The 54,377-nt window shown below is 41.6% G+C and overlaps 5 protein-coding genes across 7 annotated transcripts; 4 read left to right on the forward strand and 1 right to left on the reverse strand.

Moving 5' to 3' along the window:
• The first annotated feature begins 13,861 nt into the window (after positions 1-13,861).
• ppp1r27a (protein phosphatase 1, regulatory subunit 27a) lies at positions 13,862-14,939 on the forward strand. The gene is made up of 3 exons (XM_079565117.1): positions 13,862-14,373; positions 14,460-14,610; positions 14,690-14,939. Exons 1-3 carry the CDS (start codon positions 13,923-13,925, stop codon positions 14,808-14,810), a joined length of 723 nt encoding a protein of 240 aa, XP_079421243.1. The 5' UTR covers positions 13,862-13,922; the 3' UTR covers positions 14,811-14,939.
• A 1,214-nt stretch (positions 14,940-16,153) lies between these two features.
• mcrip1 (MAPK regulated corepressor interacting protein 1) lies at positions 16,154-20,041 on the forward strand. Of its 3 annotated transcripts, none has more exons than XM_079564979.1 (5): positions 16,154-16,252; positions 16,805-16,894; positions 17,284-17,402; positions 19,253-19,357; positions 19,448-20,041. In XM_079564979.1, the coding sequence occupies exons 2-5, from the start codon at positions 16,887-16,889 to the stop codon at positions 19,510-19,512; spliced, it is 297 nt and encodes a 98-aa protein (XP_079421105.1). In that variant the 5' UTR covers positions 16,154-16,252; positions 16,805-16,886; the 3' UTR covers positions 19,513-20,041. The 3 variants fall into 3 exon arrangements, with proteins under 3 accessions (XP_079421105.1, XP_079421104.1, XP_079421106.1); XM_079564978.1 differs by having other exon boundaries at positions 16,808-16,894; XM_079564980.1 differs by having other exon boundaries at positions 16,856-16,894.
• A 213-nt stretch (positions 20,042-20,254) lies between these two features.
• Positions 20,255-23,321, forward strand: alyref (Aly/REF export factor). The gene is made up of 6 exons (XM_079564036.1): positions 20,255-20,611; positions 22,179-22,334; positions 22,417-22,564; positions 22,641-22,704; positions 22,775-22,964; positions 23,050-23,321. Exons 1-6 carry the CDS (start codon positions 20,372-20,374, stop codon positions 23,062-23,064), a joined length of 813 nt encoding a protein of 270 aa, XP_079420162.1. The 5' UTR covers positions 20,255-20,371; the 3' UTR covers positions 23,065-23,321.
• An 864-nt stretch (positions 23,322-24,185) lies between these two features.
• On the forward strand, positions 24,186-37,576 carry arhgdia (Rho GDP dissociation inhibitor (GDI) alpha). The gene is made up of 6 exons (XM_079565040.1): positions 24,186-24,270; positions 33,685-33,887; positions 34,722-34,805; positions 36,147-36,223; positions 36,300-36,363; positions 36,891-37,576. The coding sequence occupies exons 2-6, from the start codon at positions 33,698-33,700 to the stop codon at positions 37,088-37,090; spliced, it is 615 nt and encodes a 204-aa protein (XP_079421166.1). The 5' UTR covers positions 24,186-24,270; positions 33,685-33,697; the 3' UTR covers positions 37,091-37,576.
• Positions 37,577-42,399: 4,823 nt separating this feature from the next.
• cdr2l (cerebellar degeneration-related protein 2-like) lies at positions 42,400-53,670 on the reverse strand. Its single transcript, XM_079564047.1, has 5 exons — positions 53,217-53,670; positions 47,041-47,153; positions 46,699-46,847; positions 44,724-44,888; positions 42,400-44,144 (listed from the first exon to the last, which is right to left on the reverse strand). Exons 1-5 carry the CDS (start codon positions 53,293-53,295, stop codon positions 43,163-43,165), a joined length of 1,488 nt encoding a protein of 495 aa, XP_079420173.1. The 5' UTR covers positions 53,296-53,670; the 3' UTR covers positions 42,400-43,162.
• Positions 53,671-54,377: the final 707 nt, after the last annotated feature.

Here is a 54,377-nt window from a genome sequence, read left to right on the forward strand (position 1 = left end):
AATAGAATGAAATGGAAAGTTAGACAGGTTCTTGTTAGTGAAGAATAATATTCGTCTTCACTATGTGCACTTTCGAAAGAACTTGACTCGGACTTGACTCGGGACTTTGCCTCGGGACGTTGATGCTTTTTTTTTAAATCAGGCTACAAGATGCGGAACATGTTGTGGCAACCATAGAAATAAAAAGCGGTGTCCGATCCTAACGTATGTGGACAGTTAGCAAGTCGGCTAGTCCGGGAGACTTTTCAGAGTCCGTTTGCCTGCTCAATGTGTTTTTCCTTTAGCCGTTAGCATTAGCCATCAATCAGCACAAATTATGAATGATCCCGATGATGCCAACCCATCGACCACATATAGGTGAGGTCAAAGCCTTAGAAATTGTGAATGAATGTACAGATTTTACAAATTAGCGTATAAAAGTGTCCTCTGAGCTAAATGCAAACTTAGGTTTTTGCTGGTGTTAATGATAGCAAAACAACAGAAATTATATAAATGCCATGAAAAGGACAAAATATGTTAGTATTGGGCCTGGCTTTTATTCATTTGTGTGGGATAAAACAATACATTTAAATCAGGTCCGGGATTCAACGGCTAACAAAATGTGCGCATTTGTAGGAACAGGCTAAAGGCAACATCATGCTAATGCTGATGCTACTTGTTCATGATCTTTATTGCAGATGGGATGATTTTTTTGTGAGTGTTTTTATTTGCTAGTGGGACCTTGTATCTTCTTCAAAAACTTTACTCAGGATGTAAATACTTCATCGGAGGAGACTTCTCTGTTCATAACTGCAGCTGTTTAGCCTTGAAGCTAAAGGTTAACGTTAATTTATTGCTAACAATAGATAGGATAACCAAAGACGTAGCTAGCATTTGGCCTCTCCCATCATATTCCTATTGCTCCAAACTGGGGTGAAGTTAGAAGCGACCAAGATTTTCCATGTCTTCCCTATTTCAATACAGTTACGTGAAAAGTTACACGATCCAAGTATAGTTACACAAAATTAAACAAAGGGGAAATATATTTTAAGGCGCAATAACACCTTAGGAGCACTTCGACATCTGCGCAGCAAAGTGAAAGTGCTCCTAAGGTGTAACTGTATTTAAATAGGGAAAACGTGGTACAGCCTGGTAGCTTCAACTGTAGCTTCATCCCAGTTTGGAGCTATATGAATATGCCGGGAGAAGCTAGATGCTAACAACGTGTTTGGTCTATTTGCGTGACTGAGCGCACTCACAAAGACCAGACAGTTACGCATCAACTCATCTAAGCTAAGATAAGAACATACCTCAGAATGTACAAACGATGGCCTATTCCTTTAAATCTTATTTGATTTTTAATTTACATTAAAATGTGGATAGGAAGTGGTCTGTAGCCTACACTGACCAACCGGAAATTAGCCAAAAACATTTCATGCACATCATTAAATCCCCTTTTTGATGACCCACTGCCAGATAAAGCATGTCGGTGTTGCTGATGTTTGTTTTATATTTAACCTGGAACGTTCCGCAGTGTGGATTAAAGAAGATGCTAATTTATTTGTCAAGCTTCTCGAGAATCGAGAATGTTACACTGTTTTTGGCGTTGCAAGCGTTAGCACACGGAGCAAATCTCACATAGCAATGTTGTGTCTGGCTGTAAGGACAAGCGCATCCAGTTACTTTCTTTTTGAATACTTTTTTTTTTTCTTTTATCAAGTATATCAACTTTTTTCAGCGAGGTGATTTTTACTGATATAGATCGTGAGATTACATGTCGCACCTTCTGATTTATCGGCTATAATTACCCTCTCTCTTTCTCTGACTCTGTGAGCGGATATGCCCCCTGTGCCAACATGAAAAGTCACCCCCTGGTCTCGTCCCGCTCTGCGCATGCTTTATTCATCATGTTACAGAACCGCGAGGCTGGCGTTGACAAGGAGGAACAGAATATTCCCACACGCTGCAGATGAACATTTGCGTAACAGCTCGAATACAGATGGGATGTTTTATTAGAAAGCAATCAATGTATTATAGGTGTATGGTTACAAACCCCAGCTGTGCATTGTGCTACCTATTGTGCTACTTTTTTCACTGTGATACAATGTCAAGGTTTGAATGTTTATCAATAATTTCTAACTAGGCTTTGACCTCACTTAAATGTGGTCGAAGGGTTGACCACCGCTGAAAACATCTGGATCGTTCATAGTTTGGGATGTTTGATGGCTAAATGCTAACAGCTATAGGAGAACTACATTGTACAGGCTAATGAACACTGAAAAGTTTCCCGGACTAGCCTACTTGCTAGCTACTTGCTAACTTGCGAGCGCCACTTCGATCCTAACGTGGATCGTTAGGATTGAACGCCACTTCGATCCTAACGATCCACGTTAGGATTTCTATGTTTCCAAGTACCACGACCTCAAAATATTTGACCGTCTTAGCACCTATCGGCCCTAGGTGCTAAGACGGTCAAATAAGGTCCTAGGTCAAGATCAAGTCACGACTGAAGTAAAGTTATAAACTAACATCTGGTTTACCCAGCTGTTAGGGTGACCAGATGTCCCAGTTTACCCTGGGACAGTCCCAGTTTTGAGTCCTTTGTCCCATGTTCTTATAGATTTCGCCAAAACCATTGATTTGTCCCAGGTTTACTCAGTCTCTGTGCCACTAGTCCTGTTTTTTGGCCTGAAATAGTGCCCAAAATGACACACTTTACTTGAAAAAGAATTTTAGCCCATGTGATTGTCAAGTACAAAACTATTAAAAATCTCAATTCGAGCACCTTCTCAATGCGGATTTGTGCATTTTTTTTACATTGTATGAAAAGACCTGCGGCATGTTTCCGGATTGTTTCCCCAAGGTTTTAAGTGGAAAATCTGGTCACCCTGAGTAAAGCACAACTTATATCGCTAACCCAAGGGCCAAAACACTCACAGACTATGACATACATCTTGGTCTATGGTCTAATGTTATTTGACTTTATCTAGGCCGGGGTGCACTTTGCCCAACATGGTGCTGCTTCTCCTCACGTCAGGGCCTGGCAGGGACACCGTGAATTTACTACTGTCCTTACCATGCCGTGAGGTCATGGCCCCTCCGACGTATGGGGCTCCTATTACAGAGAGTGCCCCCGCCCAGAATATATCCCATCAGCGGCGTGGGCCTCTATGTGCACTGGGTGACTAGAGAAAGAATGAATGAATCTGAATTAAGAAAAGCTAAATGACCTGAAAGTAACATGCATGATTGCAGTTCATGAACATTCTTTTGGGCATCTCAGCATTGATAATTGTATAACCTGAAATAATGTCTATGAACAGTCCCCTCTGCAAGCTAACAAATCAACGACGCTGTGATGAACTTTGAGCAAAGTAGAACAACGGGTCTGCGCATGGATAGGGTTTGTTTTAGAGCTTTTTCTTACGTTACGATGTTGTTCCTTTATCATAATGGGTTGTTCATGCATGTTTGGTTAATCGTTGAATCTTCCACAGTGTCTATTTGTCTGCGTTTTTATACAATGTCCAATAAAAAGGAGAAGCGGTGTTCGACCTAGCGTTTGCTGACAGCTTGCTAGTTAGCTAATCCAGGAAACTTTCCCGCATTAACGTGTGTCTTCTGATCTAAATCATATTCAGTTATGTTCCTGCCATTTGTGTGGTCGGATACACGTCCAATGGCAACTAAATCTCGTCTCATAAAATGTAAACAATCAAAAGTGATTAAAACAAAAGTGCACATTTGAAGGAACAGGCGCAGGTTGCTAACAGCGTTTCTGTGATCGCTATGGTCCAGCTTGCCTCAAGCTCCTCCCATCGCACTACGTGACCAGGAAGTGCCGTCCTTACCTGCCACGGAAACGGATGGGTTTGTTCCTATGGTTTGTTCTGAAGGGGAGCAAAGAGAGGAGGGGCTTAGGGAGAGAAGTGCACGTCGAACTCTGAGAATGGAAACTTTGAATAAGTCGTTTTATATAACAATATAGCATTTTCTTGCCAAAAAACAAAAGTATGATAGACTCACTTCAAAAGGTGCTGACCAGTTCCAGTTCTATTATTGTACAACAACAAAAATTGCAAGAAGACCAAATCAGAATAATTTCTCCTGCTGAAGAGAGACCAGAGAGGATTTGTGAATGAGGTGAAATACCATTCTATGTTTTTTGACGAAGGGACAATCTGATTTTGCAAGATATCTCAATTTATAAATGTGTAAAAAACGTGCGCTCTCCTCTCTGGGCTGGATTTAAATTTAAAGCCGAGGAATGAGGCCCGGAGGAGGGCTGTTTTGAGGAGCGGGATTCGCCCATGGGTCTGTAGCTGCACGTAGCGCACTGGTGTGGACAGCCTGTAACTCAACGCTCCCGCTGGATCTGGAGCACCTCGCTGCTCTCCCATTGGCTGCAGCGCTAAAATTAGCATAGCGGCCCCTGTGAAATGCATGCTGGGAAAATAGTGCGTTTGACTTGGCCTTATGGGGCCTGAGCTGTGGTCTTCAGACGCATGAGGTCAGTGTGAAGACCTCATCCCCCTCAGGAGACACTTACTGCTATGTTGCATCATATTTTATCTCTCTTATCCATACACCTTTTTACTGTGTCCTTTTCTCTCTCTTTTTTATTTATTTATCTGGAGCGCAAGGAATAACAATCACAAGAATAATAATTGTTCTTTATTTAAATGTGCACTGTATTCAGATATTTCATTGTGAAAAACAGAAGGCATTTGTTGTGTTTGCATGTGCTTCTCCTGTAGCTTACCAACACCGTGTGTAGAGTGAATGAATCAAAACCCTCTGCCCTTTGTAAAGCACTTTGGCTGACTTGTGTCTATACAAATAAGATTCCATTCGATATTTATGCATCACAATAAGAGCTATCCGGAGCGCTTAAGGTTTGTTCATCACTCACGGCGCACAGATGTCACTGCAACGGTGTGAATGATCCGTGTGAAATAGTGATCCTCCATTGTCCTTCATTTGCCGAGCGCAAGTCACATTTAGCCTCCACAGCTGTTCAGCACCATTCAGCTCTAATAGTTTAATCTGTCTGCACTGCTCTTTCACCGCAAGCCCGTGTATGCAACCTAAACAAAATAGTGCTGTGAATCAGGAGAGGACTCGTTCATTTCACAAGTCTGTTTTTTGTTAGAAGAAACTGGTTCCCACCAAACTATAGCAATTATGAGATAAAGTTCATTTAAGGGTTCTAGGTGAATAGTTGACTTTGTTTACAACATGCTCTTTACCAATCGCTTTAGTGGATGGAGCATGTTGTTGTATTTCATAGTAAAAACATCATCTTGCTTCAGTCACAGTTGGATCCATTGTAAACACCTGTCGCAAGTGTTGTGCGACTGGTTTGTTGTGTCCAAAAAACCCAGCAGCTTATGAAAAAATGATCACGATGACTAAAATGGCCGAAATTTTTTCACTTCGTATCTTTTAACACACGTTTCTCAAGAAAACCCTTGTAATTCCTGAACATTAGTGATCTAGGAAGTCATTGTGCAATCTAAGCTCACCACATGACGACTCTCACAGCTGTGCTGCATTTCCACGGGCGCTTGTTGCTTTTCTGCTAAGGTAACCTGATCGACCCCGCAGCCCGGGTGCCCTGTGCATGCGGGTCAGATGCTAGGCCTTCTCCAGAGCAGCTGCGGTGGGCCTTGTTTACCGCCGCACTGGCCCGCGAGACCCGTAACTTCATTCGCCTCGATCAGTGTCAATGAACTCCTCCCTCCCACCCTCATGCACTCTGGATTACAAATCGGCTAACTTCTTAGTCTAAAAACAATTTGGGGAGTCTCCACGGGCCAGGTTATTCGCAGCTAAAGTGAAAGTCAAGACCGCACAGATATGAGGTCAGGCTAATGAAATATATCAGAGAGGCAAATGGGAAAAACAATACGTGTTAATATTTGTCATTTAAATGTATTATTTTGTCAAATTAAAGAACAAGTAAAAACTAGATGGATGCAGAACCATATAGCAATAAGTAAACTACACTGCCTTTGCAAAAACAAAAGTGACCACTTGGATTTAACTAACTGTGGAGTTGAATCAGTTGGTCAGGTCTTGGTTAAGCAACACCAGTGTCCAAAGAATGAGATCAGCGGACGACCTGAACATCCTGGTCATTCCATCAATGGCTTTCTTCTTCCATGATGGCACAGGCATATTCCAAGATGACAATGCCAGGATTCATCGTGCTCACGTTGTGAAAGAGTGGTTCAGGGACCAGTAGACATTATTTTCACACATAGATTAGCCCCTACAGTCTAGATCAGCAGATGATTCAATCCGGCCCAAAGAGCACAGATACCTGAGTATGTAAAAAAAATTCCCGTGCGGAGTTATACATTTTTAAAGAACTAACCAGAATGCTCACTCCAGCCACTAGGGGGCAGCTTAAGTTTTAAAAAAAGGAAATAATTCCACGCATGTCCAGCAGTGGGCACTAATATAATAAGAGATCAGCATATAAACAACACATTATAGCCACGTGGTAAATGGACAGTCTGCCCATGTGTGGTACCAAGTGTAGTAATGACTACAGTGTAGCAGAAACTTGTGACACAGGCTTGTAAAGTGCAACACAAGTGGGAGCCATTTTTATGAGGCTACAGCCTTGTCAGGCCCCAAGTTTGTAATTACCGTGACCTTTACCCTGGCTTTACCCAGTACCACAATTTGAGGACCATTCAAATGATGGCAAACTTACTATTCTACATTCTGAGACTAATTCCCCTTTCCTGATGAACCTCAAATGTACAGTATTTTAAATACCGCCATTAGAACCACCAGGTACAAAGTGAATGGCATGCCGTAAAAGCCATAAAAATTATTCCCTGGCCGGCCGGTAATGAATATGGACCGATTTCCACGGAAACTATGTGCTCATGACCGTCTGGCTTCAGCAGTTTTGGGATGCGTGGCTCGACAAACGCGGGGACCATGCAGTGAATGTGCTCCAGATGGCACGAAGGAGCTCACTTTACTCCGCCTTTCCTCTTGGCCAATATTTGCCCCCTTGTGTGTTCACAGAGAAATCCGCGACTGGCCTTACATACTAACACAATTGAAATAAATAAATTACTAAATGCATGTGTAGCTAAATAAATGCTTTTGAGAAATTTAATACATAATTAATTTCAGTATTGTGAATTGACCATAAATAGCAATAGTATGCTAGTTCAGGCTAACTTCCTGTGCAAGTGACAGTTTCCTGTCCATGTTTTATTCCTATGGGGAGTTAGCCGTGTCTCTCCAAAATAAAGTGTGATAATCACTTACAACATGTTCAGAATGTTTTGTACAATGAGCATAGGCTACTTCATCATCAGAGGATACAAAAAAATGTTTTTTGTCTTGAAGCTAACTTGCTTAATGAATGTTAAAGTAGGCTAATATCACAACCTGAACTAATTTCCTTGAAAAACAATCAGCTTGACTTTTATTTAAGTTTGATTGTGTTATTTTTTGATGGGCCAGGAGAAAATTTCAGGAAGTTGGTTTGAACATAGGCTATAGAAATGTTAGCTATTTGAGCCTGTTGCTACGAAGGCATTCATTTTGTTAGCTAACGGCTTCCTGGACCAGTTTGAATTTAGAGTTTCATTACATTTATGTAATTGATGTGGTTTCTTTATCACTAACATATAATAAGATCATGTTTAGCCATTGGATGTGTTTCCAACCTCAACAAAAGCAGAAACTTAATGGAATATGATTGAGCATTTAGCTCAGAGGCCACTTTAATATGCTAACTTGTCAAAAGTCAAATCTAAAAAGATATGTACATTCATAAATGATTTCTGACTAAATGTGGTCGATGGTTGACAAGGGCTGGATCTGGATAATTTGCGATGTTTGATGGCTAACGGCTATGGGAAAAATACATTGAGCAGGCTAACGGACTCTGAAATGTTGCCCAGACTTGCTAACTGTCCACATATGTTAAGACCAAACAGCGCTTTTTTTTTTTAAATTCTTTAAGGTATGGACTTAATGATAACCAAAGTAAATATATTTGCTATTCTCATGGCCATGTCATTGTTGCAAACCTTTTTTTTTTTTTTCTTATCTCAGCGAGTTTTTATTTTTGTGGATAAGGAAGGACATACAAAAAAGGTTAGCCAGGCAGTTAGACAGGCTAGTTAGGCATTACTACAGAGCTGTGTAAACAACATATGGCAAACCATCTGCATCTATATGTGTGCATCCAACCCCTATAGCTTACAGTGCAGCATGATGAAAAACACATAAATCAAGTCTATTCGGAATGTTGTTTTGCTCTATACTCCATCTAGTGGCTCAGGACGATACAACAGGCTTAATCCAAGAATTGTGTATTATTTTCGTCAGCTATGGACAATTAACCAACTTCTTTCTGACCAAGATCTGTGCTGAAAGTGCTGAAATGCTTGTGATAGTTTAAGTCCTACTGGCACTCTTGTGTGACATACTGTACATCTTCAGTATTGTGGTGTTTTTTGGATGTGTCACAGGCTGCAGTGGAGTGGTCGGTGGCCTCTGTCAATGAATGGCAGAGGAGATTACCGGCCCCTGATTTAGACTGTACCTCTTTTTTTGGGCCCGCTGCGCATGCCATCACCGGACTCCGCTCGAGTCGGGAGTGCAGCCAGGTCTCCCTGTCATCAGTCAGGGTTTAGTGTCCAGTGGTCAAGCTATGGAGGTCAGTGCTGGTTCACAGACGGAGAGGTGCTTCTTGACCAACCTGGGTGCATTAGATACAGCAGAGCGCAATAGCATTGTCAGTGTAGAGCAATGTAGGTCACTGGAGCTCACAAGAGGAATAAGTGCGCCCTCTACTGGCGTGTTGCATAGTTACATTTTATAAAATCTTAAAACCGAAGTGTATTTTCTGGACAGAAACATTAATTTTAGTTATGCTATGAAAATGCAAAGACTAAGTTACCTTAAGTCTGAATAAAGCATAGAAAACATGGACCACACTTAGCCTGGCTAACACCAGACTAAAATCACAAGTGATATTTAGTCTGGGGACCACCAATTCATTTTCTCGTAGGAGAGGTGTGGTTTACGATCGTCCATACTCGTTTATTGGGCGATACGAAAAAATAAAAAAAAAAGTCTCATGCGTCTGCACGTAGCCACAGCCAATCGTATCATCGTATGAGATGACGTATGACGTACCCGCTGTAAACTTTTGAGCTAAATTATTTAGAACAAGGTCTAAAGCTTGATCAAAAAATACCATCGTGTCTGCTGCTGTCACGTTGGATCCGTAAATAAACTTTTTTTTTATTATCCGTAAATAAACTACAAGCTTCCGTATATCGAATAGCGCGTCATCGTCTTGCCGTCCCTCCTCGCTCTGTGATTGGTTCCCAAATCCACCGGAGATTTCGGCCATGGTCCCCAGGCTGTTGTGCAGTTCGAAATAATTCGAGCGCACACAGCAGCATGGTGTTAGCCAGGTTAGACCACACTGGCTCTTTACACACAACAGGATAGATCTCAGTTTAAATTTAGTGACTCATCCAGTCACCTGCCTCTTACCTACATAACGTGTGGACTGGGATTTAGGCAGACATTTCAAACTGCTATCCCTGTCACAGGTCACCGACAAACCGCCATTCTTTTGGCTCTCGTTCACACATACAGTCGCATGTGAACAGACAGTCACGTAGTAAAAATACACACTGACACTTATAAGCGGGTGTTCTGGCTAAACATTTTTTCACCCGAAAAACAATTTCTAAGTAATTGTGTTTAATACAGAGTCTTCTATTTTTTTAGAGAAAGGCTGCTTATTATTGACGCAGAGACATTCCCAAAGTTTAAAGCGTTGCCGCCCCGTTATTTAAAGGCTACCTGAATTGTTTTCAAGGCGTGGAGCAAAAATTGTTTTTTGTCCTCCTTTAGTGTAAAACAAATACTGTGCATCTCGGTATAAAACATTTGTACCTATTTCCTGAACTTGCAGTCGAGTTTTCAAGCATTTCTGAAATGTTCCTATAAATTCGCCTACATATACTGTATATTAGGAGAGCTAGGAATGAGTTTGGACACAACTAACATATAAATTTAGAGGCTTCCTCTTTCATTCCAGATTGATTTATTTTTTGCTAACTCCTAAGACAAAAAAACTTATAATTGTGCAAAAGTTTACTTTTAGCTATAGTTTTCCTTGTTTATCTAAATGTTATCTTTGTTTTGGTGCTAATTTGAAATGTTATTTTGACACAATATGCATGTTTATGAAAGTCTATGTTTGTTCCCCTTCGTACCTGACGTGTTCACCTGTGACGCCTCACTAATGCATCAGATGATGTGTTGATAGCGGAGGGAAATGCAAGAGCCATGTGTGGTATGTGTCCATGCTATGCCCGGGAGCTAGGCGCTAACTAACAGACATTTGCCACATGAGGGCCTTGTGGTGTGATTGGTGCAGACGTTGTCATGGAGACCTGTATGGAACGTCCCATCACATAGCTCAGGGACACCCCGCCGGCTCCCCAGTTCACTGCCACACTGCCACGCCATATAAGAGACTGAAATCTGACCAGTGCCGCCTTCAGGTGCATTCTCCAAGACCTCGACCTCTACGAAGTCCGACTTTAATTTGTTTAGCCGTGGCCTGCCATGCCTCTGCGCCCTCCACGAACTAATAATAACACAAACATGATCATTTACACATGCATGATGTATGTTCATTTAAATCTCACAGGCAAACACATGTCTGGCATGAGACTGGTGGTGTCAGGAAAGGGCAGACTCTTGAGTTTAATAAGTGTCTGAAAATAAAAGTGAGAATGTCAGTGCTATTTCATCTGTGACACTGAAAGCATATACAAGATGCTGATATCTTTATGAGCTGTTCCAACCGTCCAGCACATTGGCTGACACCCCCGTAGAATGTACCACACCACTGTAAATCCTGCCCTGTGAATAATCCAAACATAAACGTTCACTTGGCAACCAGAGCCGTTTCTAGCTCTTCAGAGTCCTGTGCAGGATACTGTTTAGGGGCCCTCATTTTATAAAACTACTTTTGAGGTAAATTTCCAAATACAAAATCCCTTATCTATTTGATCCCCAAACAATCTACTTACACTCAGGTCAGATAGGCAAAACGTCAAGCCAAGAATGTTGGATGGGGGGGGGGAGAAGAAGAAAGAAGAAATTGGGCGTGAGACAGAGGAAATATGTACATCCACTAATGGCTCTGGAAAGTTCACAAATGGGAATATTTTTTTTGGTCTGCTTCCATCATGCCAGAGCGTTTGGTGAAAATATAAAATATATGTAGTTGCACGGTTCCCCCTCTGTGCCAGCCCCAGCTTTTACTGGTGTCTCTTGTTTAGCGTCGGGCATGAAGAAGAAGTCACATGAGTAGCCCCAGGTCAATGAGACACACAAGGAGCACCATGGATAAACATGCAAACCAAAACAAACATGTCCTTCTGTGGGTGGGCACTCACTGTACTGCTGTTTGGCTGCCTTGTTTTTATCGTAGTATTACTCTCAAAAACTACATTTCATCCAAGCACAAAACGTCAGATAAAAATACAAACAGATACTAGAGATGTGTTGCCCTACACGGCTATGGTGTACTAAGCAGGACGTTATTATGTAAGATACTAGAGATTATATTAATTCCCAAGATTTCTTTTTTCTAAAGTTTTTGTTAAAATATTTGCCCTCCTCAAAAATACAACATAATTCTGTTTTGTTTCATTCCAACCAGACTAGTTGTGTAAAAGAATAAGACAAATCAGATCATATTTATCATAATGTGTCATGCTGTACGGTCATACCAAATCTGTAATAGCCATAACCTTGGCCATATGTGTTGGCTTGCTTATTGGTATGACGCACATTGGAGTTTACTTATCCCTCTTATGGAAGCGTTGCTAGATTTGAATGGTCAGACGAGCCCAATGTCTTCAGTTCATGTCTCTCACACTGATGGTAATAAAAAACGTTTTGCCTGAGCACCAAGGTTGTTCGACAGAGATAGTATGACTATGGAACACAACATGCAAACAGCAACATGATGCTAACTTCCTGTTTCCTGTCACAATTTTATTACTATAGAGAGTTAGCCGTATTGTAGAAATGAATACCGGTCAATATTTATACTGTACGTTGCAGAACCAATGGCCACTGGCCACTGCTGTATGACCACGACGCTAGGGTCTGACATTTCTGCAGTATCTCATTATGTGGGTGGCAAAACAAGCTAGTTTTCCATTAGCTAGCATTGCACTTTACACACGATTTAAGAAAGTGTAAAGCCTAGTTTCTAATTTTCTGGAACTTTCTACAGCTAGATATTGCTCCTGTGCTAATACTGGGTTAGTTACAATTAAAGAAACCAGACTGTTTTTTCCCCCCTTAAGAAACATTTTAGAAATCTTGTATACTAATGAGGGCCGGACTTTGACTGACTGGGCGTTAGCATTGGAGCTAATGGCACGGGCATGGCTACGACGGAACTATTACTACTAGTTATTACTAGTTATTATTGCAAACGAGGAGGAGTGAGGAGACAGAGTCTATTATTATGGCTATGGGCAGAACACTAGCTTTTAAACTTTATTCATGATGTAATGCTCGACACGCCTCAAAATTTTTATGTGTTATGTGCCTATATTTTAATAATGCACTGTGTTTTTACCTAAGGTTTAAGAGTAACACAATGTAATACTTCACTGGAGGAGATTCCTGTGTTTATAACTGTGTTATTGTCTTGAAGCTAAAGGCTAACGTTAATTTAGTGCTAACAAATGGCAAAATAGCATCTCCATCCAAACTGATTTTCATGATACACACTCAGATTAATGTTTTCCTCTTTTTTTTATTTTTTATTGTTTCGTTAAAATGTGGACCAGAAGTAGCCTAGTCTTTACGCTACACTGGCCAACAGGAAGTTAGCCAAAAACAGTCCAGCCTATTGTGCTGGCCAATGTATAATCTTTGAATATCAAACTCAGCTATAATAGAATCGCTTCATTGAATTGCTGTCGTTTTGTTTAGTTTTTTTCTGGCTTAACAACAAGGACTTGGACCGTGCCTGTTCAACCAATTTTCCTGGAACAGACAAGAGTTGATCCAACCAACCCATTGGACAGCGTCTTCAGTCCTGCCATCCGTGCCATGTCCAATTGACTGCGGGACAGTTAGATCCAACCAGGTTTTCAGGAACCTGAACTCCATACTTCCCTCCCTCTACTGGCCTCTACATTTTTATGTGTTGTATATATTTTGATAATCCACTGTGTTTTTACCTAGGGTTTAAGAGTAACACAATTCCAATATCTGTATGTGATTGCAGTGTGTTGAAGCTGACAATAAAGCTAACAGAACTGAACTAAAGTGTAATACAACTGCAGATGACCCTAACCTGAAGAAACCACCACTGGTACTTGCACCACAGTTTGACAACACCTGATGTAACCATGATATTTACTTGTTTGTCAGAGCCTGTGGGACCCGCACATTCACAGAGAACATTTTGACTGTCAACATTTTTATGGCCAAAGGGTGCTGTCATGTCACTGAACATGTGACCTCCCGGTGGGAGGGAGGTGTCCACGCAGGGGCCACTCATTTCGAAGCTGCAGTCATTGGATCTTCTCCCTCAAAATAGCCCCACCAGAAGGTATATAGGGACCCTTGTTCTGCTTGGGCCATCAGTTCTGTGCAGCTGCAAAGCAAAGACTGTGTGCATTTCAAGTCAATCGCTGCAAAGAAGTTGGAATTCGAGAAGTATCATTGTGGATTAAAAATATATTTGCCATATCCTGGGCGCGTAATCTCACCGGACAGCTGCGAAAGGACACTAAGGATTCTACTATTGTTCTAATTGCTTTTTTTGGCCTCTCTTGGATACATTTTCCCCTCCTCCTGGACATTTACGGAAAGGAGGAGGCCTCACCATAGCTGCAAGAATGAAATACAACTACCACATACCAGGGTCTACGTACACACGAACTTCCCAATACACGCCGACCTACCACTCTGCAAGTCACTATACCCCTTCGCATTACACGCCAAGTCTTGCCACATCCTCGTATACCTCTCTGACAAAGTATTCTCCGACGCAGTACAGCTCGTCGCACTATACGCCGACCCATTATTCCTCGAGCTACAAGACTGCATCTACCTATGTACCATCCTACACAACAAGAACTTCCAAGACTTCGCAGTATACGCCGACGCGGCGTGCACAAGCGCAGGAGAGCCCACCGCCTGTCATAGTACCCGAGGCGCCCGCAAAGAGGACAGTGCACTTCCCGAATGATATCATCTTCCAGGATATCGTGAGGCGAGGGGATCTGGAGCAAATTGGGAGATTTATGAGGGCAAGGAAGGTGCGGGTGGATACGCTGTTTCACTCAGGTGAGGAGCAAGAACTTTTAAATCTGTTGAAAACGTTCTGAAGCATGTTTGTTGCAGGCCATTGAAACAGTTACTTTTCTGTGCAGGCATGGCAGCGCTGCATGAGGCTGTGCTCACCGGAAACCTCGACGCGGTGAAGTTGCTGATAAAGTACGGCGCGGACGTCCACCAAAGAGACGAAGATGGTTGGACACCGCTCCACATGGCCTGCAGCGATGGCTATCCTGCAATTGCACGGTAAAAAAAAATGAAATCACGTGATACATTGCCTTTCATGATTTTTTTGTGCTTGACTTTCTCTCGACTTTTTTGCCAGGTATCTTTTGGCGATGGGAGCGAGCACAGAGGCGGAGAATGAGAGTGGAGAGAAGCCAGCCGATCTCATCGACCCAGAATGCCAAGAGCTGGCCAAATTGTTTGAAACTGGCTGTGCGTGAGAGAGAAACTTGAAGATAAGATAAGATAAAATAAGATAAGATAGCCTTTATTGATCTCACAATGGAGACTTACATGTTGAAGAGACTTACATGTTGCCAGGTCACGGACACTCTAAAGCTTGGTATGCTGTTTTTTGCTGATAAGGAAAGTATATTATATGGTATGTTGCTAAGACTACTATTTTGGAACAGGTGTTTTATGTTAGTTGAACTGTAGTTGCAATGATTCTTTTGCAGACCAAGCAATACATTTTTTGTGTTATTATTATTATCATTATTATTATTATTATTTTTTAATTTACGCAGAATTTGAGCCATGCGGTCTTATAGCAAAAATGTTTCTCTTTCTGCTGGGCAGGAGGAGTAATTCATTTGTTGTACTGACACTTTTTAGTTTGATCTAATGAGAAATTGATGCTGCCCATGCCCATGCACTTCACCTGCTGTGTATAATTCAACTGTACAGTCAAGAAAATATTGTCCTGTCAAAGTCTTATGATTTCCAGTTCAATAATATTTTTGTACACTTTCATAAATAAAATAATTTTGTTTAAAAGAGTGTTTCTATTCTTTTTTTTTTTTTAATCTGCCAAATCTCAAATACAGTAGGCTATGCCATTAATTCTATTTTAATATACTTTTGAAAGATAATGATTAACCGTGCTCCTCGGGTGAATTGTATGTTTTTATGTTTGCTACCAGTTATGACTCAACTCACTTAACCCACACATAGCTATAACTAACTATGGTAAATAGTTGGATCTAATCTCATGGTCAGCTCAATTCTTGTTTAAATTCAGATTCATAGCATATTTTTTCCCATAAATGTTGTTCACAGAACTGTTTACCTTTGAAAAGCAAGGGCCAGGAAATTGCTTCTATTAATGGAAATATTCAATTAATCACACTAACATAACCGCGTGGCAGTTACCATTCATTCTGGAATATGGGGTGACCGCCTTTGTCTCAATGTCCAAAACAAATGTAACTGATTTAGAATATGTTTTCTATTTCTATCTGATTTCAAACTGAGGTTTGTCACCGCCAGATTATCAAAAGTAAGTCTTTGCCAGAGGTTTCGTTGACCTAGAATTCTCTGTCAATTGATTTGTATTTATCTATTTTACCTTTCACAGAAAATCTGCAGATCTTGAAAATGTATGGCTCCCCCTTTTAATGTGGCGTTGGTTTAATCTGTTGCAAAATTCATGCGATTTTATTCACAAATTACATTTATTATTAGGCATTATAAGCCTTATTTCCCCCTCTAATTATTAATAATAGATTTATGGGGGGGAAACGGCAGATCTGATAAATTATTGCGAAACGGTTCACTTCCGTGTCTCGTACCGGAAGTGATTGGTTGGCATTGGCAACGTTTAGCCTGGTCTCACGGCGTTTACACCTGTGCCCCTGAATAAAGCCAAATCAAGAAATAAGAGGTGCGTTTATTATTCCACTGTTTAGCCTTTTGCTTGCTCCCTTAATAAATCCCAACATGCCCAGTGTTTGTGCGGTGTATTTTGCGCTGCGGCAGATAAACCTTAGCTGTGCAATGCTAAGCTAGACAATGTAGCTACCACCCGCTAGCTGTGGAGCTAAATAGGCTTAAATGTTTGTGTCAGCAAAATGCATTGTTAGCAAGTGACCCTCTAACACGAATCCAAATATGTGCATTAAGCGTTATTCTAAATCTGGTGTTGTTGGTGTTTCTTTTTGGATCTCTGAAGGATGCCGATTGTTGTATTGCGACGTTAGCTATGTTAGCCAAAAACGTAAACAAATACATCCTGGCAGCCAGTCTTAAAACATTTTTGCGTGCAATTGAGCATTGGCTCTTTATAAATTACATCAATGCGATGGTCTGTTGTCAAACCTCATAAAACTGGTATGCTGAAATAGCTCATGGTGTAATTGACAATTAGAGTTTGAATTGAAGTACTGTGCAATTACTACTTTTGCTACGATTTTATGATATAATCTTTGTCACATAGCAGATTTCAACTGTACACTATATAATTCTTCCCATCCTCCCAACCTCGAAGGAGCGAAGAGCGAATTCATTGGCCAAACAGAATGACCAGGTAAGCCAGTTAGTGTGATGTACAATGTTTATGAAGCTTTACTCGTTTTTTAAAATTATTATTATTCAAATTGTGTCAAAACAAGTCTTTAAAATACTAAATCAGGGCCGAAACAATCCTGATGAAAACTCAACTTTTGTACTTTTTATGTAAACATGTGTTTTTGTGTTAGACTGCCAAAATCTCAATCAGATGCAAGACGTCTGTGAATTTGCGATTTATTGTGGTTTTATTGCTGCACCTAATATTGCAAAAGCAATAATTTGGTGTTATTTTGTGCAGTTTTATAATGAAAGTTATAGGAGCATTGTTTGTTTCAACACCTTAAGTTGAAAAATATAGTATTGTAAATAAAAATGTAACAAGGATTTTCCTTTTTCTTTGTGAAGCTCATCTGCTCCCAGGATGGTGAACAGTTACAAGCGGACCTCAAGCCCTCGTTCTCCTACTAATACTGGAGAACTCTTCACCCCAGCACATGAGGAAAATGTTCGCTTCATCCATGATAGTAAGTGAACAAAATACATTTTCCACTTTCAGGGCTGTGCAATATAATGCAAAAATATTGATAACACAACATTAGCATGTGCAATATCCATATTGTAAAGAGATGTGATATTATCCTCATTTTATTCCATTTGTTTTCTGCTTTAAAGCACACTGGCAACTATCTAACCAAAAATGTAACCAATCAGGCACAACCTTCAATGCTCACGGAAAATCGAAAGTACTCTTCTGCTAATGGCTAGAGCAGTTCCATAAGCTCTTCCTTTATGCACAGCCGCAGAAAAAACCGAGCATGGCAACAGCAAAAACATGAACAAGGACTACAATAGAGAATAATTTGCACTTAAAAAAATAGTACGCAACTATTTTTGCTTGCGGAGAAAGGACGTGTCAGAAACGCAGATGATCTGCAAGTTGTGTTGAAAATTAGCCGCTACGAGCCAACGCATCAAACCTCCATTGTCTTTAGAGCAACACTCACTTTATAACAACTTTAAGAGGTCTGCTAACACAAGAACAGACTCATAAAAGGTTGAGAGGCCTGTAGAATCAGAGCTGTGAGTACATTGGTTAGAAAGTACCTCGGATATCATATGCTGATATGCTCACATCACTGCTGCTTAGCACATTGTGGTTGAATATTTTTTCAAAGCACTGCATTATTTATTTACCAAACGGAAAAGAAAGCAAGAGATTGTTGAAGGCAGTAAAGCGCTTTCTTTGAGAAATTCTTGGCACTTTTATTTCACAAGCTGCTTCTCATATACACATTAAATGTGAATTAAATAAATGTTTTGACGCAAAAACATCAGTATTTTGACTTAAGTCATAAATAATTGGGCTAACAGACAGTGCTGTTATCTACCTAATCTACAAATGACAGTTTTTTTTTAACATTCTTATTAGGTTAAAGCTACTCTAAGCGATCTCATGTTGCACTCCCATCAAGCGCTGCTAAATGCCCCATCTTGTGCGCCACCTTGTGCGTCAAACTTGCAAACAGCAGAAGGAGACCGGCACTGCACCTCCCTCACCCGACAGCACAACTCCCAACACACCCGCCACCCCCACATGCCCCCCCCCCCCTACCATGTAAACACAAACATGTCAACAAGAGATCGCACATGTTTGAAGCAGAAGACGTAGCAACAGTTAGCGCCTAACAGTTTAGCATTATGACAGAAGTTTACAAACTGAATTGATAAACATCTGACTGACCTGCTCTGATACAGCTGAAATCCTCGTAAAATGTCAGTTTGTTTAATAATCCAGGGTCTACCGGGGTGTCAGGTCTTTTTCCTCCTTATGATCACAAAGCAAAGCAGCAACGGAGAATGAGGCGTTCTAGGGTTACGGGCAAAAAAAAAGCTCTGCACTGTAAACTTAGTTATAAATGGAAGTATTGCTGGGTTGCAAGTGACATCACAGCCTATACTATTATATAGAGGAAAAATTATTTTGTTTTTGAGGACATTTTTGGTCTTGTACAGAGAGATCATGGACCCCAGTGACTGATATTAATGATACTTTTTTTAATTCATAGATTTTCTTTGGTGGGGGAGCAGAGCAGGGTTTACTACTGCACCTACTGATGAAAAAAAAAAAGACATTACTTAAGGCAGCTTTAAGGAACATATTTAATTTTACTCTGTGGACATAGCATATATGTATTTAGCTGAATGAGCAATATGACAATAAAACCAGTACAAGTCTTCCATTTGACTGAAATCAAAAAGGCTTGGAACCAATAAATGTGCAAATGTTAAGTTTTAGATCAATTTTAGCCTTGTTTTTGTGCTGAATAAGTGTTTTTTGAAGTCATGCTTTGACACATTTTGTTTTCCATGACAGCTTGGCAGTGTGTGCTTAGAGATATGCGATCAACACAGAATAGTGAACGCAATGACCGTGGACCACAAGAATATGTCGAGAAGAACCCAAACCCAAATCTCAATTGTAAGTTGATGTGGTATCCTGCTGTTTTAGTCAAGTACACATTTAATGGATGTAACTTACAACTATACTCATTTTCACTCCTTGGCTTAGCTTTTACGCCAGTGGACCTGAGCGAACTTAAGAAGCGCTGCACACAGGACTCCAAGAAATCCTAGTCTTGTGATGTTAAAGAAGCTTTTCCCACCCGTTTTTCTTGAACTTTATCATCAACCTTTGTCATCCAGAAAGTCAGCCCTCTTGGCCACTCAGAAAGTCAGTATTTTAACGCTGGACCACATCTACTCTGTTTTTTTTAGTTTTCTTCATTTTATTTTTGAAGAGCATGTACTTCTTGAGACTGCCTGATGCTGACCAGCGAGCTGTCAACTGGATACAAAAGACTGCAGTCTTAAATATTTTCCTTTGCAAACTTCATGACCTTGGAAGAAAAACAAAAGGGCTGACTTTTTTTTGTTTTTGTTTTTGAATGATAGTTTGACAGATTGTTGGATATTTAAAAGACCACATTGGATATCAACAGGTTTTTGAAGCCAAATGAACCGTATAAGGCCAATGTTTTTATTAAATACATTTACTTGCCGCTAAAATTGATTTTTATTTACTAGAATAACTGTCTGAGTACACCACCCTTGGATAATGACCCCAAGCCTTGAAACAGAATTGAATAAATTTTTTTATGGTAAACCTGTCATTATCACCTTTATTTTACATACGGTACATGGAAACAAACAAAAACCCTGTTATAAAAAAAGTATAATATAGAAGACAAGGAGCAGTTTTAGAAAAATACTGTATTATGTTCCTGGTTCTTGTGAGCTGCAGACGCTGCTTGTGATACGTGATGACGCATTGCGTGACCGTATGACGTAACGTACCAGTATATAAAGCCGGTACGCCTTTTTGTTTGTGTCGTAGGATTGCAGAGCGTCGAGTCTCAGGTCGTGGAAAGGGACAAATTGTGATTAGATTAATTCTTCAAGTTAGTTCGCAGTTTAGCGTGCTTGGGCAGCAATAATGGCTGATAAGATGGATATGTCTTTAGACGACATTATCAAGCAGAACAGGCAGCAAAGAGGTGGAGGCCGTGGCGGAAGAGGCCGTGGCCGCGGAGGCTCCGGTGGCGGTCGCGGCACTGGGCGCCTTGGAGGCGGCGGAGGAGGAGGAGGATTTGGAGGCCGAGGCGGTGGATCCGGCCCCATGAGGAACCGACCGAATTTCAACCGCGCCAGGGGCAGACCAACACCTTATAGCAGGGTATGGAAATTAAAGGAATGGGCAGATTATGGAAACCTTAGGCAAACCTCAATGCCTGGGTGACATCCTTCTGTTCTCCAGTAAGCGTGCTAGCTAACCTGTAACCAGCTTGCTGGTTACGCAAATGTGTAACTAACTGCCCAAAATCCACTTGGGGCTACTATAAATTGCGTTTAAGCAATAACAAATTTGTTTGAAATTCACCACAAGCAACGTCGAGTGAGCGGGGCCTTGGAAGAAGGCGAATGTGCTAGCCATGTGGCTAACTACGATAGCTAACGTTGGATCGAGAAGGCCTTCACAGCGCCATTTTGAACCCAGCACTTGAATTAAAGATAGCCTGCAATGAATGATAGTGATTTTTTTTTTTACCCCAGTCTACTTGGTTGCGAGGCTGCTTCAACAACCACGTGCTTTTTGTTGGTCTTGAAAGAGTTTTTACCCATGTAAATCAGGCGGCCTTTTGTTCGGGAGTGCCTGGTGTATTACAACACTTCTTTGGCTTTTCACGTCGAGTTTCACGGAAGGATGGATAAGTGGACTTCAACTCCTAAATAGCTTCCACATAAGGCCATTGTTTCACCTACATATGTGCTGAGCACCTCAGCTAAGTAACAAAGGGCCAACCAAAATGGCGTGTTTTTCAAAATGGACGCTGAGATAATCCACGTATCGGCCATAGCTCGCAGTGCACTAGTTTCCCCCACATCTTCCTCTGCATTATGGACAATTCACCATCGAGGCCTGTTTTTTTTTGGCTTTGGAACGAACTGTGGTCGTGGAGAAAGATCCAGTGCACCGCTGGAGGCGACGCAGATCAGATGGGACCACCGTGTACCTGAGGATCTGTTCTGGAGGGCCTTTGGAGGCGCAGATGGCAAGAGTACAGTGGGGAATGCTATTTAGCTGGGTGGGACAGTTTGTGGGTGTTAGTGAAGTGTGGATATGGGTATTAATTAGCCTTAGGTTTTTATCAAAATGAACTATCATTGATACTTGTAATGTATGTACCAAAGACATTGTAGGGCTGCACGATATAAGGAGGGGAAATGCTATAATCTATTACTGTATAATATTGAGATATTTTGCTGCCATTTATTTGCTAGTACACCGTACGTTCTGTCACATTTGGGCCCAAAATTGTAGACTTTGTTTTTCAGCCATTTGCATCATTATAAAACTATACAAAGATGACATTAGTATCCGAGAAAGACTATAATGTCAGTAATATTTGACCAGAACTGAACCATTGTTGTGTGTGCATAATGTATAACTTTAAGTTGGCTCGACCATGACCTCAGTGATCTTGCAATATATTGTGCAGCCCTAAAGCCTTCCCTTGTAGTGTTGTATGTCTCATATGTTCCCCCTGTCTGTACTGGTTAGACTTGCTTGTTAAGGGGTGGGTGGGAAGCATTGTGGGGGCCTCTTTGGGATCTGAGTGAGCACCCTGGTCCTGTTGGATGTGGAGCCCCTGCTTGCCCCTACACCCAGCCGTATGGACTCTGTGAATGACAGGGACCAGGGGATCCTGAAGTCAGCAGGTGCGTTCTTTCGTCTGTTGCAGCCCAAACAGATCCCAGACAAGTGGCAGCACGATATGTTCGACAACAGCTTTGGCGGATTCAATGGGGCAGCTGGAGGAGGCGGCGCTGGTGTTGAAACGGGAGGGAAGTTGCTCGTCTCCAACCTCGACTTTGGGGTCTCGGACGCTGACATTCAGGTATTATACATTATGATGAGAAAAGTTACCTTGCCTCCTGATGGAATAGATGCCCTGATCCACTCCATTTTATGTCCTGTAGGAACTTTTTGCAGAGTTTGGAACGTTGAAGAAGGCTGCAGTTCACTACGACCGTTCCGGAAGAAGCTTGGGCACTGCTGATGTTCACTTTGAAAGGAGGGCAGACGCTCTGAAGGCAATGAAACAGTACAACGGAATCCCCCTCGACGGTAAACATTGCTTGAATAGTAATAATGAATGTCCAGTTGGTCTTGCTTTCTAACGCACACGCTTTCCTTTTCACAGGACGGCCCATGAACATTCAGCTAGTCACATCACAAATCGACACACAGAGGCGACCCATGCAAGGGTAAGTTGATTTATTTTGTGTTCTACTGACGCACTGTTGATATTAATAGGCGTCCTCTTTCTAGGGTCAGTAGAGGAGGAGGAGGAGGAGGTGGCGGCATGAACAAAAGTCGTGGCGGATTCGGTGGGATGCAGAACAGACGAGGAGGCAGAGGAGCAGGTGGTGCCCGAGGGCGGGGTAGAGGTGGACGCGGTGGCGCCAACAGGCAACCGTTGTCCGCAGAAGAACTTGACGCTCAGCTAGACGCCTACAATGCCAGGGTAAGTTCATATTGTGCTTTTATGCATTAGTTTATGATGAATGTAGCAATTAAACCCAGCCTAACTCTTGTCTTTTCATTTGCAGATGGACACAACTTAAATGACGCTTCTCCCGATTTTGTCCTTTGTCTGCACGAAAGGGCACTTATTAAAAATGTGCAGAATATTTTACACATGGTTGTCTGGTGTGATTGCATATGTTCCGACCTCTTTTAAATGCTCCAAAGTGTTTTTTACCAGTATTTTGTTTTTGTTTTCCACATCGTTTTGGCTGTAGGTAATGTGAGACTGGGAATGCTCTGTTCATCCTCTACCCTGTAGTGAAAGACTTGTAATAAAACCTGCTAAATTGCCAAATTTGTGTCTGTTTTTATATTCAGTGCAACTTTAAAACGTAATTAGTATTGGTTTACGCCAAGTAAATTTTGCTTGGCACTCGTTAATAAATGCTTTAGTTATTGGGTTTGGTGTTCATTTTGGGTTTAGACTTGCAACTAGTTTTCATTGTCTAATTTGGATGATGTGTTGCCTTGATAGTTTGATCGTCCATGATGTGGTACTTGGTGTTTAAAGTTTTCAGCGCTTATATCCATGTGAATTTAAACTGAACACCACCTTAAAATATTCTGGAGGTAAACCTTAATTGAAATTGGGTAGGTTTAGCTATTTTGGAACCATTTATATATATTTTTTTGTTCTAAATATGTATATGTACTTTGCAGGTCTTGTGTAGGTTTTTACATTTTACAATAAGACCATTTCAAAACTTGCAGGAACCCTAAACTGTAGTTCAAAGGATTTGTCATCCGAGCAGTTCAGTGTATCTGCCGCTAGAGGGCGGTGTCTGTCATGATGCTCTGTATGAATGTAGCTTATCCCGTGTGGCTTTTTATTTTTTTAAGTTCTCTTTGGCATTTGAAGGATCCAACCAGTTGCCGTCGAATATTGTACTTTCCATGACATTAGTGTGATTGCGTTTTCACAACCATTTCCGCCCACGTCATAACAAAACTTTAGGTTGAAAACGTGCCGCTTCTTCGTTGAAGGTGTCGGGTCACGTGAACATTTTTTGTCATTTTAAAAGAGTTTGATTTGACTAGTGTGTTCAAATCAAATTCATGAACAGCACATGACAAGAGGAAGTCATTATTTGGGCCACTACGCTTATAAACTCATATTTTGAAGTTGTGCAGGATTGATTTCCGGTATTGTCCGCAGCAGCTTCCTGTTCCTTCAGACCCTCCGCCTCGCGCAGCCTTCACTCCGCGCTCACAGAAGATTGTTTCAGCTTTTCTCCGGTTCTACGGTAAGACTTGGTGATCAGCTCCCTGAGTCCTAAATCCTTGCGTTGTTGTGTCTTCGTGTTGCATATTTGATCACTATGTTGTGTTTTGAAACTTTCACGCCAGATCTGAACTTTGTGACATAGGGAGCATGTTCCAGGAAAACTTCTAGATCTCTGTTCAAAAAGGGATCTTCTCGGGATTTGTTTCTTCATCTCCCATTGCACGGTGCTCTACGTAAATACATGCGTTTATTTCTTGCCAAATGTAGGGTTTTGAAGACAGCCGTGACAGGCAGCACTTATTTCCGGGTGTTGAACGTGATCTGGCCGCTCTGTCCCGGCGTCAGGCGCATTAATCCGTTACTTTAGCCGTAATTACTTTCACCCATTCGCACAATGACGATGTTCTAAAACGTCTGTTTTCTGTGGATCAGTTGCTCGTGCAAAGTTTAACCCGAGAGTTTTCTGACCACATTTTACTGCCACTTCCTGTGTGACAACTTTTCAATTTATCTTCATGGCACACCTAAACTTGCCTCCATTTTGGTCTTTATGAAGGTGTTTCTGCTGCATTGCCCCACACACTCATCACTGTGAGGGCAGGTCAGGTGCAAAGGCTTTGCGTTATCTGCTATAATTGTACAACATTTGCGTTTACGGTAAACCATAAATTAAAAAAAATCCGCGGGCGAGTTCATTTCCTTGTTGCCTTGAGCAGTGGTTTGGGCAGAGTCTCTAGCGCTCTTTTTTTCTTCTATCTTTTAATAGGATTTTATATGTTTTTTTTTTTTTGGTTCCTCTTAAGAATGTAATTATGTAGCCAGGGCTGCTTGATATCAGGGAAAGAATGCGATATAACTGTTTTGAACATAACGATTACGATTAACGGTAATCGGTCTTTTTTAGACACGTGATTAGCGGCCGCTGCTGGAGATGGCCATATTCACTGATGGCGAATCATGTGTCAGCTATACAGCAAAACCAGCAATATATTTACTTAACCGCTTCAACACAAAGCATGGTCCAATACATTACAAGCAACACTGAAATGGAACTAAATGTAAAAGTTATCAAAACCCTTGCCCCTACTTTCTCCAATTCCGCTTTATCCAAATCTAAAAGCTTCTTGACCTGGGAGCTTACAGCCTATAGGCCAGTGTAACGCCTCATTTCGAGAAAATGTGCTTGGTTAAGGCGGGTAAAATCAGTCTGATAGAAGACCTCAGTGTTTTGTGATATCTTGTGGTTTTATGAGATGGACGTCATCTAATAATGTGATAGTAATTTGGCGATATATTGTGCAGCCCAATTGACGACTGTAAGACGACTAATCTACAGGAAATATACAGGCCTGTGTACGCTAAAGGCATAGTCGGCTGTCTTTGTGTCTCATGAAGCCCATTGTGGATTACGTGTATTGTGCATCAGTGCTTCTCTTCAGCCTATAGTGCACAGCTGGCGGTTGCTCGGGGAGGCCACCTCGAGACAATGTCCGAACCTTTTTAGATGGCATCATTCACTGTGGGCTTCCTGCAGCAGCAGAGCCAGGTTTCTCACCCGCTATTTTTAAAGCTTCCTATTTGTTCTACATCTTCCTGGGCCAGAGCCTTGTTTTCTTAATCTTCCGGGGTCCACTCTCTCAAACACGGCCTTAGTCGGCGTCGTTAACAATAGTCCCACTCATTGACCAGTGGAGAAGGGGCTACGCAATATCACAAGTACTACGGTAGAACGCTATCTGAAGACGCCCCTTTGCAAAATCCCGTAGTCTTCCATTACACACTTTTTTGCCTGCAACATGATGAAAGAAAGCTAGAAATGTGCAAAAGTTACATTTTATATATCATTCAGTTTCATTTGAGCCTTGTTTTGGCTCCTGAGATTGTATTTTTAAGACTTTTTGAGAACTAGCCGATTTTCTTTAGTCCCTTTTCGTTGTTACTTCCCCTGTGTTGCGTCAACTGATCTTTTATGGCAACTTCCCCCCTCTCTCTTGTGCATTTTTCCCCATTTAGCGGGACCTGTCACGTCTTGTTCCAAGCTATTCCAGCCATCCTCTGCTTCTTTGTAACAGCATGCCAAAAATGTGCGAAGGCTGCTTAGAAGTAGTTCGAAAAAGTTGAAGGTCGAAGTCTCGAGATATTGCGGTTTGTGCACGCTAAAGGATGTGAATCACCGAGCGCTCTCAGAAAAGAGGAAGTTTGCAAAATGCATAAGAGGCCGAGGAGCGAGACTCCTATAGCAACGTACTGCATTGCATTTTTGGATTTATTGATTAGACTGGATAGACTTCCATTGCTCATTGCTTTTTGCTTTTATTTAGTTCAATTGCGCAGCATTGTGTAGCTGTTGCTTTGCTTTTTTGCTTCAGTCGCAGGAGGCTGTTACCATCTACTTCTTCCTTGTTAACGGGAAATGGTCGGCTGCGTGTGTAACATTGTGATCTCGTTAACGCAACTTCCCATTTAGACTTCTTTTCTTGTGCACATTTTGAAATCAGTTTTTTGTTAAAGAATAATGTTTTTTTTTTGGGTGCATAATTGCATTGAAGGCACTTGTTATATTTCTGAAGGAAATGTTCCTTGCTGTTAGTTTATAATTCATCCACATTAAACATTAAACCACTTCTCCTGTAAGGGATTGCCTTGACATTGGAGCTCGGCTGTCCTCTTTACCACTGGATTCTGGAAGTAGATCTTTTAATTTCATTAGAAAAGTTAAAACATGAGTCCGTTTGAAAGGCTTGACGCTGGCTATTCAGGCACTAGTAACCATAGTGTGAATATTTTAAAAAAAAAACTTAAATAGACTTAAATGCTTTGAAAATCTTTTCATTTATAAAGTTTCAGATAAATCTTATAATATAGCAGTCTGTTAAAGCAGTGCTAAGTAACTCTTCCCCCTAGAGGCCATAAGCGCAACTGCAGGTGTAGTAGCAAGTTACGATTTTTTAACATATTAATTGTCTTGGAGAGTAAATACTACGCTGACAGCAAAGGCGAAGGCAGAGAGGGTTACTGTGCATCCAATTATACAATGGAAATATTTTTTTTCACTCAAACTTGGCTGTAAATACTGTTTAAAGTGACGTTAGCCCGCAGTTAGCTTTGCCCGTTAGCATGTTAGCTTCTTCTTCGTGATTCCATTAGTGTGTATTGCTTTCTCCTCACCGGTGGCAGTCAAGTTGCAAACATGGTTTTCTGTCCAGAGACACCAGGGGGAGATGAAAGACCCTCCAATCATCCCATAAACACTTGTATCACCCCCACAGGGACTACGGGAAGGATTTATTAAGGTAAACACGTTACTTAGTACTGCTTTAAATTGTCAGTACTTGGGGCATAGCTGGTCAGCCACTGTGCCCTGTTATTGAATTGAGCCCCCGGTTAGGTTTGGGTGATATGGAACAAACTAAGGGCATGATCCCCTCCCCCAATTGATCAGACTCAATGTGTCAACTTTGTGTTTTTTTTTTTTATCTTATTCCTCAAACTCCATCCCCACAGTAGATGCTGATCCTCTCCAGTCGCTGTGTCATCTTTCAGATCGTCCCAGTGCCCCTGAACTGCCTGATCATTTGGCTTCATGACACGAATGATCCTGGAGAGGCGCCACTGTCACGGGATGCCTGCATTATCCCTAATCCCACTTTCCCTAATCTTGATTTTGCTAAGGCCTAGTGCTAATCACAGGGCGTGTTATTGTAGTGCGGTTCCTATATCCCAGTCAAACATGGGGATTATCCTTTTGCAGGTAAACAGTCATGCGGAGGTTCCCCGCAGCAGATCGTCTGTGGTTTGTCTCAGTTCATCAGCTCAGTGTTGTGTCCCAGGACCAAACAATGGGTTGCCCTTTTGTCTGGCCATCACGTTACAGGAATGTGGAAGGAGGTGATGTCAGGGTGGTGGACCGAATTTGACCTGAAGGTGAAAAAGAAAAAAAAAAAACAGTGTCACAATGTCTCTGTTTTTTGTATATTGGCAATAAAAAGATTAAGCCTAAATCTGGACAGGCTCTGGAGCTCTGTGGAGGCTCGCAGACGTTTTCCCGCCTTTTTGCCCTTTTTAAAGAACAGGCTTTGTAGGAGGAGATTGAGCTGCAATGTTCATTTCACATTTTCATCACCATTACCATGAATGACGTTTAATGAATAACTGGCCAGCTCTTCTCTTTATCTCTATGGGTCCAGGAAATGCTTTGTTCTCCATCTCTTGCAGAGCTAAATCCTCTCATCTTTGATTCCTCAGGCAACCAGGAAGTGAGGCTACTAGATACTTAGTTTCCGCTGTTTTCGATCAGTATTGTATTCCTAACCAACCGAGTGTAAGACGGTGATAACGATGTGTTTGACATTATTACTAAATATCTGGAACAACCACATCATGGACTGGACTATGTCATATCAACCCGGTCCAGTCGTCAATATCTGAAAAGCTCTCCTCTGGTTTAAATTCAGAAATGCAATATTTCCTCACAATATGAAAAATAAATCGTTGTAATATTGAATATTTCAACAATATTACTGCAATATTTTTACTAAATTGTTTCAAGACGGTCCATCAAAAATAAACAAAAATCTTCTTTTCTCAAATATAATTGTGCCAAATCAAAACACACAATCATGTCGGGTTGTGATATTTTGAGGCTTCTTGATTTGGATATTGCGTCACCCGATATTGCGAAGCAGTAGTTTGGCGGCATGTTGTGCTGCCCCACTTCCTGTTCCTGCCACTCAACGTCGTCTCAGACTCCTCTCGGTTTAACGTACAGTAACAGAGTTGCTGCTTGTTTTGCATGAGCTCAGTTCCCCCCCCCTCTGTACTGTATATGGTCGACACAATGCAACACAAGGGCTTGGCTCCAAAACACCGACCAACCAGTTTAGTGCGCTGATAACTACTGGTATGTGACATTTCGTGAGTTCGTAATGCAGCAGTTGGAAAAGGTATGGCATAGCTTTGTCCTAACCCCAGACATGGGTGTGCTTTGTGTTGACCCACTGTGGCCTTTGGACCCGAAGGCTGTGGGAGGGTAAGTGCAGCAAATACTTCTGTTCTGCGGCGCTCGTGTGGTCAAATCTCGGCTTCTTTTTTATTTTTGGGGTCTTGTGCTGCCATTGAACTGTTTTTGGTTATTGCAACAGGAATTTAAAATAGGGATGTAACGATGAACTGCAGCCCTTATTTGATTTTAACTTCCTGATTTCAATTTTTTATTTTTGTTCACAAATTGAATATGAATTATTTTATAACCAAAATGTGTCTTTCATTTTGACATCAGCATTTTTGTCCCTGTAACAAACTAACTGTTAAAGCAGTACTAAGTAACGTGTTTACCTTAATAAATCCTTTCCGTAGTCCCTGTGGGGGAAATACAAGTGTTTATGGGATGATTGGAGGGTCTCTCACCTCCCCCTGGTGTCTCTGGACAGAAAACCATGTTTGCAACTTGACTGCCCCCGGTGCGGAGAAAGCAATACACACTAATGGAATCACGAAGAAGAAGCTAACAGGCTAACGGGCAAAGCTAACTGCGGGCTAACGTCACTTTAAACAGTATTTACAGCAAAGTTTGAGTGAAAAAAATATTTCCATTGTATAATTGGATGCACAGTAACCCTCTCTCCCTTCGCCTTTCCTGTCAGCGTCGTATTTACTCTCCAAGACAATTAATAAGTTAAAAAAATCGTAACTTGCTACGACACCTGCAGTTGCGCTTATGGCCTCTAGGGGGAAGAGTTACTTAGTACTGCTTTAAGATAACGTTACACTACAAAAAAAAATACATAATGCTGTTTTTAACAACGATTATCGATTCACATTTTAAGCAGTTTAAATCCATTTTAAATCGATTTTTGATAAATTCTTATACCCCTAATTTAAAACCGTTATTTTTTAAATTATTAAATCAATATCACGTAACCCTTTCATTTTTTTTCAAGTATTGGAAATAAAAAGGTTTTCTTCCACCTTGAGTAAATTGTAAAATAAGATATTTATGGTGAGTGGACTAATTATAAAGCATTTTTATTGATTCAACTATAATGACTGAAAATTGTGAAACAAACTTCTAAACCAAGCGTGGGCCACACATCGTGCACGGTTATACTGGTGTAAACTGCAGAACTGCTGTAGACGTGATATAATTTACATGCACATAACTGTTACAAATACGCTTGGAAAGGTAGGAATTAGTTTGGCCTTCAACTAATTCTTTCAGCCTAAACAATAAAGTGAGGTATTTTCATTCCTTTTTGGACACATTTATTACTTACTTTTACTGCCACAGCTGGCTACTTTAAGCCTTTGCTGCTGTGTGGCCATTTGAATAAACACTTTTACAATACTTTTCCATGTATGAGCAACAGGCACCATAAATTGATTGTATATTTTCAGTATTTCACACTATAAAACAATAATTTGACACACTATTTCTGAAAAAAGTATGCTAAACGTCATCTTTTGTGAGAGCAAACTGTCGTAGCTTTCAATCAGCTGAGTCGACCCTCACGTGGCTTCATGCAGGTGTTTCCTTTCTAGACCCGGTGCTTGTGTTGAACACTTTCAGATGGCCACAGAGTCAAGTTTCTGACGTGCGAAAGATGCCGCACCTCACAGCATTTTCCCATTTTCTCGCCTGGATCGTTGCAAAGCGGATGAGAGGAGAAGGCGTGCGCTCCTTGTGTTTCCACTATAGAACCAGAGAGCGATCGCTGTCACTGTTTTCTCCCCCCTGATTTTCACCGGATGTTCTGGTGAATGGTCCAGGCCTCTGAGACCGTTTTTATGAAATTAGCGATCTGTTACAGCGCAAGGGAAGCAATGCCCTGTTTGTGAGCTTTGGTTTTGTCTCTCATGGATCTATTATACTGCCTAACACAGCCCACGGACTCGGCAACATTGCGATTGCTTTTATACTGAATGAACAATTTAGTTCAGTACTGATTTGTGAAGGGCTTTGTTTATAGTTTCGTCCAAAGATATATATTGTATCATTATTATTATCATTAATATTTCTACAGCTTTTCCATAGTCACCCTAAATATAGCTCACATTTGACTTTAAGACTTTTTTCTTGACTATAATTGTTTTTATATTTCCACTTAAACTTAAACTTTGAGCACTGTAATAACATTGACTTTAACCTCTTAACCCCCACCTGAACCGAGCACATTTTCTCCAGTTTGGCTTTACACAAATCCAAAAGCAAAATCATCAAAATAGCGGCGAAAGCAAGGATGAAAATGCAACAAATGAGTGACAACAAAGCGGCAAAAACAAATAAGTTACCAAAAAAAGCGACAAAGAAGAAACAAAAGGGCAACAGAAACATGCCAGAATAGCAAAAATAATACAAAAACGGGACAAAACCACAACAAAAAAGCACGACACGACAAAACAACTGCGAAACAACGCTAAAAAGAGATCAGTTTTGTGGGCCATAGCTTTCAAATGAGGTGCTACACTTACTTTTGCCTTTGGACGTCCAAAGTCAAAAGCTGGAATGTTCGCTTCTTCCGCTAACCTGATGTTAGCTAGCTTAGACTTGCTTGAATAATCATATTTTCTAAATATTCCATAGAGGACCGTCAGTTCCCATGATCACATACTCCGCGTTAACAATGTGTACGGCGTAAATCCTTTAGTTGAGGAGATTTATAAGTTTGTCTTGAAGCTAACAGCTAGCATCAACTGGATTAAAATGGTGCCACAAATATGAACTAAAAGCCAAGTCTGTAATTTTAAGTCACTTATTTTTCATTACATTTTTAATTACATGTTTACCTTAAGATAGAAAATAGGGCTGTGCAATTAATCAAAATTTGATTAAGATTTCAATTACAACAGTAAACGATTACAAAATTAGCATAATCGCAAAATATCGATTATAATTTTTATTTTTTTAAATATTTTATTTTTATTTTATTTATTTTTTTCATTTTTTTTTTCCCTTTGGCCTTTTTTTTTTTTTTTTGCAAAGCCGGCTTTGCTTTATTTCAGGTCGCTGTGATTATTTTCCGTTTGTTTTTCACGTGCCATGGCTCATGCTTTTGTCTGACATAAAAACAAACGGTGCTGTATGATGATGTCATCAGGCCACACTGCTCAGTTTACTTGCTTAGGTGTGAGGGCTGGGCAGCAGGGGGCAGGTGTGAGGGCTGGCCAGCAGGGGGCAGGTGTGAGGGCTGGCCAGCAGGGGGCAGGTGTGAGGGCTGGGCAGCAGGGGGCAGGTGTGAGGGCTGGGCAGCAGGGGGCAAGTGTGAGGGCTGGCCAGCAGGGGGCAGGTGTGAGGCAGGGACCTCTCTTTAATCAAGGCGTGCTTGAAATCATTTGTACTTTTATAACTGTCCAGAAAACAAAGTGTAGTGTAGTGTTTTGATTAATACATAAATAAAATAAAGATAGACTTTTTTTTCAAAGGCAACAAATAATCGTTTGAATATTATTATTTTTTCAATAATCGAGCAGCCCTAATAGAAAATATGGTAATTCAAACAGGTCTAAGCTTGATCAGAAATCCATTAGGACGAAAGTACTAGCGCTCACAACTTGGTTAGCAGAGCTAGCGTAGCCACATAGCACCTAGTACACTAAGTAAGTACACTTGGTAATATTTCAATACGTATGGGGTTCATAATATGAATGCAGCTGTACTAATGTGATTTGGATCTTGTTACAGGCTGAACACAACGGTGTAGTTTTTCCACATCATAAAAACATTGTTACTATTATTGTTTTAGTCCCAAAGGTATTCGCTCTGAAATCCGTGTTTCCTCAATCCAGCAGCAGACATTGTCCTGTTTGGTCCTGTGCCATAAGTGCATTAAGACAAATAATGGTTTCATGGTTAGCTCTGGATTGGATTAGGCACGACTGCACTCCACAGGGATTAGCTGCTTGCTGTGCTTGGTGCGCCCGGTACAAATAAACTAACAAATCTTAATTTTACTCCACGACTGTATGTGTGAAGCTGCAACATTAATTAACTTTGTCCTGATGCAATTGGATAAAATAGTAATACACTGTTTCAAAATGGTCCATCCATCCTTTTTTATTACCTTCGTGGTTCCTGTTAGCACAAAGGTCATTAATAAGATTGTTTTTTTTGTTACAACCCATGAAAGCAATTCTTTAAAAAATGCAGAAATGTCTGTTTTTGCAGTGTACTCAAGGAGAATGACACTACTGGGGGAACGGACCACTGTGTTCATGGATCTTGTTATTCTTAGTCTGTTCATATTAAGTTTTTTTTGCATCAATATTAGGCACCCATGGGGCTTAGTGTTAATAAAAAAAAATCTGCATTATTATAGTCCTCATTCATTATTTTGTATTTAGATGTCATTTACTTATTGTGCAAAAATATTTCAGAGAGAAACTCAAAGTAAATTAGTTTTTAAAAATATTGTTTTTTTTCCTTCTGTGGCCTCTTTAGGACTAGCAGTACAATGGCTGAGCAAGAGCCCACAGAAGAGCAGCTGGCAGCGATTGCTGCTGCAAATGAAGAAAGTACTGCAAGTGTGAATTACAAGCCTCCGGCCCAAAAGTCCCTACAGGAGATCCAGGAGCTGGACAAGGATGATGAGAGCCTGCGTAAATACAAGGAGGCGCTGCTGGGCAATACGACTGTGGCCGCCGGTATGTTCGAGTGTAAAGTCATACATGAAATGCATATTTGACAGTGTTTTCCTGTACCATCATTTGATAGAGCGGGGCCGCCTGCCATCGGCGTCCCCCTTAGAAGTCAGTGCTTTTTGACATACAGTGTTAGGAAAAAGTAAGTACACCGTAAGTTACACATTTCTGCCTAAATCAGTCATAAAATGTGGTCTGATTTTTTTTATTGAATTCATAAGATTTCAATAACTAATCCCACCCAAACATTAAAAAAAGCAGACACGGTTTAATCATTCCTGTGATTTTGACAATCAGGCAGAAATGTGAGAAATTCCAAACAGTGTTCTTACTCCTGTAAGCTCCTCCCACTGTACTTGGCCTGCCCAATCCAGTCCACATTTTCATTGATCTAATTTAGTCTGTGGTTTGCGCTCAGCAAACACATTATGAGACCCTGTTCATTTTTTGGCTTAGCCAGAGAACATTGGGGAACCAGAGGTAGAGAGATATAGCCTCTGCAGTTTAACTCGGGTGCTTAGATGGCAATAAAACTAAGTCCACTGACACTGGCCGCTGTGCACGGAACATCTTTCTTTCTTCCAACCAAGTTCTGCCATGACTTCACACTCGCTTTCCCAAAATTGCCTTGACCTCGACCCCTTCTCTAACGAAGGCACAAGCCTGTAAAAGAAACTCAGCCTTTTGCGGTTGGCTTATTGAAGTAGTTAAACCTCAATATCAACACTGTATAGGTGAATTGTACTGACATTTAGCCATTTGCTTCAGGAAGTGACGAGATGTTCTTCAGCATAAACCATCGTTTTTTCATTAATTGTTTCCTGCCATTTTTCTCAGATCCAAGTATTCCAAACGTCCAGGTGACCAAGATGACCTTGTTATGCGAGTCTGCGCCCGGTCCCCTGGTTCTCGACCTTACAGGTGAGGAGTTTTTAAACAATTATTCAATAGTCTCCGCCTACATATCTTTTAACATAACTTCAAATTCACGTTCCTTCCATAATTTCTATTGTTACAGAGCTGTTATTTATGCTACATAAGCCAAAAGACACATTCGAGGTCGACCGATAAAGGTTTTTCCAAGGCTGAATATCAGCGATGTGCAAGTTTTGAAATGTGTTTGCTCCTGTATTGGGGGCAGAGGGCCTTCATGCTTTGTGCACAAACCTTAAATTAAGCTTATCCTTACTGGTATATGCACTGGTGTAGATATTGTTCAACGTTGGATTATATTTAGGAGGAATTATCAATGCCAAGACTTGGTCCTTACTTAATCCATGGAACAAAAACAATTTGTGCCCAAAAATCTTGCTTCTCTGCGAAGCTCCTTGCTTTTTATCGCCAGTGGCTAAACGTGGCTAAACGTGGCTAACTGGTAACAGCATCTACAACTTCATGTCTGTCTGAAAATCTCATTTTAACCTTAATTTGTTGCAAGTACTTGAAGATCGAACTTTATCCTTGTTTACAGTCATCCTCTTATAGACAATTTGAATCAGTGTCAGTGAAAATCAAACAAAAGCATAAGAGATACATGTGAACTCTAGCCAAAAAGATAATGTGCACTGCTCTTCCCAGGGCAGTGGGCACTGCAGCTTCAATAAATCCCTCAAAATATATCGTCAGCCAATAGTCGATATTGTAAAATCGACCATTGCCAATGAATCTACAGTCATTGCTAGATGTTGATTTTTATTTAACTTTAGCTGTATAATATCAAATTGTCTTTTTGCAGTAGTTCAATCTAAATATCAGTGCTTTATAGGTTAATTATGTGGCGCTAGCCTGCAGACATTTAGCCGTTTACTCCAGGCAATTACAAAGAGTACAGGATGTTCTTCAATATAAACCATAGTTCCAACCCTTCCATGAAACCCTACCAACTTTTTGTTATGAAACAAAGAGTTGTAACGGTTGTTTCTTCATAGATTGTTTCCTGACATTTTCCTCAGATCCAAATGCTAATCCATTGGCCGGGCCAATATATTGGTCAACCTAGTTCATAGGTATCTCAGAAGCTAAGCATGGATAGGAGACTCCCATAGAGGCACTATAACATGCGATTCTCTCTCTTTGAGCAACAGAGATGAGCGGGAGAACTCCTGCATCTTTTCTGACAATTAGGACCGACACGATGTCTCTGCAGGCTCCGTAATGAAGCATTTCCTGAGTTCTTGTCCTGCTGAGACTGTCCAGGCAGACTTTGTGAACACAACTGTTGCTGCATCACCTTTGACTCAACACTTTCATGTGAATTTTCAGGAGATTTGGAGAACTTTAAGAAGACTCCATTTGTTTTGAAAGAAGGTGTAGAATACAAGGTGAAAATCACTTTCAAGGTGAGCTAAAGAATGACCCGCAATGCATTTTATGTGTGAGTTTGTCGACACGTCACTCTGACTGTTTTTGTTTCAGGTGAACAGGGATATCGTGTCTGGACTCAAGTACATCCAGACGTCATTCAGGAAAGGAGTGAAAGGTGATTTTATTTAAACACGCTTTAAATCAAAAGAGAAAATTTGATGTGATTTTTTGAATGTGATGCTAATTTATAGAAAAAGTTCTCAAAAAGTTATATTTAGTTGCATTGATATTTCGTGTTTTCAGAATAGACCAGTGGGACCATTTTCTGTAGGTCAGAGCCATTAAGCGAAATTGATTGTTTTTCATTCTAGCTTATTATCTGTTTAGTGTCCGTCCTGTAAACCTGGGTCTTGAGCTCACGATTGACCAACTGACTCTTTTATTCGTGATGCGAGTCTTTATAAACGGGTAGTGTGGTGGGGTCTCTCATTTTGTCACTTACCAGAATCATTTCGTCTGCCCCAGGCTTAACTTTACATGGTTATGTCTTTAAGACATTCGGTATTAATATGGGGCTTAAAAACAATATTTTGGGTGCGAGTGCTGAGTTAATGAGAGAAACCGGAGCACCCGATAGAAACCCAGGACCTTCTTGCTGTGCGACATGCTGTTTTTGAATCCCTCTCTCCTCCCTCTGTGCAGTGGACAAGTCAGACTACATGGTCGGCAGCTATGGGCCGAGGCCCAAGGAATACGAGTTCGTCACGACCTCGGAGGAGGCGCCCAAGGGCATGTTAGCCCGTGGCTGCTACAGCGTCAAGTCCAAGTTCACAGACGACGACAAGCACGACCATCTCTCCTGGGAATGGTGCCTCTCCATCAAAAAGGACTGGAAGGATTGATCTGCTGTCCTTCTAATGTTCTCCTATGACATCGCTGTACCCACTCCATCATTCCTAAACGAAACACCTCTCTGGATCGTGTTAAATTTACTCTCCTTTGCTCTCCTTATTTTGCTCTCTCCGTCCATCAGGCCCTCAGTCAGTTGTCCTCTTTTTAGAAATCTGAATCATCAAATCACAAATTCACCGCTCAGTTTCATAAAGGAGGAGCAATAAATCTATGCAATCCAGATTTTGTGGTGTGTATAAAAGAAAAAAGACGGGGAAAAAAAAGAATCTAATGAACAATTCCTTCTGCCCTTTAGCGCTTAGTCTTACCATGCTGCTTCTACTGTATTTTCCACATTTTTACCACAATCTGCCTTTTTAAAGAAAAGTATTGTACAGGAAGCAGTAACACTGGTTGAGTGAACTCTGTATGGTCTGTAGGCAATCATTGTTGGACACAGCCGCTCTTGAACCCTTTCAGCAGACTTGTAACAGGGTTTGGTCATCACTTATTGCTCTTTACAGTCCGCTGAAAGAACACATTACCTCCAAACCGGGCCGGTCCATTCTGAACAGGGTATCTGCAGTTTTTTTAACCAGCTACGTGGCCTTAAACCGTACTTTTAGACAATAGCTGAGCTGTCTGCCTTCATTTCTTCTGCCTAACAACTTTTTCTACATATTGGATACAAATAATGTGCTGTATAAAATAATTTGTGGTTGAATTAGGACTTAAATCATGTATTAAACCACCTCCAGGAATCAAGTTAATACAAATATTACCATGATAACTGTGCCTTTGGTCTCTTCCAGCCACGTGCTGCTACTGCTGACTGTGCCAGCATCTTCTATAAGAAAATGCTGTCTGATTTGTAAAACAAGAGACGTGTATGTAGTTCACTTTTATACAGTGTCCAGCTCCATAAGTGTTGGGTGTTTTTTTTTTTATATGCTCCTGGAAAAGTGAACTAAAGCCATGTCATGGTTGGACCGGTGCCTCTTGGGCTGGGTTTGACTTTGTGCTACTTGTGTTACCTACCGTTTACTGTTTTCCTGTATTCACAATAAAGTGTTCAAACCTGACTCTTGCATTAGCATTAAAATGATACTTTTTGAGTACTTGAGAAGGGCTTAGTTTCCCTGTTTATAGTTTATAGTGTTCTAAGGGTAATTTAATAGCAGTTAAAGCTGCAAGCAGCGATAAAGACCCTCTCACATGTTCACCACCGCATTGTTCTTGCCCCAAAATTGGTCACCCACCGCCACAAAAGCTCACGATCACACTGACATGGCTGGGATTCACTGCTTAGAAAATGTGCCTGGCCACGCCCACATCCTTCAAAATTTGCTATAGCTGCAAAATGGTATATTTGTGATCGACTTATTTCCTGGTATGTCATGATCCAGGAAGCTTCTTTTGTTTTGTAGGATAGCTTAACGCTCACCCTGATAAATGATGATAGATGAACATTGTGTACCAACTATCCAGCAAAAATACACTTCCAGGAAGCCTATATGGTGCTACACAGCGTCATCTGGTGGTGTGAGAAATGCATTACAGCAGCTCTCCGGGAAAAAAAAAAAGTGAACTCGATGCTGGCAGAGCTTGTTTATTCTTGTTCGGAAACAATCAAATGATCATGAATCAGCTTGTTTACTTGGCTTTCAATAAAAGTGGTAAATATATTGAGAAGGCATGGTAATGAAACAATTTAACTTTATCATTATTGAATTACTGCCCCCTGACTTTTTGTGCGGAAAAAAATAAAGTGATGACCCAGCGGCTGTATGAGTGGTCAGCATGACACCTTTACTTTCCATCCCTGTGGTCTCTAGGCCGCTCCAGGATCAATTACTTGGAAGATTTTTACTGCTCTCACCTGGAAACCTATAAAACAATTGATCCTTGAGCGTCCTAGAGACCACTGTGATGGAAAGTACAGGCGCCATGCTGACCACCCATACAGCCGCTGGGTCACAAGGTCACATATGCTGATCGGCAAAAACATAAACTTAGTTTTTCTTTTGATATAAAGTTCCATAATGCACCTTTAAGAGCTGACCGTGTGAAATGTTAAAGTATTATGACACATAAGACAATTTGAGCTAAAACAATAGTTAACACGATTATATTTAAGATTTTGCTAAAGCTTGTACCCAGCCTTCTTTAATTTAGTCTTTACACTAACAGGAAGTGACATAGATGAAGGCAAACTATTTTAAACTGTTGCCGTGCCAACCAGATAAAGTCAATAGGTGTGTTTAAGATGAAGTGCGCCTCGCCTCGATTCCAGACGAGACCAGGCGGTGGCGTCAGAGGGCGGAGAAAGGCGCCTCTAATCAAGTCAGACACATCTCAGCCCCGAGAACAGAGAGGAGCCTCAGATCACGCAGCGTCACGCGTTTGTTAGAAAGAGTTTGGGAATAAAACTATTGTAAAAGTTTGTGAACACATTTCTGCTTCTCCCTCACACCAGACAGACGCCCCATCACTACAGCTAAAATAACAAACTCTCCTCTTACAGTTTAGGATTAGAATAATAAACTTATGAATATTTAAAATGTAGGCCATATGTTGAACACACGGGCACTTTCTGTCAAATATGACTCTGAAGCATTTCTGCAGATGTAAGTAGATCTTGGTGATGAGAAAAAAGGAGGCAGGGGCTGCGGAGCGTCACGGCAACACGTTTCTGATCTAAACACAATTCATATCCAATCATCTGTCAGTCCTCTGTCAGTGTACGTGTTTACGGCACTTCATTTCCCACAATCCCTTTGGCCTTTGTAGTTCAGGCAGCCGAGCGAGGCGGAGAAAAGCAACTTCGCTCGCCTACCCAAGGCGCTCCAGCCGCCTCGGTCTCACGAGAATACGGGCACCGTCGCACAGGTGGCGTCAGAGCGATTCTGACCGGCATGCACCGCTCGCCTGCAGCCGCCTGCAGCGCCTCGCTCATCTTAAACACACCTAATGTGAAATGAGAACTGCTATGGAACTTCCCCTTTATCTGTCACTTCCTGTCAGCAGCTGAAAAATTCCAATTGAAAAACTTTTCTGCCCAACATTTCTTCTTTAAAACTGGTCCTTAACTGAAATAAAATAATTATACAACTGATGTTTTCCTTCTAAATAAGTATATACATATTTCCAAAAACTTAAAAACCTCATCCATCATATGCACTTTAAAGCTGTGCAACTTAATCACACACTGTAATGGGTACTTTTAGTTGACTTTATGTATGTTCATGTAAATTTGCTTTAATTCTGGTAAATTAATTGTAAACACTTACAACTTTGAGGCGAATGAGCCCTATCGTGACAGTGGAGCGTGCTGTAATGTGGTCCAGGACTAGATTCAGTGTCTCTCCATTGTTTCCCTCTTCTCTCTCATTCAGGTCCACGGACACAAGATCTCACGCTTTAAAGCCACCGTCATCAAAACACTGTGGTCAAGTTGCAAGGCTGCTGGAAAAAAGGCCATCTTATCTTCGATAGTGTGCTAAAATTGAGACAATGCTGATTTGGAGTAGGTTCAGAATGTCCTGAATTAAGATTGCCAATGGAACATGCTTTCATTCCTTTAAAATAGGTTGCATTCACGGTCTAGAACAGGGGTAGGCAAGTTTGCGTCGTGAGGGGCCGATTTTCATCATTCTCAAAACACCCAAGGGCCGAACCTCAACATTGTATAGTAAACTATTTTTTGCCAATGTTTTACATCAGTGGTTCCCAAGTGGCTTTGGGTTCCACCATTACCCTCGAGCCAAGGACCCAAATGAAATTGCTATTTGTCATATATCGTATCAAATATTGTATTTTCCACACAAGTTTTTGTTGAGCAAGCAGATTTCCCTTTAAGACTGAATTTATGATCAAAACAACCCAATAACATTCATTTTAACCTGGTACCTGCCGGCCCCCCTGATCAGGGGTTAGGGTTAGAGTTAGTTAACCCTAATCAGGATATGATTTGGGTTAAGAATGGCAAATGTAATGTATGTTGTGTTTCATCTCACATTTTCAGAAACTAGAAGGTCTTTCAAATGAGGTATCACACTGGCATATAGGCTGTACGGTCTCCAGTCATAGTGGTTAAAGGAATAGGCCACCGTTTTTACATACTAAGATATGTTCTTACCTCACTTTAGACGTGTTAATATATCCCCGTCTGGTCTTTGTCTGTGCGCTCTGTCACGCAAACGGAGCACATACGCAGCCTCTCCTACATGTCATATAGCTCCGAAAAAGCTCACGATAGAAGCTACCAAGCTCTTCCACGTGTTCCCTATTTAAATAAAGTTACGTGAAGTGTTTTCATGCGAAGTATATTTACACAGAAATGTAACATGTCGATTTTATAAGCAAATAAAAAGGGGGACTATATTGTGAGGCGTAATGATACGAGGAGCACAGCGTCCGCGTAGTAACTCCTAAAGACTTCCCCCGCTCACTTCCGTCAATAACCTTTAGGAGTTACTGCGCGGACGTTTTACTCCTCGTATCATTACGCCTCACAATATAGTCCCCCTTTTTATTTGCTTATAAAATCGACACGTTACATTTCTGTGTAAATATACTTCGCATGAAAACACTTCACGTAACTTTATTTAAATAGGGAACACGTGGAAGAGCTTGGTAGCTTCTATCGTGAGCTTTTTCGGAGCTATGTGACATGTGGGAGAGGCTGCGTATGTGCTCCGTTTGCGTGACAGAGCGCACGGACAAAGACCAGACGGGGATATATTAACACGTCTAAAGTGAGCTAAGAACATATTTTAGTATGTAAAAACGGTGGCCTATTCCTTTAACCCTAACCCTAACGCTGAGGTGACAGTTAACAGGTAAACAGACACAGTGTTTCCATGCAGTTTCAGATGGAAAATATTGAATAAAAGTTCCCGATAGACTCGCGACCCACTGAAAATGGTTCCGTGACCCACTTTAGGGTCCCAACCGCCCCGTAGAGAATCACTGTTTAACATTATATATGACCAAGCGGGATGCTCTGACAGGACATTTTCAAAATACTGACACACTTTCTCGCTTTTTCAGACTACTTTAACAGGTATTTTATGTCTTATTCGCATAATAATAATTCTCAAAATCATCTTGGGGGCCAGAGGTTCTGTGCTGGAGGGCCGGATTTGGCCCCCGGGCCTGACGTTGCCTACCCCTGGTCTAGAACATAATGTGAGATGGAGGGTTGGAGACACTACAACTCTACGGGAGAAATACAGTTTACCGGATTTTATATCTGACAGAGAAGACACTGAACTTTGAGACTTTTTTTTTTTTTTTCTCCCAGTAATGATATTAGCCAAGAACTAAGACAAAGGGTTCACATATACTTGAACATTAAATGACAGCCCTTAAAGTAAGCGTTTTTCCTTCCAAACTGTTGCCAAGGAGGCACATTTTATTCACATTTCCAATAATGTACGCAACATTTTAGAAGCACAGTGAAGACCAAACACATGGCAATCTCGATCATTTCAGACACAAACGAAGCATTTAGACGAGACTCCCCTCTTCTCATTCTCATCATGCGGTAAACAGGACGACAAGGCATCTCTATCAAATCCTTTCAAATCTCTGACTGCACCAACGCAACCATTGACTTTGGCATAGAGGGAACACACATTATCAAAAACACACTAATCTTCCAAAAGGTGGTCTCTCCATTGAGTAGCTTCACCAATATTTTCATCTTTCTGTTATATTCTAAACATCTCTGTGGTCCATAAATCACTCGAAAGTCACTTGAGCATCTATACGCTGAAATCTAGCGGAGAGAAAAGGTTTTGGCAGCTTTGAGAGTCAGGACGACAACCTCAGTTCAAAAAAGTTAGGAGTATATGACTAGAATATTTGAGCTTTACCAGAAATCATAAACATCTCTTCAAATGTGTTTAGAATAAGTTGCTAATTAATATTTCTTTGTTGGATTTTAGTCAATGCCTCAACTTTTTTGTTGGTTGCTTCCATTGATAAGGACAAGGCGTTAGATATTTAAAGCAAAAGAGTTCAAGTTATACGTTAGCGGTTAGCTGTATGCGAGGTCAGTTAGGAGAGTCCGCCATGAATCATTTGTGTCCCTTCCTCTTTCCCCTCCTCTCACTTTTACTGGCGTTGATGTCGCCTTTCGTCTTTTGGAGCCTGGAGAAGATTTCTTTGAACAGCGCTTTGTATTCGGGCGTGTTCTGGCTGAGGCGCTTGTCCACTTGCTCCACCTGCCGGCTGATGCCCTCCAGAGCCTCGGGGGTGGAAGGCGTCTGGGGAGGGGTCGGTGGTCCCGCCCCCATGAAGGGGATTGTGGAGGATCCCGCGGCCGCCGTGCTGTAGTCTATGCTGGAAGGCCCCGCCATGTTGTAGTCCTTAATGGAGGGGTCTCGGGACACGGGCCGGGACGTCTGCACCTCGGCGTGGCACAGGCTCTCCTCGTGGCGGCGGCATTTCCCGAGAAGCTCTTCGTATTTCTCCAGCAGCGCGTGGTACTGCTCGTCCACCTCGCGCAGGATGGACATCCCGCGTTTGCGCACCCCGTTGGCGTGCATGGCGTAGCTGCCCTGCCTCCTGCCCGAAGCGTCCCGAGCGGAGATGGCGTTCAGAGCAGTGTCGCTGCAGCTCTTCCGGACCGGGACTCCTCCGCCCTGCTGACCGGGCTCTCCGCCTTCTCCCTCGTCTCCTTCCTCAAGCCCCGCCCCCTCGTCTAAGTTGTCGGTCTCGGGGGTGTTGTTGAGTAAATTTTCCAGTCCGTCTTCCATCCCTCCCAGCAGGGAAACGCGGGACTTCCTGAGTTCTTGCATCTCCTGGAGCTCGGCCTCCAGCTCCTGGACACGGAGTTTGCAGCCTTCGGCCCCTAGGAGGCGCTGTTCCAGGCGCTCGTACTCTTGCAGGACGGTCGCGCACTCGCTCTCGGCGGTTTCCCGCTTGGAGCGCTCGGTGGCCATTGCCGTTCGCAGGGACGTTACAACGTCCCGGAGACGGTCGTTCTCTTCATCCAGGGGACGTTTTTCAGCCAGGTCCACACTGCCCGGGTTAGCCAGGAGGAAACCGTCTTCATACCTGGAAGAGACAGGGCGGTGGTCACTATTGAACTGACTCCAACTGTGGTTCAATTGACATGGTCCAGTTAAAAGGCGAGCGGCGGAATTTGAAACTACTTAAAAATGAGGGCAGGATGCTTTTGAGGGGAAAAAATATGGTTAAAACTTTTATGATTCGATTTCAATTAAAAAAACAAATCAATATTTTCATCACACAAAGTTTTCAAATGGAGAGTGAAAGACATAAAGCTATACAACACTTTTTTTGCCTTACCTCACTTCAAAAAGTCTAACTAATGCATAATATGTGCACTTTCTAAAGTGCTGCTTTGTTCCCTTGAACCACTTTGTACAAATAGACATGTGGGTGGTAACGAGACCACAGTGCTCCGTGTGCTGCATCGAATTATAAATCATGGGTTGATGTGTTGTTCGCGGGCTAGTTGTTAGTATTACTGTGTCGTAAAGCTCCAGTTTACACCCTGAAAGCTGTGGAAAGAGCTTATACTCAAGACGTTTGGGCCTCGGTTAACAGTTCAAGCTTTACCAGTTCCGATTTTAAGGCGAAACATTGACAATAGCAGAGAAAACCTCGTGCCTCGGGGCAGTGCAGAGTTCTTTGAGACAGGGGAAGGAGTGGAGGGTTTTGCGTCGTTCCTTCTTCTCCCTGTGGACCCTCAGCTCCTCCAGAGTCCTCAGCTCCTCCACCCGCACAGTCAGGCTCTCCACCTGGCCCTGCAGCGTTTCCATGGTGCAGGTCAACCTGTGCACACGAGGAGTCACATTTAGATTTAAGAATCAGACTGTAAGAAAATGAACAGTTTTGTTTTCTAAAAAGTGTCCCATGTTGCTGACACCGGAGGACTTAGTTATAATGAATAATTTAATAAAACATATGAATACAGATGAGCAGGAAAAGGGGTGTGTGGAGATATCCTTCTCCTGTCACTTTGGTCTACTTAAGGGGTTATAATTTTAGCATAAGAGCTGCATGTGGTGCTCTTGTAATGGTGGTTGCATAATTCCTGGGTTAGGGGATGCATGCTTCTTTTTGGGGCTCTATTTTTTTTATTGTTGAGCCAAGATTATGCAGATTATGTCACAGCATGGCAACAAAAGCCACAATGCTGAGGGTCTATATTATCCTCTTGCACCAGTCACCCGACGCTACTGCAGGTCGCCGTTACAAAACTAAATCTGTGGAACATGTAAAACCAAACAAAGGCAGCATTTACAAACTAATATGATTTGTACCGACCTCTGACCCCCATTATGAACAACAGAAAACAGGCTTTAGGATTATGTACGAGGCTTGGCTTCTGGGCAGTGCACGTAATTATTGTGCCACACGAATACATTGGATATTGGCAAGAACCGGACCGCGCTGTTGTATACGGCGACCCAGAGCATCCCAAACACGCTCAATGTAGCCGGCCAATGGCACATCTGTGTAATCTTTATACATCTAATCAGAGGGGCAGAGGAGAAGCGCTCACCAACACAGATTTAAATGGTCACAACTGAACAATATTGTGTTTATATTTTTGTTCAGTATTTGAAAGAGGATACTTTTATTCTTTAACTTCAGTAATTTTAATCTGACACCTTTTCTTTTACCTTATTCATTACTCTTCTATCCATACTTTTATTGAGTGGGTGGAAAGTCCCAGCTGTATTTTACGGAGCGTGAGGATAAAATGGCTCATCGCACATTTAGGTATAAAAACCCACGCACAGGTTTTATAAAAGCAGCTACACTGTGTTATAACTTTATAGCACATTTCACCGGGGCAGGTTTTGCCTGCCTGATTAGAGGAAATACATTTTTCACATGTAGTCTCACTTTGGTCTAAAGGAGTGGTGCACAACCATTTTGGGTCATGGGGCAATTTCCCACGGTCAGGGTGTGTAATGTTTAAGATAATAGTAATGTAAAGGGAAACAAGATTTATTTGTCAACAAATGCTTGCAAATGTGCGGTAAAATGTATTTTTAATTATTATAAAAGTAGTACCTTCTATGTTTGAAAATAACTCAATTGGACTTTTGGGCAGATACTAAGGTTTCACACTCCATCTATCCCGCGAGCATCCTCATGGCAGTTTTTGTGCGGGTCACGAGCAGCAGCACAGTATGTAGCTGTAGCATATGTGGAAGCAGCCACAGCAGGGTCACACTCTGTTCTTATGGTTACTGAACAATGTCTTGGTCAGAAAATATATTTTAGAAATTGAGAATTGAACTCAAGGGGTTGTATGTTCCCAACAGGCCACCGTTCTTCCATACTGAGATATGTTCTCACCTGAGCTTAGACGAGTTGATACGTACCTGTCCGGTCTTTGTGCCCGTGGAAGAGCGTGGTCGCTTCTAACTTCACCCCCATTTGGAGCCATAGGAATACATTGGGAGAGGCCAAATGCTGACAGCATCTTAAGTCGTTGTGCGTGACTGAGTACACACACAACGACCAGACATGTATGAATCAACTCGTCTAAGCTCAGGTAAGAACATATCTCAGTATGGAAGAACAGTGGCCTGTTCAGGCATTTGTAATGTAAAGAACTGTACCAGACCTGTCTATCTTCTGCTGCGAGGCCTTGCTCTCCAGAACCAACTTCTCGTTGGTGATTTCCAGCTCTCTTGCCGTGACGTCCAACTGTTCGTAAACTTTAGCATGCTGCTCATTCATATCACGCAACATCTCCAGCTGCTTTGACAAATACTGTGTGGAGAAAAAAAAAACATTAGCACAACAAGCCTTTACTCTCATCTTTGTTAAAGGCCCTTTGTTACCATGAGAATTACACCAAAAGTGCATTTTCTTACCAAGAGAGTGCAATTCTAAAGTGGTTTAATATTTGAGACGCCACAATATTTCGAGTTTTGTTACAGAGGCTCTTTGAAACTACATTTACCTCTATCTCCTGCACTTGCTCCTCATTGTTGCCGTACATCTGCTGAAGGGAGTCCTCCAGCTCCTTGTTGCGCTCCAGCAGCGTCTTGCCAAGTTCAGCTGCCAAGTGCAAGTCTGAGGAGAGCCAAAAGAGGCAGAGGGGATCAAGATAAAACTGTTAAAAGGGGGTCAGGCTGAGTGCAAGCTCTTCATCACGAGCATTTAGCTCGGCTGGTAAGAAATTGGTGGAAAAAAATCAAAATCTCAAAATCTGTGTTTAGCGCTTTGGGAGATTTCCCCACAGTTATATTGTCAAAATGCAAAAAAAACTCCACGGGAAAAAAAACATACTTACTTTTGATTTCAACACCCAAAATAGAATAGGAAACACAGGATTTTCTGGACGTGAACCTGACTTATGTGTTCCCAGATATCTATAATGATTTATATTAATCCTATATTGATTGTAGTACTTTTGAACAACCCCTAAAAGTGCATACATACACTGCGTTTAGCATCTCCAGTTGCATTAACCTATGGTAGAATGTGCTATTGTTAACCCAAAAAATGCTTTTAAAAATATATTTTTTTTTCTTTTTAGAAACTAGTATCTGGTTTCAAACTATAACATTACAGTGGACTTGGTTACACCTGTTCATTTTGGGGGTAAAAGACAATATGACGATAGTGTTTCTCGCTAGCTGCGCTAGCTAGCTTGAATAGAGTTCAGAAATGTGACGTCATATCGCTAAGCATTATGGGATTAGCAGCAATTGTAAACTAATGGAGATTCTAAAAGTTATAATACTGGAGTTATTGTTCACATTAAAACACTATGACACCATATTGTGTGAGATGTATTTACTAGCAGTAACTCAGCAGCTAACAGAGTTGTTGCCAACAGCTGCAAAAATGGCCGATCTCCATGGTAACTATGGAATTTCCCAAACTCTATACTAGCTAGCTTGAATACTAGCATCAAAGTATTGCTTTTTGTATTGCTCAAGTGATTCATGGAGATTCTTGGGCCACTAGAAACATTTTGAGATTCAAAGCTGATCCAGTTTACTTAAAGTTCTATTTTTTTTTGCGCCTGATGCTGGCGAAGCATCTCGATACCTCGGTTACACCAATGCTGTCCAATTTGTATGGAATATTTTCTCAACTAAAGTTCAATGAACTTTGTCTTGGCTTTTTGTTTTTCCAGATATTTAGCAACTTCTAGATCTTGTTCATTGTCCACATTTATTAAAGGTCACAAGCCTCTTTCCATTTCCCCTTCAAACCTGTGAAAATCAGAAACACAGGCTGGTACAGTGTGGCTGCTGCTGTTTTACAACACAGCTTGAGCAATGTATTATTCATCTGCTCAGTGGGAGAGAGCAGGGAGGACCGTCCTGCTGGTGCAGCACTCTTCAAAACTGGGAATCTGTAACCGCAAGGCTGCAGTGACAGTTTAGCCAGGAGTGGTGTAAACAAAGTCAAATGAGTGAGGTCTGAGAGGCTTCAATCGATCAATGATGGATTTGACAAATATCTCCCCTGGGTTCGGACATTGTTTGTTTGTTTGTTTGTTTGTTTGTTTGTTAACTTTATTGTCCCCGTAGGGAAATTTGTCCTCTGCATTTAACCCATCCTTCGATGCCGCTGGGGCAACCCGTAAGGAGCAGTGGTCGACGGCAGTGCCGCGCCCGGGGACCCATCTCCAGATGTGGAGCCCGGCTGATGGTCAGAATCACCTGGCTGGAGGATTCACCTATTGCACATGTTTTTAGTGGTAGGGGAAACCGGAGTACCCGGAGGAAACCTACGCAGACACGGGGAGAACATGCAAACTCCACACAGAAAGGCCCCGTCCTTGGTGGGAGTCGAACCCGGGACCTTCTAGCTGTGAAGCGGAGGCGCTAACCGCTGCGCTACCGTGCCATTGGTGGTGAAGAGGAGAAAATGGAGATGGTGAGGCGGCTGATAGTTTTGCTGCTGCTGTGGAGATGGGGAGCTGGAAATGCACAGTGAAGGGGAGCTTCTATTCCATAAGGCAAAAAATACAGCAAAAATCCACAGATGTTAAATGAGAATGTTTATTTTACTTTTTGTAATCCGACCACATCGCAAATGTATTACTTTTCAGCCTATATCTCCAATCCTATGAAGCATGTAATTAGCATTCCAGCACTAGCTTGATGCTAATCCATCTTATTACGCAATGCTATACCCAAATCCCTACTGTTTAAAGGCCAGGTTCCCATTTTTTAATTTTTTTTCCTAATAGTTGGTTTTCTTTACCTTCGTGGGAAAAAGTCGGCACATTTAATCATAAAGCATTTTTATTGATCATGAGTGAGTAGTTGATGCCAACATTACCGTGAAAGTTTCCAAACATGCTTATATAAAACATGCTTAGAGATGTGTTGGGAATGAGTTAGCACCACAACTATCAAGCTAAACTTTCATTTGCTTCCTCTTTCAGTATTTGTAAACAAAAAATCTGGCTAGCTAGCACAAGGCCTTTAATCAAATGCATCGATCGCCAACAGGCATCACATTTGAGATTGCACCTAATCGATTTATAGTTCCCAGGCAGTTTTGTGCAGAATAATGATGGCAGTCCTTGCGATTTGCTAAGTGCGATTTCGTATGAATAGCAATTAATCTGCACATGGCCCATCTCCGAACCTTGTTCATCTCAAAACCACAGATGATGTGATAATGAGCTGGTCACACAGTCAGAACACCACAGCGTTCTCGAGAGAGTCACATGTGCGCACTGTTCCTTATGTAATCTCAGGCTAATTCGGTGCTTTCTAGGCCGTTTCTGGGTTACAAAAAGCCACGCGATGCAACAAAACCTATCTAATGACAATGGGTTTTACTATAAAGATTGGCAGCATTGCATGGTGTTGAGTGCATCCATTCACATTTGTTCATACTAATTATGGTTCATTATAGCTGCTGCAACAAACATATATATTTTGGGGGCTCATATGAAAAGAAATGTGGGAGGCTGGTGCTGGACTCTGAAACTCAAAAGGGACAATCCTGGTTAAATAAAGGTCAAATCAAAATACTAAAAGATTGTGTTAAAATTACAGTATGGGAAGAATTGGCTTTACTAGAGCATCGGGCCTTTGAGAAACCGCAGGGGTAGGCAACGTCAGGCCCGAGGGCCAAATCCGGCCCTTAAGCACAGAACCTTTGGCCCTCAAGATGATTTTGAGAAACATTATTACGCAAATCAGAGAGTCCTTTTAACATTATTAGAGTTAAATGGGAGGGGGAAAAGGTAGAAATACTGTCAATGCACACAATTAGGTCATATATTATGAATACTGGCATTTGAAGGAAGCGCACAGGAAAAAGAGTAATCGTTTTAAGGAAGAAATGACAGAAATCTACTTGAATTAGGAGATTAAATCTAAGGTTTGAGAAGATTTGGTCTGGTCTTAGATGAGATAAAACCTCTAGTAGTCGTTATTCTCTTAATTCAGATAATTTTGTCATTTCAAGGGAAAAACAATTATTTGTTCGACTCAAATTCAACATAGAATTTGATGAATTCAAGCCATTTTAAGTTATTTATCTCATTGAAGATGGTAATTTTTCCAGTGTTGTGCTTCACTTTGGGCTAATAATCGTAATAATCAGCGCCCTCGGTCTATTTACAATAAAGAAAATCGGCCCTCCGCTAAGAAACCCCTGCTCTAAAACACATTTCAATTGCATCATAGTTACTACACTTCGCACAATATCGAGAATAAAAACACAAGCCTTATCTCTTCATAAAATGCAATTAAACTGCCATTTCAATATATTTTTCTCTTCACAAAGGCCATTTTATATGTGCGTGATGTCATCTGCATGTTGTTATCCAGGTCAAAACCAACACGTCGTCGCTGCAGTGCAATAGGCAGTTATATAATCGCATCATTTAAGGAACACGCATGACTTGAGGCCACGTGTAGCGCTGCACGATTTGGAGAAAATAAAGGCTTTTCTTAACAGTATTGTAAACGTGATTCATTTTGATTATTGACCCTTTTTTTTAAAGGGCAAATCACACAGGTATAATCGCGGCTGACCTTGCATTCACGCCTGCCACATATGTCGTTTCTCCGTTTCATTGCCATTTCCATTTCATTCCTACCGAAGCGGACTGATGTGAGAGCAAACAAGACCCTGCACCTGTCTCGATCATTCATGTCACTGCTGATGAGGAGAGCCAAAGCAGCTTTAGTCCTCTGGGTCAGCGGGTGATCAGGCGGACAGGGGTGGGGTGATGTTGAGGTCATGTTCAATAGTGCACTGGCCTCGACATCGCGAGGAACTCCATTTCTTAGGAAGTACGATGAGTTCAATCAGGAGGAAGCCAGTTATAACCTCATTAGATCGCACACCACTACCGTCTCGGACAACCCACAATGCCCACATTCTCCTTATATTTGGTTGGAAAAGTATGAAAGTCATTTATATTTGATGACGTACGCCCCTGAACACTCAACATTATGGCTTTCTCTGTCAGGAATATAACAATAACTCGGCCAATATGACTCTTGGTGCCAGTCTCTATACAGCTCATAAGATTTGGACCCTAAGAGCAATCCCGCCCCTTTTTCCCGGTAGATCTAAATAACCAAACCTAGACGGCTCTCAGGATCATGCCTGTCAAAGCACAATTAAGTTAGCCACAGAATCAATACCGCGCACTTAGCTTCAATATTTGTTACAGCTCGAGGCTTTGAACGGGCTCATCTTTGGTGCTTTTTTTGTTTTGAGAAGCGTAGCCTGAAGACCAGCAAATCAAGGTAAGGTTTCAACGTCGGGTCAAAACAAATGCTGAAATGACAACATATCAATAAGGCAAAATTAACTACTTGAAATCTTCACAGGAGAGCGACTTGGAGATTCGGGTTTCACGAAATCAAAACTTATAATTTTCTATTATGCAATGGTAGCTCATCGCAGGTTTTCTGACTGGGCGGCATGGCTCAGGCTTCGCAGCTCAAAGGTCCCGGGTTCCATTCCCACCTGGACGGGGCCTTTCTGTGTGGAGTTTGCATGTTCTCTCCGTGTCTGTGTGGGTTTCCCACCACTAAAAAAATGTACAATAGACCAGGATGAATGAGAGTGTGTTTGAGATGGGGGACGACAGATGGAAAGTAGACATGCACTGTCCCGACCAAATAAACCAATTAAAAAAACCCTAAGGAACCTCTTGCCAAAACCCAAGGACCACCCAGACATCTTCCACGCTTGATCAGGGCAATGCTATGATGAGTAAGAGTTTTCAAGGTATTTTTAGAGTTAAAATGTGCGTAAACCCAAACTTAAATGAGGGCGTATTGTTTAAAGTGATTTTATTATTGGAACAGTTGTTTCCATCACATAGTCACGATAGTAAAATATATGATTACATTAACAGAATGTTCAGATGAGAAGCTTGGTCTGTCGAGCTACACAAACCTTTTGGATAAAAACCGTCACAGAGCACTTCATTACACCTAATTGTAATAGAGCATCAACAAATCAATATTTCTGCTTGAATATCTAGAGAAATCCAACTATAACGTTCCCAAAACCCTTGTCCAGCATCACCTTGTTTCATAAATGGATCATCTTTATGGTCACCTTAAGTTTTGTACACAAATGAAATAATGAACAGTGAGTCATTAGTGAAGCCTTTCAGAGTCTTGTTAATTAAACCCATACTGAGAGGTATGGGTTTAATTTAGGTATCAATGGGTTTAAGAATATATCATCGATCAATTTCCAAAAAATATCAAATCAGGAAGCTCCCTACAATGGCTCAAGGACTCCTATGGCCTCTGCACCACAGCATGAGAACCACTTTATGAGTAAAAGTCTGCTGGCCCAGAACTTATTGCTTTAAAAAAAAAGGTAATTGACTTGAGATAAGAAAGCAGAATATATAATTTTTGTTCAACACAACGGAAAGGATACTGTCACCAGGGGATGCTGAAGTAGGCTACATTTTTTTGAAAGGCAATTCCAGGGACACTGCTGACAAGATCAAAATATCTGGCAGAGGAAGACAGCTGAGAGATCAAGGACAAATCCGGCAGAGTTGCCTACTCATGCATGAAATCCACAAACACCATGACTACATTGACAAACCTATAGGCTCCCATAGAGGCTAATAAGGGATTGCCATTATAGCAACACCCCCCAAATGATCCCCACCTTGCTCGAGATCTCGCTGGTCGTACCACGGCTCATCCTCTTCGGTCTCAAACTCCTCCATCCTCCCGGCGCGGAGCATCGATGGCCGCTCAAGGCTCCGCTTGGTACTCGCCCCTTCCTCTTCTTCTGCTGCTGCTCCTTCTTCTGCGTGATCTGCCAATTCACTCAGCAATGGATGGATGAAAAAGGGCCCCGGAAGTGACAACAAAACAACAACATGCCCCGTCTCCCCTGAAGATTGATGCTAAAGTGGCCAGATGATTTTCCTAATTAGGGATGGAAGAGGCGCACCTGCTCAGAGGCGCGTGCTGCGGCCTGAGGGAGCATGTCAGGGGTGATGGCAAGTGCTAATAAACGCAAAAAAAAAAAAAAAAAGTATGTTGTGAGAGTGATGGAAGAGGCGCGAGCGTTTCTTGCGTCTCCCCCGGCGTAATTTTGATGCAAGGAACGGTTTCTGTAAATTGACAGCGCTGGTCACGTCGCATTTCTCACTATTTGCCTCCTTTTAGCCATCCCTTATTATAGATCCATGAGTCCTTCCCTGTAAGTCCCGCCCACAGAGGACTTCGGCCAATCGGAAACGCTCGAAGTGTTTCTCTATTGGTCCAGGTCCTGCAAGGGGGCGGGGTTTAGGACCGAGGAATCGAGGAGCCGGGAAGTGACCGAAATCGGACGGACCCGCAGCGGCGGCGTTCAAGGGAGATCGGAAATATTTAATATGAAATTAACCTTTTTGTTTTAGCTTGTGGTTTGAGATTTGTAAGTTGTTTAAATAAAACTACACAGAACGGGGTTAGCTCTACTGTCATACTGTCGTTTTGTGGCACGGCTCGCATTTTTTTTATTTTTTTTGTGTAGTTTGGATTATGAAACGATGCTATGAGGGTCAGACAATATTATTCAAAAGGACAGTCATTATGTATATACACACTATTGAATTACTGCTATTGGAAATTATACCCATGCTTTGCTTCATACTACATTCATGGGCCTTTTTCCTATTAGAATCTTGTATCTAATAGTAGAACATATTTATTACAAAGGCCTGTAAACGCAACGCAACTGTAAATGACGTAATACTTCATTAAAAGGGGTCCCTTTCGCCGATATCTCCATTTCACCTACATTTCAAATGGGAGAAAAATGAGCAAAATCTTTGAT

Source organism: Gobius niger (assembly GCF_951799975.1).
Source record: "Gobius niger genome assembly, chromosome: 10".
NCBI lineage: Eukaryota > Metazoa > Chordata > Actinopteri > Gobiiformes > Gobiidae > Gobius > Gobius niger.

Excerpts from the sequence above, each read along its gene's own strand:
- ppp1r27a (XM_079565117.1), top strand. The coding sequence starts at position 13,923 with ATGAAATACAACTACCACATACCAGGGTCTACGTACACACGAACTTCC. Across the intron at positions 14,374-14,459 it reads GGATACGCTGTTTCACTCAG|GCATGGCAGCGCTGCATGAG; the intron begins GTGAGGAGCAAG and ends TTTTCTGTGCAG. Across the intron at positions 14,611-14,689 it reads GGCTATCCTGCAATTGCACG|GTATCTTTTGGCGATGGGAG; the intron begins GTAAAAAAAAAT and ends CTTTTTTGCCAG.
- mcrip1 (XM_079564979.1), top strand. Across the intron at positions 17,403-19,252 it reads TGTTCGCTTCATCCATGATA|CTTGGCAGTGTGTGCTTAGA; the intron begins GTAAGTGAACAA and ends TTTCCATGACAG. Across the intron at positions 19,358-19,447 it reads CCCAAACCCAAATCTCAATT|CTTTTACGCCAGTGGACCTG; the intron begins GTAAGTTGATGT and ends TCCTTGGCTTAG.
- alyref (XM_079564036.1), top strand. The coding sequence starts at position 20,372 with ATGGCTGATAAGATGGATATGTCTTTAGACGACATTATCAAGCAGAAC. Across the intron at positions 22,335-22,416 it reads TCTCGGACGCTGACATTCAG|GAACTTTTTGCAGAGTTTGG; the intron begins GTATTATACATT and ends TATGTCCTGTAG. Across the intron at positions 22,705-22,774 it reads CAGAGGCGACCCATGCAAGG|TAGAGGAGGAGGAGGAGGAG; the intron begins GTAAGTTGATTT and ends TTCTAGGGTCAG.
- arhgdia (XM_079565040.1), top strand. The coding sequence starts at position 33,698 with ATGGCTGAGCAAGAGCCCACAGAAGAGCAGCTGGCAGCGATTGCTGCT. Across the intron at positions 34,806-36,146 it reads CCTGGTTCTCGACCTTACAG|GAGATTTGGAGAACTTTAAG; the intron begins GTGAGGAGTTTT and ends GTGAATTTTCAG. Across the intron at positions 36,364-36,890 it reads ATTCAGGAAAGGAGTGAAAG|TGGACAAGTCAGACTACATG; the intron begins GTGATTTTATTT and ends CCCTCTGTGCAG.
- cdr2l (XM_079564047.1), bottom strand. The coding sequence starts at position 53,295 with ATGCTCCGCGCCGGGAGGATGGAGGAGTTTGAGACCGAAGAGGATGAG. Across the intron at positions 44,889-46,698 it reads TCGCAGCAGAAGATAGACAG|GTTGACCTGCACCATGGAAA; the intron begins GTCTGGTACAGT and ends TCGTGTGCACAG. Across the intron at positions 44,145-44,723 it reads GAACTCTGCACTGCCCCGAG|GTATGAAGACGGTTTCCTCC; the intron begins GCACGAGGTTTT and ends TGTCTCTTCCAG.